A 72089-nucleotide genomic window follows, 5' to 3' on the forward strand; every position below is an offset into this window, starting at 1 on the left:
AATAGGAGTAGATTAAAGTTCCATATAGTTTAGCCTTGTATGTTTGATTTAGATTTAGATTTAGGATTCAAAAACTATTTGATTTAGATATTTGATAATACATTTCTTTTGCAGATTTTTATGTGCATGTTTCAATTTAGTTTTACATTTCCATGTTTTACATTAGTTTTAGATTTGCATATTTCAAAATACTTTTGGTTTCCATGTTTTAGATTTGTATGTTTCATAAAATTTTAATATTTGCATGTTTTAAAAATTTGTATTTTTAATGTTTCATAATTAAATTTAATCGTTGATGTGGACAAGAAGGTCACCTTATCAATAAAATTTAGATTTTATTAAAGTTAGTGATTAATTTAAAATAAAAGAATCATATATTTATTTTATATTTTGTCAATATTTAATTAGATTATATATGTGTTTTATTTAAATATTTTTCATACTATATATAGATTTTTATAAATAATTATGTTTGTAATGTTTGAAAAGTGGAAGACAATGCCACCATATTTCAAACATTACAATCTAACTATTTCATTTGAAATAGTTTTGATTTTTATTTATGTTATTTTGAACATTATTCATTTGAATGAATTTATGTTAACTATTAATACTTTTTCATTATGATTATTTCCATATGTTGATTTTTGTTTATAAGTTTGCAAGTTACTATTTGAGTTATGGATACCTCGAATAGAAAATCAAACATTATTGGATACTAGAGCCTAACTACTTCAATGATCTCAAATAATTTCTTCGAGATTGATTTTGAAAAATGCATACAAATAATTAAAGAGGTGCACACAACTATAATTAAAGTTGTAGAGAAGCAATATTTCCAATTGACTATGTTGAGGAAATGGAAGAAATGCATAAATTTTTTTATGTGACACATCTACAAAAGTGGATGGGTTTCCCTCAATAATGAAAGAAGTATTTCACAATCATTGCTCAAATAAAGGTCACAAAAGAATCCTAATCATTGAAGAATGTGACATATATTTACAACATCATATATATATTTTTTGTATATAGTTTATTCTTGTCTTCAGTTTCAAATTTTTACTTCTAATTAGTTGTATTGGCAATTTTATTTCCCTATTGTTCAATGTAACTTTAATGGAGAAGAGAACAAGAAAAAATAAATTTATTGTTGTAGGAAAAATTTCTTCAATGGATGTGGCTATTAAATATATTAATTAAGAAAGAAAATCATAAGTCTAAATAGATTCCTTAATGATAGGGAGATTTATTGATTACAATTCTTAATCATTGTAATAAAAATTACATTAGCATTATTAAAAATTCAATAATATATAATGTTCTCACATCATCATGGAGAAATAATTTTCATAAAATTGATTCTTATATATTCTTTCACACTTTTTACATCATCTGAATTGTTGTGTTGGGACTTATAACTTCCCTTTCATGAATTAATTTTTCCACTATTCGAGTCATTTGTATAACATATATCCCAAATTGGACCATAGTTTATCTCCGAATACTCCAACACTACACCTAAATCTCATACTTTCCTTAACCCTATCCCTTATTTTAGTGTAACATTTAACCACTTATTAACCCTAACCATAACACCAAGTGTCATATAAATGAAATTGTAAACCTTGGATCCTAACTTTAACTCTTACTCTATATATGATTGTACTAATCATTTAGTAAATTATATACCTTTTCCTAAACACACACCTAGAGAGAGAGAGAGAGAGAGAGAGAGAGAGAGAGAGAGAGAGAGAGAGAGAGAGAGAGAGAGAGAGATTAGGGGTGTATCTAGAGAGCATAAAGGGAGAGAGAGATTAGGAGGAGTATCTAGAAAGTAGGGTGGGAGAGATAAGTGGGTGTATCTAGAGATTAGAGAGATAAATTAGGGGGGCATTACTAGAGACTATAGAGAGAGAGGGTATATTTAGATAGTGAAGGGAGATATTAATGGGTGTAGTTAGAGAGAGAGAGGGAGAGAGAGAGAGGAGAGAGAGGGAGAGGGGGGGGGATTACATTATTAAAAAGGTTAATAACTTGTATCACAATAGCACTAATCATGGGCACTATAATAGAACTAACCCACATTAAAATTTAACTTGTCAGTTATCTGAACACCAAGGTAAAGTGTAATAATAGCACTAACATCAGCTATAATATGATTAGTAACCCAAAAATTATCTTAACTGCAATAATAACACAAACCCTAACTCCAACTCTAACTCTAACTAGATAATTCTAATTTTAACCCTAACCCTAACTCTAACTTCAATTCTATCTCTAACTTTAATTCTCCCCCTAACCCTAACTTTACCCCTTTATAATCCTAAATCTAATGCTAATTCTAACCCTAACCCTAATTATAGCCCTAACCCTAAGCCTTACTATAACTCTAATCCTAACTCTAATTCTAACTCTAATGCTAATTCTAACCCTAAATCTAACCCTAATTTTAACCCATATTTTAACTCTAACCCTAACTCTAACTCCAACTCTATCTCTAACCCTACCCCTACCCCTACCCCTAATTCTAACTGTAACTCTAACTGTAACTCTAACCCTAACTATAATTATAACTCTAACTCTAATTGTAACACTAACACTAACCCTAACTCTAACCCTAACACTAACCCTAACTCTAACGCTAATCCTACCCATGATTCTAATCCTAACGCTATATATAATGCTAATCCTAACCCTAACACTATATGTAACTCTAACTCTAATCTTAACCCTAATTCTAATCATAAACCCAATCCTAATTCTAACCCTAACTCTAAACCTAAATCTAACCCTAAATCTAACCCTAATTCCAGCCCTAACCCTAAATCTAACCCTAACCCCAACTCTATCTCCAACTTTAACTCTGACTTGATCCCTAACTCTAACTCTAATTCTAACCCTAACCCTAACCCTAACCCTAGCCTCAATTCTAGCCCCAATTCTAACCCTAACACTAACACTAACACTAACGCTAAAACTAACACTAATTATAACCCTAACCTTGATGCTAACCCTAACTCTAACCATAACCCTTATGCTAACCATAATCCTTGCCTTAATTCTAACCCTACCTCTAACTCCAACTCTTGTTCTAATTCTAATTCTAACTCTAACTCTAGCTCAAACCCTACCTCTAAATCTAACACTAGCCCTAACCCTAATTCTAACCCTAACTTTATTTGTAACCCTAATTCTAGCCCTAACCCTACTTATTACCCTTACCCTAACTCTAGCTCTAACTCAATTTGTAACCCTAATTATATTTGTAACCCTAATTATATTTGTAACCCTAATTCTAACCCGAACTGTAATTCTAACTCTAACTCTAATTGTAACTCTAATTCTACCCCTAATCCTAACCTGAACCTATATAACCCTAACTCTAACCCTAATTCTAACCCTAACCTCAATTCTAGCTCTAACCCTAACCTAATTCTAACCCTAACTATAACTCTATTCCTAACTCTAACCCTAACTATAACTCTAACTCTAATTCTTACCCTAACCCTAACCCTAACCCTAACCCTAACCCTAATTCTAACCCTAACTCTAACTCTAATGCTAATTCTATTCCTAACCCTAATTCTAACTCTAATTCTTACCCTAAATCTAACTCTAACTCTAACTCTAACTCTAACTCTAACCCTAACCCTAACTCCAACTCTAACTTTATCTCTAATTCTAACCCTACCCCTAATTCTAACCCTAACTCTAACTCTGACTCTTTTTGTAACCCTAACCCCAATATTAACACTAACCCTAACTTTGACTATAAACCTACCCTTAATCCTACCCCTAACACTATATATAACTCTAACTCTAACACAAATCCTAATTCTAATCCTAATCCTAACCCTAACTCTTACCCTAACCCTAAATCTAATTAGGTAACTTTAACCCTAATCCTAATCTAACCTCGATCACAACTCTATCTCTAACTTTAACTCTAACTCTAACTTAAACCCTAACTCTAACTCTAATTCTAACTCTAACTCTTATACTAACACTAACACTAACACTACCTCTAATTTTAACTCTAACTCTAATTGTAACCCTAACCCTATTGCTAATCCTAACCATAACCCTAACACTAACCCTAACCCTAACCCTAATACTAACCCTAACCATAACCCTAACACTAACCCTAACCCTAACTCTAACACTAATTCTAATCCTAACCTTAATTCTAACCCTAAATATAACCCTAACTCTAACTCTAACTCTAACTCCAACCCTTATTCTAACTCTAATTCTAACTCTATCTCTAACCCTAACCCTAACTCTTATTCTAACCCTAACACTAACCCTAACTATATTTGTAACCCTAATTCTAACCCTCACCCTAATTCTTACCCTTACCCTAACCCTAACTCTATCTCTAATCCTAACTATATTTCTAACCCTAATTCTAACCCTAACCCTAATCCCAACTCTAACTCTAATTTTAAACCTAACCCTAACCCTAACTCTAACTCTAACCCTAAGTGTAACTCTAACCTTAATGCTAACTCTAGCTCTAATTGTAAACCTAACCCTAACAAGAACCCTAACTCTAATTCAAACCCTATCCCTTACCCTAATTTTCATCCTAATGCTAACGGTAACTCTAACTCTAACCCTAACCCTAACCTTAACACTAGCCCTAGCCTTAGTTCTAAATTTAACCCTAACCTCAACTCTAACTCTAACCCTAGCCCTAACCTTAACATTAACTTTAACCATAAACATTAATTTTTCTCTAACTCTAACCCTAAATCTAACTCTATCAGAATTGGACTCTAACCATAACCCTAACCCTAACTTTAATCTTGGCTCAAAACTTTTCCCTAACCATAACTTTAGAACCTTAACCCTTACTCAAGCCCTAACCCTAACTATAACCATAAGTCTAACCCTAACCTTAACCATGAGCATAACTCTAACCCTAAACTTAACCATAAACATAACTCTATCCCTAACTCTAACCCTAAATCTAACTCTACCATAACTAGACTCTAACCCTAACCCTAACCCTAACTCTAATCCTAACTAAAACCTTAACCCTAATCCTAAATCTAACCTTAACCCTAACTCAAACCCTAACCCTATCACTACAATAACCCTAACTCGAGCCCTATAATAACCCTAACCCTAACCCTAACCTTAACCATGAGCATAACTCTAACCCTAAATCTAACCCTACCATAATTGGACTCTAACCCTAACCCTAACCCTTACTTTAATCCTGACTCAAACCCTAACCTTGACTCTAACCTTAACCCTGACTCAAACTCTAACCCTAGCCTTACTATAACTCTAACACTAACCCTAACCATAACTCTAACCCTAACCTTAACTATGATCATAACTCTAACCCTAACCTTAACCATAAACATAACTCTAATCTGAACCTTAACCATAACCATAACTCTAACCCTAACCTTAACCATAAACATAATTCTAACCCAAACCTTAACCATAACTCTAACAATAACCATAACCGTAACTCTAACCCTAACCTTAACCATAACTCAAACCCTAACCCTAACTCCAGCCCTAACCCTAATGCTAACCTTAACCCTTATTCTATTCCTAAGGTTAACATTAACTGTAATGGTAACTTTGTACCTAACCATATATCTTTGTTTGACTATAACATTTTACATTACAATATGCCAAAAAGAAAATTACTTTCTTAAAACCATAATCCTATCCCTAACTCTAACCCTAAATATAACCCTACCTATAAATCTAACTCTACCATAATTAGACTCTAATCCTAACCCTAATCCTTAGTTTAACCTTCTCTAAAATCCTAACCTAACCCTAACTCTAACCTTAACCTTGACTCAAAACTCTAACTCTAACCTTAACCCTTACTTTAATCTAGACAAAAACCATAGCCCTAACCTTAACCCCAACTCAAACTCTTACCCTAACCTTAACCCTGATGTAACTCTATATACAACCCTAACTCTAAATATAAATCTAACCTTAACCATCACCCTAAAACTAACCCTTTCTCTACCCCTTTCTCTAACTCTAACCATAAATCTAATTTTAACCCTAACCCTAATCCTAATTTTAGCCCTAATTATAACCCTAATTTCAACTCTAACTCTAGCCCTTATTCGAGCTCCAATTCTAACTCTACCTCTAACTCAAACCCTAACTCTAATTCTAATCCTAACCCTAACTATATTTTTAACCTAAACCCTTATTCTTACCCTTGCCCTTACTTTAACCCTAAACCTAACTCTAATTCTAACCCTAACTATAACCCTACCAAGATTTGTAATCCTAAAATTAACCCTAGCCATAACCCTAATGCTAATCCAGACTCTAATTGTAACTATATTCCTGACCGTAACTCTAACCCTATCCATAACTCAAACCTTAACAATAGCTCCATCCCTAACACTAACCCTAACCCTAACTATAACTCTACTCTTCAATATAACATTTTATGTAACAATATGCTTGAAATAAAACTGAATTAAAGTGATCCAAATAAACACCATATATAGAATTAAAAAATAAAATATTCAAGAATAATTTTATAGTAAGTTTACACTATTACATTTTTATAGTAAGTTTATACAATTGTATTTAAAAGGAAATAAATAATTCAGCACTAACCTTAAAAAAAAAGAAAAAATTTAAAAAATACTTTTCCTGTTGCGCCGTGATTGCCACTAGCTTATATATACCTCTATATATATTATGTTGAGAGTAATAATTCTCGAGGCACCTATTTTCATTTTCATAAATCCCAACTGTGATTAAAATAACCTTGGGATTAAATAAAAATAGGTGCCTTGAGAACGATTACTCTCAGCATAATATATATAAAGGTATATATAAGCTAGTAATAGTAATTTTATAATCATTTATTTTGATAGATGATTATTATTATTTTATTTATTGTTACACTACCATAACTATTTTAATATGTTTTGAAATTTTCTTTTTGCAAAACTAAAATTACAAAACTTATTTATTATTAAATAAAAAACTTATGTTTTTTTTCACTTGTAAATTTTGAGGTTAGTTGTAGAATGAAAAAAATTAAATGTCAAAAAAGAATTCTCTCTATTTTACAAATATTTGATAATCTATTTTCCATTTTATTTTCAAATAATGAATCCCCAGTAACACAAGGTAGCGAGTCAAGCTCTTACAAAGCTCTTGTTATTTGTTGATTCAAATATTTTAAACTTTAATATTTATTGTTTAGTGTTCAATGTTTAATCCCAATATGTTTATGATCATTCACTGAATCAATGAATGTGACATTGGATGGAGAAATTTGATTTGGAGTATTGGAGTTGCCAATAGTGTTTTTTGAGAGACTAATGGAAACCTTGAACTTGTTCTATAGATTAGCATTATTAAGAGCTTCTTGTTAGTAAGAGCTTATTAAGTCATGTATCTATGTAGAGATTCTTGTCAACTACTTGCCCAATGCACTGCCCAAACCAACTTATCTAGAAAAAAATTGCTTTCAAGCCATTTGTTATATTTTTGGCTTCTATAGATGTCTAGAATTTGATGGTCCAAATGGCCATTTCAATGATAGACATTAAAATCATTGAATTTGAGAATTGATGTATATCTAGCTTTGATTTTATTATATATTCAAGTCACAAATTCTATAGACATTTTGTTGAATCAAGCACAAAACCTACAACTGAAGAAAAATCCAATCAAACAAATTGAATTTTGTGCAAAGAAAACTAAAACTATAAAATACCAATGAAAATTATTATACTAATTGATTGGTGTTCAAATGGAATGGAAGAAAAGAGAAATCATTTGAATAAGCACCGGATGAATAAATCAATGAATGAAGAATTTTAATAATGTTAATGAGATTAAACAGTCTTAGGGCTCAGAATAATAGTCTTTTATTAATTTCAATTTTGTTACTCTGCTTATAGGTGGCAAGTTAAGTTAACAAATTGAAAAAATTAAATCATATAAATTTATATATATGAAAGACAACAATTTTTCAATAGTTTGAATGGTGGGTAGGCCCTAGTTGATGTAATAGAATGATATATAATTAATTGTTAAATATTTTTTAATAAATAGTAATTTTGTAGCATTGCAAAATAATGGAATGGAAGCGAAGGGATAAGTATGAGTATGACAAATGAAAAAATTGGGGAAGTGAAGGGATAAGTGTTAGTATGACAAAGGGAACATTAAGGGAGAGTAGAGAAATGAATCGACATAAAATATCAAAGTTTAAAATAGTAATTAAGTCGTTTGATAATGAAGGGACCAAACAATAAATAATAAAAAAATATAACTTGATAAGCGACATATGTTTGCCTATTGACTATACACTTACACTGGCTCGGTGCAAGGTTAATATTTTTTTATAATATGAACATTCAACCATTTCATAAAAATCCGCCATGGGCCCTACATTATGAGACATTACCAATGCGCATGAAATAGATTCTGTTCTAGTGTCAAATTATACTCACGGCACTCATCTCCCGTGAATACTTCTCGGCATGAAACGCACACTCTTCAACATTTTTCCAAACTCTTGTTTTATTCAATTAATATTGTAACGAGATGATAACGTCTTCCTTATTGATCTGTTTAATTAGGTCTTCCGCTCTAAGTTGGAATGAGTTTGATTGACGATGATTTTACCTTGGTAGTCATTGTCCCTGTTGAATTATTATAGAAGATGCGGTCTTTAACGTATAGAAATTGTCAGGAAAATATAATATCACATATTGCCCCTCAAAAGAAAGGATGAATACCATACGATCACAAATATACTGCTGGTTGAAGAATTGTCTAATGGCTTCAAGTATCTCAACAGTGATGATTACTATTTATGTAGTATCACACTGTCGTACGCTACAAATCTCAATTACAAAAGCAGAAAATGTGTCATCTCTAATTAGCTTCGAACTAGATGGCGAAAACCATGGTCTTTTGGACGGTGATGCCTTTGTTACTGATCAAAATGTAATCCAACTTACAGATGACACAGACGGTCTAAACGGTGGGAGCACAGGCAGAGTTGTCTATGAGAATACAATTCCCCTCGGCAATTCCAACTTCACCACTCAGTTTCAATTCCAAATAATCTGGAGTCGCAAGGATGAGAATGATAATGGTGGCGATGGACTTGCTTTCTTTATCGCGTCTCTGGATTACAGGTTTCATGTCTCCTACAAAGGAGATTACGGATGGCTCGGCCTTTACAGCCCCAAGAACAATGGTAATTCATCAAACTACCTTGTAGCTGTTGAACTTGAAGAGTCTATGCCTCGCCGATGAAGGATATGGTACCTAATGCTCCTTCCGCTTAGAGGTTTACCGATATTTTCATATAGCAAGGAGTACCGATATTTCAGGTTTTAGTGTCAAAAATAAAACAAAATAATTGTTCCGACCGTATGTTTGACTGCTTATGATTTGGTTGTTGGGAAATTTTGGCAAACATACATAAGAAATTGTGTATTATATAAATCAAGAATTCTTCACTGTTGTTTTCCTTAAAGCTCGGAACTTCTACTTCACAATATTTCTGTGTTCATAGGTTTCTAATAGTCGCAGTCAGTTAGGCGTGTTTTCCAGTTCTTAATTTCAAGTTTTCTTGCCTTTATAGTCCTCCTATCTTATCCTTCTATCTTATCCTTCATGATTTGATGCTTATAAGCATGCCTATGCTCTACGGCTTTTACTATGCTGCTTGTCTCTCTTACCGGAAAACTCCATCTAAGAAATGTGTCGAAGTCAATATTTACTGGCAATTGCATCTGAATAAGGTACAATGGTTATGGTGATAGGAAAATATGTTTGGGTATTATATTAAAGGAAGGAAGAAATTTGGATCATAGAGTGTGATCTGAAAGGTTGATAAAAAAAATCATACAATCGAATCCAGAAACATAAATTTTGATAGTTTCATATGGATTGTGGAAGTCTTATGATTCATAAGTATGTATATTTCAATGCAATGTGTACATTTTTTTTTGATGAATAGTCATTTTCTATTAATAAATAATATACTTAGTTACAATTCACAAAAAAGGGGCCGGGGGATACAAGATCACCCCATGAAAGTTCACACGGCCACAACCAGAATCAACAACTATTCATAAAAAAAAAACTGTAAGAAACAACCCTTAGGCTACCAAAGCAGTGCAAGCGGAGGGTGGTGGTTCATCCCGATCATGAAATCCCCACTCATCCCTAGGATTGGCAGGTGGGCTGGGAACAATCTAGCCATTAGCAACATCATCAAGGGCATGCGCTTAATCTTTGTTATCACTTTGTAGAGGTGAGATAACCAACTCCAAGTGAATGAGCCATTTACTAGGAACAACACGCTGAGCACTAGGAGGGGGAGCCACTGAACCTGGGGACCATCCTGTGCCACCACGAGGCAGAGAAGCAGAGTGGCAACACCAACCACCACCACTGGGAGAGTGGTGGCAGGAAGCCTATGAGCATGGCATGTGCAAGTGTTAGCTAGAAGAGCTACACCCTTGTTGGCGGCCCCTAGATGGAGTAGTGTGTCATGTCCCCTTTTCAAATAATTAAAAAATAATAATCTTTGCTAAGGCAGGCAGGCCCAAGAAAGTGAAGTTTCAGAAAAAGGGGGTTAATCTTTGGAAACCGTTGGACTAATAAATGAAAATTATTATTAAAATATGTTTCATTAACCTCTCTTGGACGTGAGTCATAGTTATGCCCTCTTTTAAGAGGTTTGGAGGCATTTTGGGGGGATTCCAGAACTTGATTTTGCTCATTCTTTGTTATTCTTCAGAGGCTGCCAAACCTGTGGAGAAGGAGACCCAAGAACGAGAGTTTGCAGGTTTCTAGGGAGACCCAAGAATGGGAGTTTGCAGGTTTTCAGGAAGGCTAAGGACGAGAGTTTGAAGCCATTCCATGTGCATGCTCATACAGAGTTTGCCTTTGTGCTGAACAGTGCAGATTTGTGGATTTTCGGGTGTGTTTTTTGTATGAGTTTGGTGTTTTCAGTTGAGTATTTCATATCAGTTTGGGTTGCTACTGTATTTCAGACTTTAAGGTGTTAAAATAGAGCTGAATATATGTATTGGGATGTGATTAAACTTTTGAGATATATTATTAGTGTTTTTGTGGTATTTTCAGGCATCTTTGTGTTAATTTCAGGAGCCCAATGAGCATAGTTTTTGTCCTACATTTGAGAACTATTGTGTAAAGGCTATATGGATCTGGAAATGTCATTTTGTAGGCTGTTATGCTGCTGAAATTTCTGTAAAAATGTCCACTTTCAGATTTATTAATAATAGGTGAAGCTGTGAAGCTTTTGGCACAATTTCTGGCATACCCGATTTGGGGTTTCTTGAAAAATTTGGTGGATCTTTGTGATATTAGCTATTTGATTTTGAAAATCTAATTAGAGGTTGAGAATTTCATACAAAATAAGAAAAGGGACATTTCAGTGGTATCAGAGCCATGATCTTGCCAGCCAGAGGGTTTGTAGAAGCTTGCATGTCAGTTTTGACAACTACCCAGATCTTGCATGTCAGTTTTGACAACTACCCAGATCTTGCATGTCATAATTTATGATTGCATGTTGCTTCTAATCAGCTGCATGTCAAAATTTATGGTTTCATGCTACTTTTAATCATTTTCATGTTAGTTCTTGGTGAATTTGGTGGTTGTAGAAGCTTGCATGTCAGTTTTGACAACTACCCAGATCTTGCATGTCAGTTTTGACAACTACCCAGATCTTGCATGTCATAATTTATGATTGCATGTTGCTTCTAATCAGTTGCATGTCAAAATTTATGGTTGCATGCTACTTCTAATCATTTGCATGTTAGTTCTTGGTGAATCTGGTGGTTGCATGTTGCTTCTAATCAGTTGCATGTCAAAATCTATGGTTGCATGATGCTTCTAATCATTTGCATGTTAGTTATTGGTGTTTGAAGAAGTTATATCCTATTGGGGTTACACTCTACTTTATCTAGAATGGACAGGTATAGTACAGAGTCTCAGAGGAAACGATCTTGGACAATTGATATCCAAAGTTAAAACAGTAGAAAGGATGGTTATTTAGAAATTCGAGATAAACTTATAAAAATAAGCCATGACATGTCTGAACAGTTGGTTGAGCACCACCGTATAATGAATGACATGTTGTCCGACCCAGCTAAGGTGGATAAGTTGACTGGATTTCTATTTGGCAGATTTTCTCACAGGGCAGATGAAAAATTACTAAGAACTTGCATGAGGAGAGTGAGAAACTAGCTGATAGCCAGGTAGAGGTCTCAGATTCTACTCTACCACAGGAGGTGGTGGGAAAGGATATTACACAGATTGATAGTAACAGTCAACTTGATACTCAAATTGAGACAATTTTTTACCGGTCGTCAAAGGATGATGCCACAAGTATTCAGGATGGCATACTTACAACAGGCAGTGACTACAGTGTAGTGGGTTCAGATGATGATTATGAGGATGTTGTTGTGCAGGATGGTGAGATACCTGGTAGAGATGAGCAGACATTGAGCATTCATGACTTTGCAAAGAAAGAGTACCAGGAACAGTTAGATGCTTCATCACATGAGGTTGAGGCTAGTAGTACTTCACATGATTTGTCCAGCCAGCTGAAGGTGAACAAAGATAGTATTGTGACTTCATTATCTCATCATGACAGGTATGTGGAGTTAGTTGGTATTGATCATATTACTCAGGTGAGTAGTTTGCTTGAGTTACTAGCTGATTCTAGTTTACAGATATGGACTCAAGATTGTTATATTGGCATTTGGGATTTAGTTGACTGGAGATCTTTAACACTTTTTGGTAGCAGTGTTTGTTTGGGTGCTATCATGGATTTGATTAGCAGATTACATGGTGTTGTCTTTTCTTGTGCCAGTATCTTGTCTAATGTTGGTATTAGTTTTTATACACCGGTGTTGGGCTTTGTTCATATATCCAGTCAACCATACTTTCTGGAATGTGTTGATGATCTTTCATATTTGGCAGTGTGTACAGATGAGTCCCAGGATCATATTGGCATTGATGACATCCAGGAGGATGCAGTGGGCAGTTTTGAAGACTTAGTTTCTTTGGGTACAGAGGAGTTGGACGGCAGTGCTACAGTTTTTGATACTCTATATGTTGATATGAGCTTTAGAGTTGATTCATAGGACATGGATGGTAATACTCTAGAGACTAGTAACTTTGAGGATACTCCTTTAGACAGTGCATCCGAGGAGGTTTGTAGGAGACAGTCAAGCCAGTGCCATCATGTGTCTAATCAGTTGAGAGTTAGAGACCAAGACATTGCTATCACTTGCCAGCATTTCGATGCTGCTCGTCAGTTGTTAGTAGTTTATGGATGGGGTTCTCCTACTAGTGATGAGTAGGAAGGCAGTTATCTTTCCTTGATAGAGATCCACTCTTTATGGGAGGCTATTTGGATTTTGAGACAGAATTATATGCAGTTGCTAGCCGACAGAGATTATCTTATGGAGTGGGGCAGTACAACATATGATGCATTGTTGGCCAAGGAAGATGAGGTGAGTGAGCTTATTGAGCAGCTTGAGGTGACTTCTAAGATTCTTGAGAGTACACAGTTGGCTTTCAAGGAGTCACAGTTTCATTTGGCTAAGGTGACCATGGAGTTAGAGCAGCTACAGTCTTTACTTGATTTGATACAGTCACAAGCTGTGATGTTTGGTGATCCGAGGATGTCCATGGCCGAGATTGTCAGAGACAGTGGAGATGGGGATGCATCCATCGTTGATACTAACATTGGCATATCAGGTTCATTCCCACTAGAGTCAGGTTCAGTTGAGTTGGGTGTTGTAGTAGATTGTTGTATGCCTGACATGGTGGTGGCCTCTAGTACTAATGGCACAGAGACTAGAGATGTATCAAAGATCGTGTGTGATGTTGGTGAGTCGACAGTTGGCATGGTTCCTGCTAGTAATACTACTCCCTTGGTGATATCTTTGGAGGTAGTAGTCAGTTCCAACATGGTTAATGATCAATTGTAGTTAGTTTCATCTGGATTATAGTCTGAGCCACTGACTAAGATTGGCGCATTCTATCAGCATTACACTGTGAGGTACGCTCATCAATTTACCTTTGATGACCATGTTGATGAGATTATGATACAGAGATGTACTTTGGTTCCTAGTGCTTATCATCAGTTATGGAATAGTTTGATGCCTCGGGATGAGAGTTGTGATGGGCATGACATGGCAATAGGTCCTGCAGTTGATAGCTTGATAATACATGACTTAGAGCAGGAGTTTTGGAGTGATGCTTCAGCAGGTGTTGTTATTGATTCTACTCCTTTGCTTATGACATCTCCTGACTTAGCTAGTGATCAGTCACAGTGGGTTATATCACTTGTTCATGGTGAGCTGTTGACTGAGGTTGGTTTTTTTAATCAACATTATATTGCAGGGTATGTACATCAGTTAACATTTGATCCTTGTTTTGAGGAGTTGATGGCAGGCAAATTTGGTTTGGATTCCATTTCTTACTCTTTATCTTGTAATGTCTTTTCACCATCAGTAGTGCATGGGAGTTATGGTTATGAGATAGTGACCGATGATTTGCAGAGTTGTGTTGACTGTAGGAGTTGTACAGTGTGTGGATTGTCCATACTTGGTACAGTTTCATTCGAGAGCGTTCACCATTGTTGTAGAGTTGGATTGTACATTTCGTATAGGCCAATGGGATGCGTTGATGGTATTTACTATGTTGGTAGTTTGATTTGTCCACTTTACTTGGGTTCTGATGTTCTAAGAGTTTGTGTCTCATGGGTTTTTGACTATGGTAGTGGTGATTTTGGAGTTTGGTTGAGCTATAATTGCCAGTTTGATTATGGATTCCTCTTGGTCATATTGCAGAGGATATTGCAGGAGTCTGTGCTAGTTGGTAGTAGTATAGTTCATGACTAGATTTGGGATCCAGGTGGATTGATTGGTTTATTGTTCAGCCATTTCTTGAGGACAAGCAATGTTTGGGAGGGGAGGACTTTTCATGTCCCCTTTTCAAATAATTAAAAAATAATAATCTTTGCTAAGGCAGGCAGGCCCAAGAAAGTGAAGTTTCGGAAAAAGGGGGTTAATCTTTGGAAACCGTTGGACTAATAAATGAAAATTATTATTAAAATATGTTTCATTAACCTCTCTTGGACGTGAGTTACAGTTATGCCCTCTTTTAAGAGGTTTGGAGGCATTTTGGGGGGATTCCAGAACTTGATTTTGCTCATTCTTTGTTATTCTTCCGAGGCTACCAAACCTGTGGAGAAGGAGACCCAAGAACGGGAGTTTGCAGGTTTCCAGGGAGACCCAAGAATGGGAGTTTGTAGGTTTCCAGGAAGGCTAAGGATGGGAGTTTGAAGCCATTCCATGTGCATGCTCATACAGTGTTTGCCTTTGTGCTGAACAGTGCAGATTTGTGAATTTTCGGGTGTGTTTTTTGTATGAGTTTGGTGTTTTTAGTTGAGTATTTCATATCAGTTTGGGTTGCTGCTGTATTTTAGACTTTAAGGTGTTAAAATAGAGCTGAATATATGTATTGGGATGTGATTAAACTTTTGAGATATATTATTAGTGTTTTTGTGGTGTTTCCGGGCATTTTTGTGTTAATTTCGGGAGCCCGATGAGCATAGTTTTTGTCCTACATTTGAGAACTATTGTGTAAAGGCTATACAGATCTAGAAATGTCATTTTGTAGGCTTTTATGCTGCTGAAATTTCTGTACAAATGTCCACTTTCAAATTTATTAATAATAGGTGAAGCTGTGAAGCTTTTGGCACAATTTCTGGCATACTCGATTTGGGGTTTCTTGAGAAATTTGGTGGATCTTTGTGATATTAGCTATTTGATCTTGAAAATTTGATTAGAGTTTGGGAATATCATACAAAATCAGAAAAGGGAAATTTCATAGTGTCAGCCGAAACATCAGGTGGCACTCTAGCAACCATATATGGAGCATTGCCCCAATGATTGAGTAGCTCCTAGAGGTGGGCCACCTCGAGAGCCACCTTGTTGGCTTGTAATTGAACCTGCATCATTACATTATTACAAATGCATGCTTTAGTGTACATAGCAACATTTATGTCAAGAAAATTGTGTGTGAAAATAACAACATTCCTATCTTTCCATAAAGTAAACAAAATCTCCATCCTCAAGGTATGCTAGATTTGGGTAAACTTAGGAAAATTGGGAGAGTCACCCAAAATAATCATATGCCAAGGAAAGGGTTCTAGCCGAAAGGGCTTAAAAAAATCATGAATCCAGTGCCAATACTATTGAGCACATTTACAGAACTAAAAAATATGCAAGAAAGTCTCTGGCTGCTCGCATAAAGGACACTAGGGATACATATCCCCAATATGCTTGAGCTGAGGCCTAAGGGGAAGATATTGAAAAATTAGGCACCAAGAAAAGTGAGAAATCTTGGGCTCCATAATGGCATTCCAAATAGTGTCAAAATGCTTTCTCCATTGAGAAAGAGAAGACTGCAAATGCCAGTTCTGGTTGAGGGCATCCACCATTGGCAGATGGGGAGAAAGCCATCAATACCCCAATCTTGGCTTATAGCTGGTGAAGGGAGTGGTAGGATACCACTTCCACTTACTCCACCAAGGAAAAACAGACTCAATACCCACCTTATGAATTAAATGATCTGGATATGCATAAAATAATAGATCAAAAGTTTGTTGATCTGAATGGGCAAGACGAAACTAGACTTGCATGTCTTCCCAAGATCTGAGACTCATAGAGACCTTGGAAAAGAGGCCCTTAGGGTCTTGATACCATGTTTAAAAAAATGTAAAGCACAAGGACCTTGAGTCTTGGCAAGAGGGACACCCTGAATGGAAAATAGAGGAGACCATCAAATGTTCTGTTGATTTAAAGAGAGTCCATCCAGGAACCCATCACCAAACCAGCAAAGCCAAGGCTTGACAATTTCCCAATTTTTCTAGATGCTCTTGATAACAAAAGAGCCTTTATGTGCATAGGTTCTCGCATGATAAGAATAGTTTGAAAGCCAATACCCTTCCATGTAGGCCTATTAATAGGAAACCTAGAAGAAATGCAATGCCGAACCAAAAATTTCCAAGCTTCATCTCTAGTAATAGCATGAATTATCCATTTGGCACAAAGAGCAAGCCCTTGCTTCTATGTGGAAAGAAAGCCAAGGCCTCTAGACTCTTTGGGGAGACAACAAAAATTCCAAGCCACTATGTGAAAACCATGATGGTCAGAATCAGAAGCCCAAAGAAAGTCAAGTAGCAATCACTCTAATTTCATATAAGAGGATTTTTTCATGTCCCCTATTCAAATAATTAAAAAAAAAATAAACTTTGTTAAGGCAGGCAGGCTCCAAAAAGGTGAAATTTTGGAAAAAGAGGCTAATCTTTGGAAACCAATGGACTAATAAATAAAAATTATTATTAAATTATATTTTATTAACCCCTCTTGGACGTGAGTTAGGGTTATGCCCTCTTTAAAAGGGGTTTGGAGGCATTTTGGGCTCATTCTACATCTTGATTCTTGCTAATTTTCTTGTTGTTCTTCAGAGGCTGCCAAACCTATGGAGAAGGAGACCCAAGAATGGGAGTTTGCAGGTTTCTAGGAAGGCTAAGGATGGGAGTTTGAAGCCATTCCATGTGCATGCTCATACAGAGTTTGCCTTTGTGCTGAATAGTGCCGATTTGGGTGTTTTCGGGGTTGTTTTTGGTTTGAGTTTGGGTTTTCAGTTGAGTGTTTCATATCAGTTTGGTTTGCTGCTGTATTTCAAACTTTATGATGTTAAAATAGAGTTGAATATATGTATTGGGTCGTGATTAAACTTCTGAGATAATTTATGAGTGTTTTGTGGTGTTTCCGGGCATTTTTGTGTTAATTTTGGGAGCCCGATTGAGCATAGTTTGCCCTACATTTGTGAGCTGTTGTGTAAAGGCTATACAAGTTTGGAAATATCATTTTGTAGGCTGTTATGCTGCTGAAATTTCTGTAAAAATGTCCATTTTCAGATTTATTAATAATTTGTGAAGTTGTGAAGTTTTTGGCACTAATTTGGACATACCCGATTTGGGTTTTATTGGAAAATTGGCATATCTTTGTAATATTGGTTGTTTGATTTTAAAGTTCTGATTTGAGGCTGGAAATATCATAAAAAATCAGTAAAGGGACATTACAGTGGTATCAGAGCCGTGATCTTGCCAGCCTGAGGGTTTGTAGAAGTTGCATGTCAGTTTTAACAACTACCCAGATCTTGCATGTCAAGTTTTGATAACTACCCAGATCTTGCATGTCATATTTTATGATTGCATGCAACTAAGTGAAAGAGAAAAAATATATTTGCAGCGAGAAAAGAATAAAAAAATTTTGATCAAACCCCCAGTTGAAAGCAAAAGTACAAAATCCAAGGAAGAAAAAAGTATGGCTGATCCAGATGAGATGGCAAAGAAATTCTTCCAAGACATCCAAAATACTCAGAAGCAAACAGTGGATGGGTTGGCGGAAACTAGAGAGGCTTTGCGAATATTGACAGAAAAATTACAAGGAATTGCATCTATTAATGAGAAAGGGAGCACTTCAGAGGAGCCAAGAAATGAGAGATCCACACCATCTAAATCAACCAAATCTATTTTATTGCCTGCAGATGAGCCACCAGTACCAAATCCAGCCATTAATCTAGTGGAAGAGGTTACAGGTAATTTGATTACATTAAGAGCTACTTACAATGGCTTAGATGATGACTTTCGTAGTTCAGTTCCTTTTAGAGAATATGTGGATATGATGAACGCTTTGATGCCCAAGAAAGAGAACAGGAGGGAGCGTGACACAAGTGGAAGAGAGCTCAAAAATAAAATAAGCAAGTTTACAGCACCTACTTTTGATGGAACAAATAAAATTTCAGCTAGAGCATGGCTACAAAAATTACAAACTTTCTTCACACTTAACCCCATGAAAGAGAGTGATGCTATTCAATTTGCAAGTCTACACTTGGAAGATGCAGCCTATGATTGGTGGTATCATGGAATGACTACTCAAGGTCACGATCAGGTAACTACATTTGAACATTTCAGTCAAAGGGTGATAGATAGATTTGACCTCAAGGATGATGAAGAGTACTTTAAAGAATTGTTAAAGTTGAAGCAAACCAAATCAGTTAATGAGTATATAGAAAAATTTCAAAAAGTGGCTGTTATGGTACCTAATATGAGTGAAAAGAGGATCATTTATCTTTTTCTTGATGGTTTAGAAGATTCTGTTAAGGGTTTGGTTAAGGCTTTCTCACCCTCAACCTTACAGGAAGCTATCAAAATAAGCTTGCAACTTGAAACTTGCGTGCCTATGAAATCAATCACTAATCAAAAACCCCCAAATCTTTGGCAACATAAGGGAAATTTTTAGAAAAAGACTTTCCCAACACTACCACCAAAAGATGTGACAAATGTGGCAAAAAAGAAGGTAGATGAAGAGACTAGGAGTGAATTACGAAGGAAAAAGCTTTGTTTTACTTGTAGAGAACCATGGGTTCCAGGACACAGATGTTTGGGGAAAGGTCAAGTGCAGTATATTGAAGTTGCTTCAGAATCTGATTCAGATGAGCATGAGGAATTTTATGATACTAGGGAGGAGGTAGAAGAAGAGAAAGTAAAATAAATCAGCAAGGATGGCACTTTAGCAGCATTATTAGGAGTCCCAAGATACCATCCCTTCCGAATTCGAGGGGTACTAGCAGGGAAAAGGTTGACTGTTCTTCTTGATAGTGGGGAAACTCACAATTTCATTGATGAGGGATTTGTCATGAAAAGAGGGCTTAAAGTAGAAGATTTTGAGGGATTCGATGTTACTGTAGCTGATGGATTCACTATGCCTTGCACACGAGTGGTGAAACAACTCAAGATGACCTTAGGAGATTATGAGTTATGTGATGACTTCTATGTGGTTGGTATTGGGGAGACAGATCTTGTATTGGGTGTTCAATGGTTGCACTCTATCGGAGGCTATTACATGAACCATCAAACTATGGAGTTTAAATTTCATTCCAATGGGAAAGAAGTCATATTGAGAGGGTTATCGAATGGAGCACCTAAGGCGGTCTCTGTAAAGAGGATGGAGAGGACTTTTCAAAGAGGACAAGTAACATGGGCAGCAGGAGTCATAATCCAACCAACAAGCTCTCCAAAGAATCAAGGTAATTTCCATTTTGAAATTCAAAATATTCTTGATAAGCATAGTATAGTTTTCAATGATTTGCCTCCAGGATTACCACCAAATAGAGGTTTTGAGCATGTTATAGAGTTAGAACAGGGTGCCAAACCAGTTATAACAACCCCATACCACCATCCAAGAGGTTATAAGGAAGAAATTGAAAAAACTATTAAAGAACTCCTGGACATGGGATTCATAAGGCCTAGCTCTAGTCCATTTGCATCATCTGTGGTACTTGTCAAGAAAAAGGATGGTACAATGAGAATGTGTATAGACTACAGGGCTCTAAACAAGAAGACCATAAAAAATAGGTATCCCATACCATGCATAGATGAACTCATTGATGAGTTACATGGTGCTGTATACTTCTCAAAAATTGACTTAAGATTAGGCTACCATCAAATCCGAATGAGGAGTGAAGATGTGGAAAAGATTGCTTTCAGATGTCACTATGGGCACTTTGAATTTCTTGTTATGCCATTTGGACTCACTAATGCACCTGCAACATTCCAATCTTGTATGAATAAGGTATTCAGTCAGCATCTTCGAAAATTTGTTTTGGTATTTTTTGATGATATCTTGATATACAGTAAAACATGGGAAGAGCATCTAAAGCACATAGACACTGTTTTGGGAATCTTGGAGCAGCAATCTTTCTATGCTAAGCTATCTAAATGTGAGTTTGGTTTGACAAAGATCCTATAATTGGGACATATTATAAGCTCTAAAGGAGTACAGGTTGATCAACAAAAAATCTAGGCAATTTTGGATTGGCCTCCACCCACTAATCTTACACAGTTGAGAGGTTTCTTCGGGTTGTGTAGCTACTATAGGAGATTTTCCAAGGGATTTTCTCAGCTTGCTGTCCCCTTGACTGATTTGACAAAGAAAGGAGCTTTTGTTTGGACAGAAGAGGCACAAAAAATATTTGATAAGCTTAAGGAGGTAATGAGTTCATGCCCTGTGCTTGCAATTCCAGATTTCTCTTTACCTTTTGTTGTTGAATGTGATGCTTCTGGAGAAGGTATAGGGGCTGTCCTAACTCAAAGGGGACATCCAATAGAATTTGAGAGTCAAAAATTAAATCAATCAGAGAAAGGGTACTCCATCTATGATAAGGAAATGTTGGCAATCATGCATGCACTTCATAAGTTTAGACAATATTTGGTATGTGGGAGATTCATTGTAAAGATAGACCATAATAGCCTCAGGTTCTTCTTGAACCAAAGGGATTTGAATGATCGTCAACAAAAATGGATAAGAAAATTGCAAGCTTATGATTTTGATATTGAATACATGAAAGGAAAGAATAATGTGGTTGCTGATGCTCTCTCAAGAAAGCCCACTTTGTGTTCCTTATCATCTATCTCTGCTGATTGGAAAGTCTCCATAATTTTAGAGTATGCTAAAGATTCATTTGCCACCATGATTTTGGATAAGTTAGTGGATGATAACAGGTACAAGGTTGTTGATGAATTGATTTATTACAAGAATAGGATCTTCTTAGTGCCAGGGTCAAAAACTAAGGAGAGGATATTGAGGGCCTTTCATGACACACCTTTGGCTGGTCACCAGGGATACTTCAAGACATACAGGCAAATTCGAGAGCGGTTTTCATGGAAGGGTATGAAGGAGGATGTCCTTAAACACATTAAGGAATGTATGGTATGCCAACAAAGCAAGAGTGAGAAAAATTTTCCTGCAGGGTTGTTGCAGCCACTTCCTATTCCCGAACAAAAATGGGAAAGTATTTCCATGGATTTCATCACTGGGTTGCCCAAGGTTCAAGGTAAGGATTGCATATATGTGGTGGTAGATAGACTAACTAAGTATGCACATTTCTTTCCTATCACATCTGATTTCAAGGCATCACAAGTGGCCGAATTGTTCTTCAAGGAAATTTTTAGATTACATGGTTTGCCTAGAAACATTGTTAGTGACCGGGACAGTAGATTCCTCAGCTCTTTTTGGAAGGAGCTCTTTCATTTGGAAGGAACTAAACTCACTCCCAGTACTAGCTATCACCCTAAAACAGATGGACAAACAGAGATAGTTAATAAATGGATAGAAGGATATTTGAGGAACTATGTTTCAAATCAACAACATGCTTGGGTGAAATGGTTACACCTAGGGGAGTATTGTTACAATACATCTCATCACATGTCTATTGGTATGCCTCCTTTTCGTGCTCTTTATGGTTATGATGCCCTTTCCTTTGTTGATCTAATACTTTTCGATAGCAGAGTACCCGCAGCAAGTGATTTCATCAAGCAAAGCCAAGACATAATAAGGTCCCTCAAGGATAATCTACAACATGCACAAAACCAACAAAAGATATATGCTGACAGGAAAAGGATTGAAAGATCTTTTGAGGTGGGAGATTTGGTATTTGTTAGGTTGCAGCCATATAAGAAAAGCACCTTGAAGAGAAGTGGAGCAGAGAAACTCAAGCCAAGGTTCTATGGGCCTTATAAAATCATCAAGAAGGTAGGAGAGGTAGCTTATGAATTGGAGCTCCCACCAAACAGAAAAATACATAATATTTTTCATGTATCTTGCTTAAAGAAGGTTCTAGGCTAGCAAACCATAGTATCTACAGAATTACCACCTCTTGATGATGAAGGGAAATTAGTTTTGATACCAGAAGAGATTTTGGATACAAGAGAGAAAAGGTTGAGAAATAGGAGCATCATAGAGCATTTGGTCAAATGGAAAGGATTACCACTAGAGGATGCAACTTGGGAAGGAGCACATATTCTTGAGAATTCCAACCTTCATTTCTTGAGGAAAAGCAATATTTGGGAGGGGAGGACTTGTCATGTCCCCTATTCAAATAATTAAAAAAAAAAAAAACTTTGTTAAGGCAGGCAGGCTCAAAAAAGGTGAAATTTTGGAAAAAGAGGCTAATCTTTGGAAACCAATGGACTAATAAATAAAAATTATTATTAAATTATATTTTATTAACCTCTTTTGGACGTGAGTTAGGGTTATGCCCTCTTTAAAAGGGGTTTGGAGGCATTTTGGGCTCATTCTACATCTTGATTCTTGCTAATTTTCTTGTTGTTCTTCAGAGGCTGCCAAACCTGTGGAGAAGGAGACCCAAGAATAGGAGTTTGTAGGTTTCCAAGAAGGCTAAGGATGGGATTTTGAAGCCATTCCATGTGCATGCTCATACAGAGTTTGCCTTTGTGTTGAATAGTGCCGATTTGGGTGTTTTCGGGGTTGTTTTTGGTTTGAGTTTGGGTTTTCAGTTGAGTGTTTCATATCAGTTTTGTTTGCTGCTGTATTTCAGACTTTATGATGTTAAAATAGATTTGAATATATGTATTGGGTTGTGATTAAACTTTTGAGATAGTTTATGAGTGTTTTGTGGTGTTTCCAAGCATTTTTGTGTTAATTTCGGGAGCCCGATTGAGCATAGTTTGCCCTACATTTGTGAGCTGTTGTGTAAAGGCTATACAAATTTGGAAATGTCATTTTGTAGGCTGTTATGCTGCTGAAATTTCTGTAAAAATGTCCATTTTCAGATTTATTAATAATTTGTGAAGTTGTGAAGTTTTTGGCACTAATTTGGACATACCCGATTTGGGTTTTATTGGGAAATTGGCAGATCTTTGTAATATTGGTTGTTTGATTTTAAAGTTTTGATTTGAGGCTGAAAATATCATAAAAAATCAGTAAATGGACATTACAGATTTGGAAGGAGTTCAATAGGAAAAATAATACACATGCATTGTCGCTAGGACCTTTGAGAAAATCTAGAATTTTCCCGCAAGAGAAAAGGGGTTTAGTAAGCCAATAATCAAGCTTCTTTTCAATCTTGATAAGCACATCATTCCACAAATCAACTGGTGCAGCTTGAAAGGCAAAAGGGATGCTCAGAAAGTGAAAGATCTCCCCATGAGTGACCCATTTCAATTGGAACTCGTCAAGCCATGGTGGAGCTGGAAGAAAAGATTGTTGAAAACAGAGCATTTTGTGCCATTGAATAGCAGAGCCAAAGGCTTGACAAAAGGTATCCAGACATTGCAAAGCATTAGTGATGTTTTCCTCATCTTCCAAAAGAGTGAGAAAGGACTCATCAGAAAAGTGTCCATTGACCAACTTGGAGGAGGAATCTAGCAAGGAAATGCCACAAACCAAACCAGGAGAGACGGAGTGGGCTAACAAGTATCCAAAACCTTCAGCAGTGAGAACATATAAATTCAGAGCCATAGGGAAACCTTGCCGAAAGGAATGAAAGAGCCCAAAGGGCTCAAATTAAGAGCTATTAATAGTAATACAAGCATTAGCATCTCTAAAAAGCATTTCCACAGACTGAAGAAAATTGGGCCAAAACCAAGAGCTTGAAGCGTAGGCAACATGAAAGACCATTCAATTTAGTCATAAGCTTTAGCAAAGTGAATTTTCAAAAACATAGACGACTGATTGGATTTGTGAGCCCACTCCATGCCTTCCTAGATAACAATGATGTTGTCAAGAATATACCTGGACTTAATAAAGCTAGTTTTCTCTAGCACCATAATAAAAGGTTCATGGTGGATTTTGAGAGAAATTCCCTTGGCAATAATCTTATAGGATACATTAAGCAAGGTAATGAGTTTCCAATTATAGATATCTTCAAGATCTCTAGCTTTAGGTATGAATTGGATGTTTTCTTTGTTAATAATAGCTCCTAGAATCTTAGAATTTTAGGCTTCAAGATAGACTTTGTGCAGGTTTGGACCAATAGACTCCCAAAGGTGTTTGTAAAATTCAAAGGGGAACCCATCACACCCAGGGGATTTTTCATCAACCATGGAAAAAATCACCTCCTTGAGGTCTTGGATGGTGAGAAGCTCCTCACAGAAAGCTTGTTGCTCAATGGCTAGGCAGTTTGGAGTAACAATAATACACTTTCTGAGGGTTTCCTCCTAAGCAACCGAGTTTCCTTGCAAAGAAAACACATTTTCATAGTGCTGAACAAAAGCTTGCAAGATGTCAAGGAGACTAGAGAGAACATAATTGCCTTGTCTTATTGATCTCAGATTGGTTTTGACAATTGAGTGTCAACACACTTAAGACATTTACTAAGTTCTTGCCGAGTTAGTAATACATGCCAAGTATAATATGTATAGATGTTGAGTTGCAATGAGTGTTGAGTCACTCATGTGCCAAGTCACTCAAGTGCCGAGTGAATAGTTGATGCCAATCAAGTTTAGGTGGCGAGCCAGATATAGTCACAATAAGTGTCGAGCATTAGTATTATCAAGTGCCGAGTAACACAGAATGGACCTAGTTGTTTGTGATGGGGCAAACAACTATGTAAGCCATTTTTATGTTGACTTTTGGATAGATCTTGAAGCTTTGAAGATAAGATTGAATCTATTTGTGGAATTCCTATGTATTTGCATGCAACCAATTAGGAAAAGGGAAGGTCTAAAGAGGCAATATGGATGAATCTCAACCATAGATTCATACCTAACCCTAAGTCTCCTAATCTTCTTATGGATGAATGAGTGCACAAGGATTGAAGGATAAATGTAAGAGAAGTTTGCATGTACAGACAGAGCATTCATGGAGATTTTGAAGTGATTAAGAAGAGTTGAATTGCATAATTAGTTAGAGAAGAATAGAGGATAGAGAGAAGGATACAACAATGAGACATCTGATCATGAAGGATCAAAGAGACATTGTTTAAAGGTGATCTATTACCAGGCAAGCAAGTGCTAACCACAGGATCTATGCTAAAACATTCTAACAGGTGATTTTGGTAAAATCTCTTAACAGAGTAGTCCTAACAGGTTGTAGTAAATCTTTTAACAGGGTGACATTCCAAGTGGATGATTAGAAGTCCTTTAACTAGGTACACTTCTAACAGGGTGTTCAAATACTCTAGCAAGGTGGGACTTAATAGCCCTTTTAAGCCTTTAACATGGCAGGCCTTTCATAGTGCAGATCATAGTTTATGATCAAACCATTTAAACCTTAATTTTTTGATTCACCCAACCCCCCCCCCCCCCTTAGAAGTTTACTTTCCTAATTGTAATTCCAACAATTGGTATCAGAGCCGAGTCCTCTGAAAGAGAAGCTTTGCAAGTTTGAGGAAATATCTTGAAATGGAAGTCTACAAGTTAGGAAAAACTATTGAGAACCAAGAGATTGAAATACATCTCATTCTTCAGCAGTTGAATGATACAAGAGGAGCTTTAAAGAGTTCCTTGAAGAGAAGGAAGGAAATTGCTAGTGCTGAGAATGGCACACAATACAAAGAGATTAACACTACTATACTATTTGTAGATGGAAACTCAAGTGAATATGGAGTAGTAGTTGTAGATCTAATAGCAAAGAATAAGATCCAAGTTGAGGAGATCATAAATCTCAAGTTAGAACAAGAATCACATGCCATAATGATATGTGAGGTAACTAAACAAAAGAAGAAAGTCATGGAAGATAAAGCCATGATTGAAGAAGACAAAAGAGTTTTTTCTCATAGATTAGAAGAGACATCATCATAATTAACCAATATTTCCAACATGCAATTGGATACTTTAAGTCAAATGATGAATGCCAACTATGAACTGAATGTCAAGGACATTGAGATTACTACATTGAAGTTGTAGAATGAACAACTATAGAATGACCTAAAAAGAGAGAAGGAGTTTGCTGAAAGTTCCAACAAGCCAAATGAAGCTGTCAAATACTTTGAGCAATTATTGAAATCCCCTAGATTTAACAATGATACATTTGGACTAGGATATACAAGCGCTAAAGAAGGAGAGTCATCTACAAGTGCTAAGGAAAGGAACAACAAAGGTAAGAACTCCAAACTCACTTGTCATAATTGTGGTAAGAAAGGAAATCTACTAATGTGTGCAAGAGCAAGACTACAAATAGAAATGCTATACCTAAGAGCATGATTCATTGTCACAAGTGCAACAAGCAAGGTCATTAGGAACATGAATGTAGAACAAGAACCATGCATGCACCAAGATTTGAAGTATATTTCTATAACTGTCAGAAGTATGGACATAGAGCTTTTGAATGTAGATCCAAGTCAACATGGTCATCAAACAAGCAAGCAAAGGTAAGGAACAATGACAACTCTTATTATAGGGATTATAATACAAGATATAGCTATCATTATTATGAAGAATATGGACATGTTCTAGAGAACTGTATTAGAAGACACTTTAGTGGTAACTACAAAAGGTGGTTAAGTCAAACCACATGTTTTAGTTGTTTGAAGACTGATCATATCAGCAAGTATTGTCCAGCTAGGTCAAAGGCACCAAGTTATGAATTTGATAAAGGAAAAGGAAAGGTAGATGTTGAACACATCAGAGATGAGATGAACAAGACATGGAAGAAGAAAGATGTTTGCAGTACATCAAACGAAGAAGTGATCACTTCACCCAATGGGTTCAGTGATCAGACCTTATCAAATTAAGCAAAAAGGAGGTATGTGGGACGTACTGATATTTAAAATATTTTGTCATACATTAGTTCCAAAAGAAGTTAGTACTAAAAGATATATATTAGCACGAAGAAAGATGTAAGATAATAAGGATAATCCAAGGTCAAATCTTCAAGTTTTCACATTACTGCCAAGTGTGAAAAGTCCTCTTCAGATGCCGAGTAAAATTCTAGTTAGTGCTGAGCTATTAGCCAAAGCCAGTTGAAGCCGAGTTAGTAGTAGATGTTGAGTGAGGGAAGATTTCTATAGGAGTTGAGTAAAGGTAATTCTAATAGATGTCAAGTGTTGGTAAAATTAGTAGATGCCGAGTGAAGTAGAAATTATATTGAAGCTCAGTTTATAGCTATACATGCACCATGCAATAAATGCTATATTTTGAAAGGGTATAAGGTCAAATTTCACATATTTTTAATCATTACAAATTTAGAGAAAGAGTGAGCCAAGTGAAGAAGCAATTTACAAGTGAGATCAAAGAATTTGCACGGATCATAGTGAAGATTAAGCATTAGGTCATCAATTTTAAAGGTATTCTTCATCTGTCGAACTATGCAGTTTCGTATTTGTTAAACCCCTAGTTTATCAAAAATGGTGTCTAGTTCAAGAATTGTGAAAGAAAAAGAGGCATTCAAAATTCAATTAGTAAGTAATGAGGTTAAACAACCAAATTTCAAGGCTATACTAGAAGTTTCTTATAAAAATGACCCAGCAGGAGCATTATCTATGATTTTGCCTAAGGTTGTAATGGTTCAAGATGTGAAGAAGTGCTATAATTGCAAGGTAGGAGGCATTGGAGACATGGAAATCAGTCAAGCATATGACAAATTATGTGAAAATGAGGTGTTGAAGGAGAAATTCAACATTGTAGAGAGGAAGGGCTTAACCCATGCCCTAGATTTCTCAATTGTTTTCAAAATAGAGTGGATCAAAATAGTTCTTAGTAGAATACATGATGGTTCTCTATGGTTAGAGGGTGCACCTATTAAATTTTTGAAGAGAATTATACATAGGGTTGCTAGATACCCAACCCTAGAATGGCCCAAGACATTAAGGAGCGATTCTAAAGAGGTAATTGAGAAAAATATAGGAGCTAAGTGGAACAAGCGTGGAATGACCATTAAAACTATCACAAATCCACTTCTTGACTTTTCAATTAGGTTCATTTCATGTAAATTCTATCAGTCAAGCAAATTAAATAGGTTTCCCTACATAGCAGTTGATTTAGGCTATAAGATTGTCAAGAAAGATAATACCTATGATCTTATACAACTCCAAATGCAGTAGATAATGGAGAATCTAGGAGCAATAAGAAAGTCAAAGAGTTCTCAATGTAAGTTTGGTTGAATACTAGTATGTATATTTTTATATGTGCAAAATGAGTTCCCATCTTTTGGCAAAGTAGGATGGAAGAACAATAGGTTAGTTGAAACTCAAGTTAATGAATATATTGAACAAATGGGAGAAGATTTTGAATAAGTAATGAAAAGTTATTTTAAAGACTTTAAGAAGTCTATGAAATAGTGGTTGAGGATTCCTCTTTCCCTAGTTGAGCAACACTACAATGATATATGTTTCCTTGTAGACATTGACTACACTAACATCCAGTCTACAGTACCTAGAGTTAGATGGTTAAGGCCTCTAAGTTATGAAATTAACATTGATGAAGCCTCAACTACTATCATTTCACTCCTTGTAGAAGAAATTGACAAAAGTGCCAAATTTTTTGGTAATTATGATGTTGTAAAGTAAATGGTTGAGATGGAATTGAAGACAACCTCAACTTTGAAGAAGAAAGATAAAATGGTGAGGAAACTAAAAGCTAAGTTTGGGGAAGATGCATGAGATAATGATGAAGATGATGATGAAGATGAAGAAGAAGAGGAGGTGCAAGGTTAAAGACCTTTAGCTTTAACCCAAGGCATGGGTGAAGATCAAGGATTAGAAGGTGCCAAAGGAGAAGAAGTCAAGGAAGCACCAACAAAGCCTAAACCAAAGAAGAGGAAGGCTAAGGCATAGCTAGAAGCCAAACCAAAAGCAAAAAGGGCTACCAAACCAAGTGTAACAAAGCCTATAACTCCAGCAACAAGAGCTAGTACAAGGGCCACTACACAAAAGGCCAAAGGAAAGGAAAAGAAGAAAACAAAAGCTATTGAACAGAAGGGTCTAGTGGAGAAAAAACCAAGTAAAAAATACATAGCACAAGCAGAGATAGATGATTAGAAGACAGAGTTCAAGGACACAAGTAAATTTAGAGTAGTAAGTCATGCTCTAAATCTGATCTTGAAAATATTTGTGATAATGTTAAGGATAATGCAGATTTGACAGGATTGAAAAACATTGAATTTGGAAAACTTGGTAAAGAAGACCAAAAAAAATAGAAGAACAAGTGTATGCCATGATGGAAAAATTCAAGAACACTCCTCTTGAATTGGATAATACAATGCCAAGAATTGTATACAATTGTTGAGAATAAGTGGCATTATTGCCTGAACATGAAAAAAGAAATAAGGGAATCAACATTAGCACAAGTAATACCAAAGTTGATAGGGGGAAAAATTACCAAGGAAAATAAGAAATATGGTAGCAGATTTGCACCAAAATATAAGGTGTTCAACATTCTGCAGAATGAAATTGAGGATGTTGTCAAGAAATTCACACAAATGTGGAAATTGATATATAGCTTGACTATAGTCAAAGAAGGAGAAGAAGATCCCTTTGAGGGAACAAATAATGAGAAAGAGGATGCGGACAAGGAAGAAGAAAAAGAAAAAGAAAAAGAAAACACCACTGTGGAGGAGACACCAAAGAAGTTAGATGAAATGGCAACAGCTTAAGAGCAACAAACAAAACAGAGTGTGCAAGACACACAAATGGCAGTTATGAGCCCTCCACCTGACACAAACACACTTGCAAAAACTATAAAAGTGAAGGATGTTCTCGATAGATCTCCTTAGAACATCAATCCATTAACTATAGAGGATTTGAAAAAGATACTTGACCAATCCACATTACAAGCAAGATTGTGTGAAAGTCCTATATTGGTCTGTATTGAAGAGCTTCAAAAAGAAGTATCTGATATAACAAGGGACAAGGTGAATACACGAGAACCACCTTCTACCATCCCTTCAACTACTAGTGGTCAACCTCTAGTGAAAACATTAGATGATACAAAAGTTTTCCACTTTGAACAAAAAGCACAGACTACTCAAGAGGAGAAAACTTTAGAAGCACAAATGAGGTAGATAGAGGTATTTGTACTTGATACAAAAATGTAAGGAGCAGGTCAAATAATTATAATTGATCAAGGCCAAACTAACGAAAAAGACACCCTAAAGGAGGAGCAAGAAGCCATTCAAACACTAGTAAATCTACCAACATCTAGCTCTCCAACAAAAGTCTTTCAAAGGCTGAGCACTAATGCAATAGCACTACAAATTTCAGCACCAAGCTCCAGTTCATCCAAGGTTGCAAAGGTATTTCACTATGGTGATGCAATTTTAGATGAAGAATAGTGATACCTAAATATAACTATGCAACCATGACATTAGAACATATAAGTATAATGCAAGAAGCCTTAGAGAGAAAGAAAACTCAAGAAATACTTACAAAGGAGGATAAACAAAGGCAAGCATTACAAGAGATTAAGGACATCTTTTGGATGCCTTTAGCTTGAAAACACTTGAAGAATCCAAGCCCATATTAGAACAACTATCAGAAATTGTGGAACAAGTGATTAAGGAAGACCAGGATACAAATATCAAACTGATGGAATGGTCTGAAAGAAAATTTCAATGGAAAGTTAATGAGAAAATATTTGGTGAAATAGCACCATCACAATTTGAATTGGTTACTAAAATCGAGAAAGTGAAGAAGGTACTTGAGAACATATTCTCATTGTACACTAAATTGTGTGATCCCACACTCCTCAAAACAAAAACAAGCCATAGGATTCTAAGCATGGAGAGAAACCTAAAGATATCAGGTATGCAATCACCCCAAAACCCAGCTCAAAGTGAGAAGCATTTCCATTCATTGCTTCAGACACAAAATTAACTAGGTGTGTTAGTAGTAGAAGAGGCTACCATAGGAGCCAAGTTGATTAATATAAAAGCCTCCCTTACCCCTCACATGGGAATACTCCACAAGGAACTAGCACATGCAAAAATAGTATTGAAGAAATATCCCAATGTTTCAACATTAGAGGGCCTAGTCCACCTTGTAGTAGAGACAACCATCCAAATGAAGTCCTTAGATGTTGCATTAGACAACTGGGATGCTGCTCTAAAGATGATAATGGATGTCCACAAGAAATTTTTGGACAAATACACAATTAGTGTATAAACCCTTTGACATTAATGTCAAAAGGGGGAGATAAACATAAAAGAGGGAGATACTAAAGAATAGATAGAGTAAGGGGGAGAACAAACAAAGGGGGAGCAAAATAGAAAAAGAGCAGACATAGAGTATATCAGATAAAGAGCATCAATATTTTTTTAAAGACAGAGAGTATTAGTAAGAAGCAAATCTACTCAGAGAAGAGAAGAGAATTTGGTTACAAAATAGGCACATTAACTCAAGGGGAGTTACAATTTTTTTGAGGTATATAATCTATTATAGAATTTTGAAAATTTTAAAGTTTTGTATATATGCCAAACTATACATATATAATACTCGAGAAGATTAGATTTTTTATATACAGACAAGTGTTTTTGACACTCATGTCAAAGGGGGAGATTGTTGATCTCAGATTGGTTTTGACAGTTGAGTGTCAACACACTTAAGACATTTACTAAGTTCATGTTGAGTTAGTAACACATGCTGAGTATAATATGTGTAGATGTCAAGTTGCAATGAGTGTTGAGTCACTCATGTGCCAAGTCACTCAAGTGCCAAGAGAAAAATTAATGCCAAGTAAGTTTAGGTGCCAAGCCAGATAAAATCACAGTAAGTGCTGAGCATCAGTATTATCAAGTGTCGAGTAACACAGAATGGACCTAGTTATTTGTGATGGAACAAACAACTATGTAAGCCATTTTTAGGTCGACTTTTGGATAGATCTTGAAGCTTTAAAGATAAGATCGAATCTATTTGTGGAATTCCTATGTATTTGTATGCAACCAATTAGGAAAAGGGAAGGTCTAAAGAGGCAATATGAATGAATCTCAGCCATAGATTCATACCTAACCCTAAGTCTCCTAATATTCTTAAGGAAGACAAAAACCCTAAACTTCTTATGGATGAATGAGTGTGCAAGGATTGAAGGAGAAGTGTAAGAGAAGTTTGCATGCGTAGATAGAGCATTCATGGAGATTTAGAAGTGATTGAGAACAATTGAATTGCATAATCAGTTAGAGAAGAACAGGGGATAGAGAGAAGGATACAGTAGTAAGACATTTGATAATGAAGGATCAAAGAGACATTGTTTAGAGGTGATCTATTATTAGGCAAGCAAGTGCTAATTTTAGGATCTATGTAGAAACATTCTAACAAGTGATTTTGTTAAAATCTCTTAATAGAGTAGTCCTAACAGGCTGTAGTAAATCCTTTAATAGGGTGACATTCCAAGTGGATGATTAGAAGTCCTTTAACTAGGCACACTTCTAATAGGGTCTAAAAATCCTCTAACAAGGTGTGACTTAATAGTCTTTGTAAGCCTTTAATAGGGTAGGCCTTTCATAGGGTAGATCATAGTTTATGATCAAACCATTGTAACCTTAATTGGATACACTTTACAATTGCAGTAGTGAAGATTTGTGGGTGTCATCCCCACCCCAGTTTTACCTTCTCATTTGGAGGGTTTCTGAGTAATCATATCTGGTGTCAAATGTGTGATTGCTAATTTGATTTACATGCTTTAGATGTATATGCTTTACATATTATTTTGATTTCTCAATTGAATGTATGAGATGGACGTGTGGTGAAAATTTTATGGGCTCATGTTTTAAATGTTGATTCACCCTCGCCCCACCTCTCAGTAATTCCAACATATTTAGTCTTTTTAATACCAAAATATGTATGATGGGCTCTAAGAGCCCGAAATAATTCTTTAGAATCCTTATCACTAACCTCCAACCAACAGAGGCAAGCTTTTTATTTGGGCCCCTCGAGCAACATAGTTATCAACAACCTACTTGTCATGATGAAGCTTGCCAAGTTGAATTTACAAATCAACATCAAAAGGGTTAAAGGTGAGAGCTTCAAAAGCAATTTATAGAGCCATGGTAGTGGATTCATAAGACTGTCATTTGAAAAATGCAAACTGTCACCCATAGATGCACAAAATTCTAGTTTTTCTAGTAACAACATCATTCCACCACTAAATCCAACCTGTCTGAGAATGTAGATGTGGCTTTAAATTCTAGACATGTAGGATATGAAAAATAGTGGAAGCATGCATTAGCGCTAACATATTGAGGAAAAACTGAGTCCTAACAACATGGTGGATAGTTGTATGCAAAGAGATGGAAAAATAAATGGGATAGTGGTCTCATAATGTCACATCTAGCAAAGGAATGACTAGTAGATCTCGATCCTCAAAAAAGGAGAAAAAAGATTGTGCAGTAATCATAGCATGATTGAGACATTTTAAAATGCAGTCAAAGCTAGCTCAAAAGTTGGACCAAGTATGCCAGACCCCACTATGCTGGTGACGGTTAGTATTGGTATCATAAAGGCCCAATTTATTATGCATGTAGTACTAAGCTTCCCTTTCCCCAGTTGTCCAGTGAAAAGGAAAATTTTCATCTTTGTTAGAGGCCAACTCAGCCATATTGAAATTACCACACATACCCCAAGTAGTTGGAGGCAAGTTTTCAGCCATCTAGCCCCACAATCAAGATCTTTCCACAAAATCATTGGAAGCATAAACATAAACTAATCCAAAGGAATGATTGTTGATAGAAAGCACAAGAAAAATTATTTTGTGCATGGGGTTAGAACCATGTGAAATAATAGTAGAATGGAGATGAGGCAATAGAAGAGTAACTACACAACCTCTTCCAGTTTCATGTTGAGAAGAAAACATAATGCCATCTGGCCAAATGATGTGACATGTAGAAGAAAGCATGAAACTAGAAATTTTAACCTCTTATAAATTACCAAGTCTGTGATGGGTATCCCTAACATAGTACTTTCTGAAGAGGTTTGTAAGACCTTGCATGTTCCATGATAAAAAGAATTCATGAAAACTCTTCCATATCTTCCTCGTCCTTGAGAGAGGAGCAACTATTTTGAAGGAAAGTGGAAGCTTGGTTGAATCCAATAGGAAAATCCTCTGGATTGATAGCCTATCTTTTTTCTAGTGTCTTAGCATGTCTAGGAGGATTGTGAGAACGTTGCACATTCTGGGTCACACTGGAAGAGGTCGCAAGAGGAGTGTGAATCACAATAGATTTGTTAGCCTCTGTGACCACCTTTATCCCCTGTGAACTTCCAGGGTTTGAAACCTAAGAAACACCAGGGTTTGATTCTAGAAAAACTAGCTTCAGCCCTATAATGGTTGGGGTTTGTACTCCTATTGAAATAGGAGGAACCTAAATGATAGCCGCATATGACTACTTCAGAGCTGACAAAGTTTTTCCCTTGCACCCAACTATAGTCCATTCATCTTTTTGTTTCACTTCTACATCTTTAACAGGGGCCTCCTTAGGTGGGGGTTTAACCTTGGGCATATCCAAAAGGCAATACTTAATCTTATGTTCCACTGACTGGCACCTATAATAGGTGTTGGGCAAGTTCAAATAGAGCACCTTCTAGGAGAAGGCTTGAGAACCAATCTATATTTGCATAGAATCTTTGAGATCCTTGGAGAAATCAACCTCAACACACACACACGTTTTTGAGGATGAGCATTGAAAAACTTTTCATGTTTCTTAGTAACAAATTCCCAAGAGTATTGGCAATAGATTCGATAAAAGGCCAACAAGACAAGGGTAAACCTGGGAACTCAACCCACATAGGAACCCTAAGCTTGTTATCATCAAAGACGGTGAAGTCTCTCAACCATCTTTGAAAAATAAGAAGGGATGAATGCACAGACCAAGGGTCATTGTTAAACACAATGTCTACCTGAGAAAGGTTGGAAAAATGAAATTAAAAAACCTTTGGTAAGGTTTTTCATAGCATCAATGTGGACTCCAGGAGGAGTCCAACTCTTATTAATCCATTCTCGAAGCATAGATTCAGGAGGAGTCCTACCCACAAAATACCCTATCAAGGTATGTTGTTCTAACCAATCACAAGCAAAATCAAATTCTTGCAAAGGAAGGATAATATCAGGATTACCTATTGAAAAACCTTTAGGAAAAATTTGTGAGGACATTTGTTCAATGGACACGCCATGGCTTTCCAAAGAAAAAATGTGTTTGACATGTGGAAAACACAGAAGGAAAGCTCAGATAGAGTGTTGTATGGAAGGAAACTCAAAGAGTGCATGAAACCCTAGCAGAGCGATTTCTCTCCCACTTGATGCCCCGTGCATACTTTTATTATTGTGGCATGGTTATCATGTGTACATTTTGATTCCATCCACAAGAGATGATTAAGAAATTTGCAATGACGTCTTTGTTTTCAAAAATAGTACTTGCTCTTAATTGAGCATTTTACATAAGTGATTTTTTTCCTTCAAAATAACCTCCAACTTTTTGATAATGAAAGAGTAGTCACGTTCTCTAACTCTTTAAAATGCTTAAAGCTAGATTAATATTACAATTTTGAGCATGCTTGATTTTCAATAAAAAAAATCAAGTCGAAGGTTTGTCTTTTCAAAATTTCAATTATCTTGAATAATTGTTTAAATTTATTTAAAAAATCTAATACTTACACGTTATACTTTTTAGCATATTACTTAAATAATTGATTATAACCATAATGTTGTAAACATATATTTACATGTGTTCTCCACCTTATCCTATTTATGTACTACAATTAAAGTAGTAATAAAAAACCTAGTCCTAAGTCAAAATTCAAAAAGGTGCATAGCCTCAATTTTATGTAAGCAAACATATAAATTTGTAGATATCTCATTATATCCAATAACATAATATTTAAAGAAAATGCCTACAAGGTAATGATAATTTGTGAACCTTTCACGTGGGAGGTCTTGGGTTCGAGTCTACTTGAGATTAATACAAAATAATAAAATTAATAATAAATTTCAATAAATAATTAAAAATAATAATATAAGAAGTGTGATGAATAGAGACAAGAAGTAGCTTTGTGTATAATTTAACAAAGAGTAGAGATTGTATGAACACTTGGAATGTTATTGTGTATTTATTTGTTGACAAATGACACACATGATCTACTTAGCCCTTGGTTATGGGTTTATTTTTTCAAATATACTATATAAACATAAACATATGATTTTTTTAAATATAAATTAGAATAAAAAAGATTATAGCATAAAATAATTGCAACCATTGTGAAAATTATAAAAAAATGTAAAACAAGAATAGACATTAAAAATTCAATTAGAAAAGTTAAATATTATTTAGACCATACAAGCCATGATTTAACAACCCCACAAAAATCTTATAGGCATTGTAAAAATAATTAAAAAAATGTGAAACACAAACCATATAAAAATGATAAGATAACAACTAGAAAAGTTAATATAGATTCTTCACATTTAAATTTAGTAGTAATTAAATCTTAAGAGACTTCAAAATCATTGCAGATGCATAATTAAAAATTATGAATTAAAATGGAAAACATCTAATTCAACATCAATGACAATTCTATTGGTGTAGAAGATTTAAGCATCTTCCTATAAAATAGGAAATATACTTATAAATATCTAAAATGATTGACAACACTAAAGAAAATCTCTTCAAACATGTTTATTGTTGAAATGTATATATTCCTTTAAAATAATGGCTACAATGAATTTCAATACTAAAGACAAACCATAAATAGATTTTAACACTATTCTCAAAATAACTCCTTCAAATGTCAATTTCTCAAGGAAGGTGTTGATAAACTAAATCAATAAGACAAAACTCATTTCAAAAATTGTACGAGTACAAATTTACAATAGCTATCTTGTATTGCATGAAGAATTCAATAACCAAGATGACAAAATATGTACACACTTTTAAGATAAATTACAAACTAAAGAAAAATAGGCCAATCTTCTTTAAAACGTTCTACTAATATTTTTCAAAATTTAAGTCATCTATTATGGAAATAGTTGGGTAGGCCAACTACTCTTTAGATGGGAGATTAGCCTAAAATATGTGAGAAAATTGTCTATATAAGGTAAAACTAGAAATTGGCCACAACAAATAATCTTATCTCCCATAGATATATTGACATATACAAAGGAGATCCACTTACACATGCAAAGGAGATCCACCATAGTAAAATGGAAATTCATAAACAAATCAAATGTTATGATTCCAATAAGAGATATAGAATATGCAAAACTCCCATTGTTTTCCTAGTCTCTTACATGGGAGATCTCAATGCTTGTTATCTTTGTAGAAGTGAGGGGCATAAGATGAAAGAATGTCCATTGTTAACCAAAAAGAATTACCAACAAGTTTTGATTAAAATTTTTAGGAAGATTGTCTAGAACCCAGAAAACAACAAAAATAAAAGTCCATCTCTGTCCCGGGCCATTATAGCTAAGCAATAGAGAAACAAACTCTAACCCTAGTGGTTAGAGTACCACCCAGAACTTACATAACAACAAAATAATCAAAACACATCATGTTCTTCAAAACAATTTAAACCATCCATACCTAAAACTAACATAATTCTAAACTTTAAACCATTAGATTTACTAACCATAACAAAGGTCTTACTACACTACCAACAGTAAGGTTTAACATAGTTATGAGTGTTAGAGTAATAAAGTGTTTTATTATTAATTAAATAATATTGATTTAATTATTAAGTCACTTATTATCTCTAGTTTACTTAAGCTAAACTTTGGGCATATAATAATTAGTTCTTTTATTAATTATTATCATGTAACCTAGATTTTACCTATTAGGGTTTTGATATCCTTTTATAAGGATTGATCTCTATGTAATTTATTCATTCACTTTTGATTATAGAAATATCTCTTTTTTCTCATCAAGAATATCTCATCTATGGATCTGGGAATTCTAGCCTCCATAGCTTTTGCTTCTCTCGGTGTGTAATAGGTGTTAGCATGTAGGTGATTCTTAGGAGCTATGAGGTTGATCTATCATCAACTTCAGCATGGTATTAGAGCTCCATATCTTCATGTCCCTATTCTATTTATGAGAGGTTCAGCTTGGCTTTCAGACCTGTGTTTCTTCTTTCAGAGGGTTTCATTTTTTGGAGTCTTTTTGTATTGGATCTAGGGGGTTACCTTTTTTATGCTACACTTTGAGGCCAAATGGACCTCACCATTGAGCTTAGAGTGCCCAAAAAACCCTATTTTCATATAAAAAATTTGGACATACTCAGAATTTGAGACAAATATATTGCTCCTAGATTAGGTGCATTTCTCGAGGTGACGATTTTGTGTTATTTGTTGAAAAAATCAAGACATGTGGTATAGAAATTTAGTTTTTTCAATGCGAAAATCAAGATTTTTTTTGTAGGAAAAGTGAGATTTTTGAAAACGCAAATTGATTTTTTTGGCACAGAAATTGAGACAAGTTTGTACAAAATTGGCCGCGGGTAAAAGTAAAAAGTTGTGTCAAATTTTAGGCTAACTTATCAGAATGACTAAATTTGAGTATTTCTATCTCATTTTTTTTTTTTTTAGAAATATGATCTAGATAAATTCATTCTAGCTAAGTTATATATGGTGTCACACTTTTCCAACAGGAAATGTTTATTAAATGCATATTTTATAGTAGTTTATACCCAATTACTAAAGAAATAAAATTATTTTAGAAAATTGACGTTTCCATAACTCTTACTATTTTTTTAATAACAAATAAACACCATTTTATAGATCTCAACGTCAACAATATTATCATATATAGTTTATAGTATTTTAATTAGATATAGTGTATTATAATTAAAAAAATTCTACAAGCACATATTTTAACACTCGAAAACATGTCAATTTTAAGAAAGAAACAAATCTTAAATGATATTAAAAAAAATTAAAAATTATATGAAATTCTAGAGGAGAGAGTCCTCTTCTAGAATGTATAATTTTTCTTCTGGTTAGAATAGATTTATTTTTTAAAATGTGGTAGGAGATGAAAACTATTGATTTCAGTTGACTTGAAATTTGAATCATTATAAAAGAGAAAATATAGAACTAAAGCCAATTTTTATTTTTGGTTGTTCTAGCTATATATGTTATATATAACATAGTCTGAGATCAAAGGGAAATTAATCAATTTCCATATAGTTTTGTGGTGGGAACCAAACCCCTAATTTTCAACATTTTCTAGTAACTAAAAAATTATCTATAAAAATTAAGATAATATATTGAAATTATGTTTCCAAATAATTATTAAAAATTAAAATCCTAAACTTCATCCATTTCTACACGTTTCATTAGTTTACTTTATTCTCAAATTCTAAATAATAATACCAGTTTTATGTCATTGAAGGAGAACAATTATACTTTTGTTAGCCTTTTCCTTTACAAAAGAGTGACACAGGTTTGTGCTTTTACCCTGGAACACTTCCTGATGTAATTTTTATATTGGTGGACATGTTTTTCGAGAAATTTGGCATCGATCCCAAGGAAATAAATGTTTTTAGTTTGCCCTTCTATCTGTGTTTTGACCTATATGAGATTTTTTTGTTGTAATTTTCTCATGTAAACTCAATTTTTTTGCAAACAAGATATCCTCGAAAAGTTGGTTCTGAGCCCATCATGATGGTGCACTTTATTTGGACTTTGGATGTTGTTTTGTTTCTAGTTTATGCAATCAAATTCAAAGGTTCTATTTTACACTCTGGGAGACATATTTTGAGACATTTTATTTTCTAGATTTAGCTCCAGGCACATCCCATTCATTTTTTTCCTTTTTACATTCTAGTGGATATCTTGTTTGTTTCAAGTTTGGGGGTTGATTATGTTTCTTTAGATGATTCTTCATGGGTTGTATTATCTCTTGTATCATCCTTATGTCTATTTTGATCTTTGTTGACATCCTTTTGTAGTATTTTTGCAAACACATTGAGATAAAGTGCCACTCTATTGCATTTCGGGATCTTACACATCTTTTGGTTTTGTTTTACTCAAACTACATTATAAAGTGCCTTGGGGGGTTCCATGTTGGCTATATTCACCATCTTACTTTATCAAGTGAGTATTCCTTCTATGACATTAGCCTCATGATGTGTCGATGACATGTACCATTTTAGGTGTTTGTACTTCTTTTTCACTCTTGATGTTCCTTGTTATTCTTTCTACATGAGATATTGCATTCAGTTTTAGTGTTCATGTCTTACCTCTCAGCATTATAGTCTGATTATGTTGGCTCTATTACTTTCTTGGTTCGTTAAAGTGAGCTATATATTTAGTATTTGATCCTATGTACTAGGTGATTGCAATGGCTAGATACCTATGCATTTCGGTGAGATGGAATAGAATATTTCATGCCAACCCCCTTGGGTGGCCAAGAGGGCAGCCAAGGGGCACCCCAGGGGGCTTTGCACGAAGCCCCCATCAAAAGGTGGTAAACCACCTTAATGGTTTTGTGTGAAGTCTCTTTAGTTCAAGAAAAAAAAAAGGGCTTCTCCTAAAGAGGACTTCCCTCAAAGCCTCTAAAAATGGAAATTTCCAAATTTGTTCATAATTTCTTTCAATTTTTTCCCTTTGGAGGGCTCAAACAAGCGATAAATAAGTTTAAATTCTGAAAATAAATTTGGAAAAGTGTTTTCCTATCAATATGATTTCCAATGAATACATTTTTAGCATATATTGTGTTTATTGTGATGTTTTATTTTTAGTTTTATATCTAGGTATTTTTTCTCATTTTAGAAATCTTTCTTTGAAGCTTCGGGAAAATTATAAAAGTAAAGAATATTTCAAAAAAAAATTATGATCATCAAAGCTATATGTGTTATCTTTCTAGCAAGTCAAGAAAAAAATCATTTTGATAAATACAAATCAGGGTATATTGATAAAAAACATCCTACATCTAAATTATCGTTAGTGTCACTTTTTCACTAAATAAAACCTATAATTTTTGAGAAAATTGAACAAAACCAACAAAACTTGCTAGATATCAATATTAATAATCTATCCTTGAAATAAATTTGTAATTATCATATTAAAAAAAAAAAGTTATGTTGATCAAAACACCCACCACTATTTGAAAATATCAATTTACATATAAACCACTTCTCAAAGGAGATGGAAAAATGGACTTTACATGAAATTATTAAAACAATTAAAAATATAATTAGAAGCTAGATAGAAAATTCTAAAAATCACTAATTTACATCATCATAAAATTCTTTAATTTTTTTAGTAATATGCATTCGAAAATGGAGTTTTTGTAAAAAAATATCTATTTGTGTCAAACTTGGCCAAAAAAATGGGAACCAAATTACCATGGTCCGACCCTTGAATCTAAGTAAATGTGTGTGTTACTCATGTATGATATTTTTTGTCTTTCCTTTCCTCCTTGTCATCTTTGTCAAGACATATTACTAAAATATGATAAATTTTTTTACATACAAAATAGATTATAGGAATTATATCTTTGTATTTGTCTTTTTTCTCTTATCATCCTTCTTGCCATTAATGCTTCAAGATCATCATCAGATTCACCGTCACTATTTACAAGCTTTCTCTTTGAACTTTTTCTTCCTTTAGATCCATCAAGGGTTAGTTGATACTTGAAAGCATATTTAAGAGTAGTAGGTGTATAATTATCAAAATTTGATAGTTCAAATGTAGTGAGTCTACCAACTAGACTATCTAAGGTCACATCATTACCAGGTGTACATCTCAATTCTTATATTGTAGATACTCTAATGGCATAAATAGGAAGTAATGTTCTCAATACCTTTCTGATCACAATCTTGTCATATATGTCACCTCCAACACTTATAATTCGGTAAAAGTACAAAGTTGTGTCACCTTTTAGGCTAATTTATTAGAATGATGCAATTTGAGTATTTATATCTGAAAATCAATTTTATTCAAACATATGATCTAGATAAATTCATTCTAGCTAAGTTATACATGGTCTCACACATTTCCAATTGGAAATATCTATTAAATGCATGTTTTATACTAGTTTGTATCTAATTAGTAAAAAAAAAAATTATTTTAGAAAAGTGGCATTTCAATAACTCTTACTATTTCTTATGATACTTTTTAAATAACATATAAACACCATATTATAGAGCTTTTATTCAATAACATTCTCATATAAATTTTATAGTGCTTTAATTAGATATAGTATATTGTAATTAAAAAACTCTACAAGCACGTATTTTAACACACAAAAAGATGTCAATTTTGACAAAGAAAAAAATATTAAATCATATCAAAAAAATTTAAAAATTATATGATCTAGAGGAGAGAGTCCTCTTCTAGAATATATAATTTTTGTCTTAGTTAGAATAGATTTGTTTTGAAAAATGTGGTGGGAGATGAAAACTATCGATTTTAGGTGAGGTTAAATTTGAATCATTATAAAAGAGAAATTATAGGTCTAAATACAATTTTTATTCTTGAATGTTCTACCTATCTATGCTATCTATAACATAGTTTGAGATCAAAGTTAAATAAGTTGATTTTCATATAATTTCGAGGTGGGAACTAGACCCCTAATTTTTAGCATTTTTTAGTAGCTAAAAAATCATGTATAAAAATTAGGAAAATGTATCAATTCTTATTCCAAATAATTATTAAAAATTATAATCCTCAACTTCATCCATTTCTACACATTTCATTAGTTTACTTCATTTTCAAATTAAAAATAATAATACCAATTTTATGTCATTGAAGGTGAACTGTTATATTTTTGTTAGCCTTTTCCTTTACAAAAGGGTGACACAAGTTTGTGCTTTTACCCAATTACACTAACCACTTCTTTTATTTGAGCACAATACTCAAAAATATTTTCTCCTTCCTTCATTTTTATGTCGTTAAACTTTCCTCTCAGACTTTCCCTTTAGGCATTAACACATTCTTGTCTTTTCCATGGATTTGTGCCAACTTGTCCCACAATTTCTTTGTATTAGTGCAATCCTTGACATCATCAAACTCATCATAACTTTGGGAAAATTCTAGATCCATCATCATTTGATTATGCTCCTCCTCTTTCATTTGCTCAAATGTTATGGGTCTAGGTACTTAAATATGTTTATTGTTGAAGTAGTATTATGTAGAATCTCCAACTCTAGATAGATGCAATCTTATCACTCATTTTCATGCTAGGAAGTTCTCTTTTTTCATCTTGGTTACTTCTCTTTTATACATCTTGATCTTTAGATTAAGTCCCTTCAAACATTCCTTACAAGCACTAATACATCAATACCAATTGTTAGAATGATTAGAATAACTGAGGGGGGGTGAATTAGTTATCCTCGAGTACATATGTATCAATTTAACCTTCAACAACTTCAAACAACTTAATCAAACTCTTAAATCCAATCAACCAATATAATGATTCATGAGTAATCCAATTATTCATATCAACACTTAGCTCTCTATTTTAGTGTATGCCAAATTGCATAAACATATAACAATAAATAACATGACACATAAAAAACTCATTGACACAAGCATGATGCTAGGATTTAACATGGAAACCCAATTTGGGAAAAACCACCAAGTAACATGCTACCATTTTTTCACTCTTCTACAGCGAGCTCAGTTAAGAGCCAATCATGTTAAAGGTTACAAAAAAAAAAATAGTTGTGACCATATTAAAGGATTTAATCACTTTATTAGGAGTGGCCTTATTAGAGGTTTTCAAAAAATTCCATTAGAATGTAACATTGATTAAAGGATTTTACAAAATGATTGTTTGGTCAACCTTGACTAAAGGATACTACATCCACAATGGTTAGAAAGTAACAACTAAGTTGGTATGATAAAATACAACTCACTTTGTGAATTTAGATCTCCATTTGGCTCATTCCTGATTCATTGACTAGACTTCATCACATTCTCCATCTTTGATCTTCTTGGAAATACTTCAAGCAATCTCTCTATCACCAAATTTTTGCTTCTCCTTTGCTTCTCCTTTGCAACTCTATTCTTCACTTATTCTTCTCAAATTTTTGAGTCCAACATTCACTAATCTTAAGAAACCTTATAAATCTCTCCTATGCCTCCTTAAATAGGTATATTTGATATTTTCCACTTCAATATAACCATAGATCTTAGGGTTTTATCAGATTCATTGAATCTGTCATCATTTCTTCCTTCTTCTACTTCTCTTGAAACTTTTGGAAACTTCTCATTAAATCTTAGCCTTAGATCACTTAACAAACTCAATTAATGTATTAAATATACTAGCTCACCAATCCTTATCTTTAGCATATTTTGACAAATCCATAAATTCAATTGTGTCAACTTTGATTCTTAATTCTTTTTAAAAACTATTATTTTGTTGACACTTAATCATCACTATGTTCTTCATCTCAATCATCACTGAGTAACTCAGTCATCATTGATCTTTTCTCACTCAACTTATACTAGCTTACTTGACTTGTACTAACTTTCTCAACCTTTACTACACTCGATCACTACTATCACTTGGCTAATACTATTTTTCTCGACAATGCTTAAGTTCCTTAATATTTTTCTTGAAATATTCCTTAACTCTTCCATTTGCATTAATCATCTCTTTTGCACTTCAAATCAGCTTCCTTCTTCACTTAATACAATGATAAAATTACACATTATCTTGACAAATACTAACTGATCAAGTTCCCTTTGCAGTTCCATCATGCTTACTCTTCTTTACTCAACCACTTCACTAGTTCATATAATTATATTCTCTTTTCAAATCCTCTTCATCAATCAAATGATATGGAAGTCTATAGTGTTTTCAAATGTCTTACCAATATGGTGGGGGTAACATTCTAAAGGAGGATAGTACTATGAGGCAAGCTACTATTGTCAAACAATCTCTAGGTAATCCAAATTTTGCGAAGTTGGAGGAATCCATCACTAGCCTAGTCAAGAAAAATGAGAACCTAGATAAGATAAGATAAGATAAATTTATTAATGTCCAACAAGAGACCGATGAGGATCTAAGGACTTGAAACAATACAAAGGGCAAAAAACTAGCAGAGGAAGCATCAAATGACATCTGTAGAAAGAATGTGAAAGTAAAATAACAAAAGAACCAAGAAAAAGGAATAACAATAGCTAAGAACTCCTCACAGGCAAGAATTAGTCCAAAATGGAAAGGTGGGCATTAGGGCAATCAAGTACTCTGGAAGGTCACCTTTGAGGTCTATTAGAGGGACATGGCCAAGTATAATCTCTGCGGAGTCTCACAGATATGATGTGAACTGAGATAGTGTAGAGAGGTCACTTCAATCCTCAAGAAAGAATTGTAGGACTGAAAAAAGAGGTGATGAGTTGCGTAGGGGTTGATGTTGAGCAAAGCTAAAGCTGTATAGTGTGCTCGTGAAGCTCCATGGTCTCCTAAAGGTAGAGTTCAAGATAGTGCTGGTCAATATTCTAAAAAATGAGGGAAGAGACTAACACTCTCTAAATAAACACTAGAATCTCCCTCAGATCTCATAGTAAATAGGACAAAAAAAAAAAAAAGTGAGACTTGGTCTCGACCTCCCTGAGGTAACAAAGCTGACAGATCCTATCCTCCTTACTAATTTGGTGATCAGTCTGAATACTTAGCTAGTGAGAACCTACCCTAAAAGATCCCAAGGAGATGCAGGGAGTGCGAGTCCAATGATGAGTGAGGTACTATGGATATAAGATGATCCTATCCTGGATATCAAGAAAGTACTCAACATAGAAGGCCATGTGCAGAAAAATCCCACCTAGGGGATTTCTCCAAGTTGTGATAACATACTATCTATAGATGTCAAGTCTAACATGCTCATTCAACTCCCGTTGAGGTGGAAGAAGATGGGCTAGAGTGTCTAGAGAAAATTGGAAGGGGTGAAGACAATCCAAACTAATACCAATTGAGCCCAAGAGAGCAGAGACCTGGGTGTACCAACAATGAGACTTGTGAACAGAATCTGAACCTGCAACCTCCATAGAGGAATAATAAGATAAGTAGGAATATCTATGAAAATTGTCAGAGGAATCAACAAAGCTTTGAAGCCAGTTAAGAAGCCAAATGAAATCAAAGATACTCCCCAAATTAATAGGGTGAGCACCAAACTTAGCCAAAATGATGTAGTGTGGTGTGAATAGGGTTTCCAAATTTTCTATGCACAAGATGCATTCCATTGATACTATCCTTCACCTTCTACATGGTTGAGAAGGAGGAAAGTGTAGATTCCAAAGACATGGAGAGACAACCTGTTTGTTGTATAGCTTTTTGATGGATGATTGGCTATGACTGTTATTGGAGAACTTGAACAACTAGAAAAACAAGAGTTATCTCCTAGTCTCTCTTTTCCTTTTTTTAATGGTTATTGGTTACTACTTGGCCCATTAGGATTATTTTTTTATTAAACATTGGACTTGTTTTATGTATAATTTAGATAAGTTTTTTTATTGATTATCTATAGTAAGTTTAAGTATAGATACATGTTAGTTTTGAGGTTTTCGATATTGAGGAAGGAGGTTGGTTAATCATATGGTAATGACTTTTGACTAATTTTCTCTCTCTCTCTCTCTCTCTCTCTCTCTCTCTCTCTTTTTGGATCAGCCCCCATTTTGGCTACTTTTAAATATAAAGAATGACACATCTTATATAAAGAAGTTCTTTGAGAAGTGTTAAAATACATTAGTCAAACAAGATGGGTTGGGTCAGTCTCTTCTTTCTCTCACTCCTTATATAATAGTTAGTTACCATGTAATGAAATACTTTACTTTAGAAGGCTAGTATACTACTATCCATGGCTATATTATTCTCATATTCAATCACATTAGATATGGAAAATAAAATTTATATGTCAAAGTTTTCGTTTACCTGCCTTTGCATAGTATTTATAAAGGGTTTGTTTTCCTTTATACACCAAGTTTTAATTATTTTTATATTAGTTTAAGTTTGACAGGTCTCCCTTCAAAAGTGATTTTATCTCTTTCTCTCACTCTAATCCCAACACATAATAGGATGAACCATGTAACTCAATCAAAATAGAGTAATCAATAATAACCTCATCCCTAAGAAATCTAATGATAGTTAAAATAAAAAGGTCAAATTGACAAAGAGTAGCTCTACTAAAAGGACTTAGGAGATTGAGCTTTTGGAATCTACTCCTAAAAATCCAAAATACATTAGTTACAAGTCAATCTCTACTAAACCTAGGAAGGTTGGGAAGGGGTCAAAATGAAAAAGCTAAATGGTGGAAACGAAAGAGCTAGAGGAGAATATGGAGGAGATGCATGACCTGCATCCTCAAAAAAGAAATGAAAGAAAAAAAAAATCTAAAATAGATTGTCTTTGAACATGATTTTGAGGATGAACTAGAACGAGATGGATAAATATATAACTTTGAGGATGATAATTATATAGTTAATGGAGAATATTTTGGTGTCAAGGGTAAAGGGGAACCCCTTGATCATACTATTAATTTGGATTAAAATGAATACCTTATGGAGCTTGAATATTATCCCCTTTTTGGTATCACTAAAGATACTTAAGATGTGAAATATTCCCAACAAGCCCTAATTTAAGTGATGACATGTATTTAATTAGCTTTGACCCCAAATTTAAAAATTACAAAATAAAGTCATAGAGCTTGATGGAAATGTTGCATCCTTTCCTAATTCTAAAAATAAATTTAAAAATATGATTAACTCTCATTTCTTGTCCACTGATAGTATAATACGAAGGCTATAATGAGCCTTGAGTATAGAAGAGTTCTAAAAAAGGATAGGGTAATCATTAGCACAAAGGTACAAATGAGAAGGACCAAAATGTTGAGATAAAGGAGTAGACTAATAATCTCCAGTATTTCTAAACAATTTGGGAGATATCACTAATGAATAATATTATCAATGATGTTTCTCTCTATGGTTATACACCTATTATTTTCCATGATTATTCTCTTTTAGGGGTTATAATACTATTTGTGCTCTAGATTTAATTTTTTAAAGTTAGGTTTTAGGTTCATTTTAATGCTTAAGGAAAAATGATAGTCTATAACATTAGTATGATTAATAAGGACATTCTGTCAAAAGATTGTACTAGTAGGATTGTGGTTTTATTTATTTTCTACTATGTTAATAGTTGGAAAAATGGTAGTCATAGTAGTGATTATGTGGTAAATAGTCTTTTTAACTAAAATTAAAATTAAAATTTTGAAGTTGAAGTGGAGGGATTTCATTATTCAATTTAGATTGTAATAGTCTAATTTTTGGGTACAAGTGGTGTCCTCTTAATGTATAGGATTAGGGCCCCATCCTTGAAGTAATTAAAAATATAAAATTAAAGTATAAGTCACAAAAAGTAACTTTATGACTATTTTCATTTCTATTTCCAAAAATAACTTTTATGCTACTCCCTATTTTTCCTAAATCTTGTACATTTTTTCGAATAATTTTTTAAAATTTTTCTCTCTATTGATGTAAGAATTTTCCTACACCTTAAATGCTCCTACATCACCTTTTCTGTCTTTCCTTTTTATTTTTTATTTGTTGGATTACAATGTTACAAACTCCCTTTCATATACAATCCAAACTCAAAAATACTTTGGTAATGCTTTATATATGCAATACCTAGAGTTTTCATTTGGTACATTTTTATTTGACCACTATATGCTACAATGAGAATTTTATTTCAAATAAGGGGTTTAAAAGATCTACACTATTAGCCTTCCAAAAAACAATAATCTATTTCTCTTTTGTTATCTCCTACGATCTAACAATTACTATTTTTCTCTATTACAATGTTTCTAATGCACAAATTTCTTTATTAAAATTTTAGCATAGATTAGTGTTTCCCAACTATGTCAAACATTACAATTACATAACATTTTTAGAGGTTGCAACCTCAATTTGTAGCTCCCAAAAACAAGCAATGTAGCACCCAAAATAGAGGATGTATTATTCATATAGCTTAATTTACTAGTAGTTCTAACAATATGCTACAGAATTAATCTCAATTGATTGTTAAAATATGCATGTGGAAGCACACACAGAAGGACACAAATTATTAGATACATGACAATAAAATGGGAGACGAACTATTGGAAGATTGAGCACTACCTACTAACATTTGAGAGCATGAGCCAAGGACTTTGGGTTATCCATTTTGTCAAATTTAAGGCACAATCACAGCCTCATCACTTATAATGTTAGCATCTTGCACATAGGAAGACTTGGTCTTAGACTTATGTGAGATCATTTGGAGCCATTTTAGATCACTAATATACCAGGGTCCAATTGAAAAAGACAATATCTTTAAAATAGAAATATAGATTAAAAAGTTTTTGATAATCATATAAATAATAAACTCTATAGCTATATCATTTAACACACTTCACACAGATATAAGATTGTAGTGTTAATAAGTCTATACACCTCTAAACCTAATTTCATATAATTGGAGTGCACTCCTACCAAAAACTTATTTCAGTTAGGTATCCAAAACCAAGAGTACGAGGCCCAATGACATTTCCTCAGTGGCTTGTACATGAACGAGCATCAATACTATTCAAATATAGCAAATGACTTCGTCTCTAATTGCTCTATTTAGAGAAAAGCAATGTGGATTTAGTTTTTTCTATGCAACCATTTCACATGCCATTTTTATTAGAGTAAGCTGAGCCCAAATTCATAGGTGTCATAGGTATTTTTCGTGCCATGCGTGCTCTTTTTCATTGGATAAAAGCAACATACAGTAAAGAGATACTTCCCACAAATAAAACAAGGAGAGAATAGGTCATAGAAGTGGACTGTAAAGCATCTCTTGCAGCAGTGGACCACGTTCTTATGCTGAAATAACTCCACAAGTTCGTTTAATACATCCTCAAAATAATTTACTTACTAGAAATAGAATGATGGAAGAGATGGGTGACGCAAAGTAGATGATTCTACTCAATGATTGGAATATTTTCTGTTTTGCATAGCAGTACCATGCGCGTGAAATATTTCTATTTTGATTACAATCATAGTAAACTTCTTCGTCTATTACTTCAAATCCTTTTGTAATCTCTTTAATTTTCCTGCGTCTATGTGGGGGCTTTGCTAATTGGTAATTCAGGTGCCTTGTCTCACATATCTTCATAAAAAATAATTATATTAAAAAAAAACAATTCAACACCATTTTACATTTTTATAGAATCTATTTTATTATTCTAGAGCCACTTTTGTGATTAGATGTACAATTTTGATAAACAATTCACCCTCCAATTCCTTAGGCATTGAAATTGTTTGGATCAAGTTTTCTCCTTGGTAGTCATGGTTGGAAAAGTGACGGTGTTTCTATTTGAATTAACTTATAGTGTTTGCCAGGAACATATACTATCAGTTGCCATAAAAAAAATTAAGGCATTCCTTCATAAATCTACTACCAGGTGAAGAATTCTTTGAGGATTACAGTGGGCTCCAGAGTAATGTTTAACGGCTTCAAGAATCTCAACAGTACTACTTTCTATTGGTATAGTATCACAGTTTCTTGTGTTACAATTCGTAATTGCAGAAGCAGATAATGTACCGTCCTTAAGCTTCAAACTATATGGCAAAAACCATGTTCGGCTAGATGGTGATGCTTTTCTTATAGATGAAAATGTAATCCAAGTGACAAACATGACAAAGGGTCAATATGGCGGAAGTGAAGGTAGAGAAGTTTACAATACTACAATTCTGCTTAGCAATTCTGATTTCGTTACTCATTTTCAATTTGAAATAACTGACAATGGACTTGCTAGCGATGGAATTGTTTTCTTCATGTAGTCTCCAGAATATGGTAATCACCTCTGCTACGGCACTGAGCCCGAATAGTTTTTCCTTTCTTATAAATCTAGCAATGGTAATTCTTGTTAGAAGAAATAATGTTTATTTATTTCTTATGGTAGTTGAGTATTTAATGTACAATCAAAAATATCTTGAATTGCCCTGATTTCTCCTTTCTCTCCATGTAGCCTACAAGAACTTTCCAGAGGTCTACAATATGCTTATAAATACCCAGCCTCTTGTCTTATGTATGCAAAAAAATCAGTAGTGATTAATAATACTATGGTTTTACTATTTCTTTTGTCTCTCTGTTCAGCTGTTCCTCTGTTCTGTTGTTCTGCTGTTACTCTGTTGTGCCCTATTTTTCTATTGTTATATGTGCTTTGTTTCTATTCAGTAGTTTATCATGGTATTAGAGCAATCTTTGTTCTTTGGGCTGTAAATGTTTTTTTGGCTGAATCTTTTACTTGCAGGCTGTAGTCTGAGAGTGAGCAGCATCAACAATTTATGTGGCAAAAAGATCAATACAGCAGCAAAAGAAAGAGACATTGTTCAACAAATTGGTGAGAGGTTTTCAATATTCAATTTGAGTATTAAAGTTTTTTTTTGAAATCTTTTTCATTTTCATTCAAAAGGGAGAGAATTTGATAATGAAATTACTTAGTGTTACTTTGCTGGAAAAAATTATTATGATTGGGTATCTCATGTTGAAATCACTCTAACTTTTCAAAATTGTTATGATATTGTGATTGGTAATGAACAGAGGCCTACAAATCTAGGAAAGGATCAAGATAATTGGAATAAAAGGGACAAGACGATAGTGTCACTAATCAAGCTTACACTTTCAGAAGAGATTTTTTCGAAAGTGCGTAATGAGAGAAGTGGAGTCAAAGTATGAGAGATTTTGAAGGATCTATATCAGAATTCAGGTGATGTATGGATCCTATCTCTCACTACTGAGTTATACAATATGAAATTATCAAGCTCACAAGAGATAGTCCTACATTTAAATAAGTTAAAGGAAAAGAAGAATGAGCTTGCTTCTCTTGGAAAAGATATAAGTGATAGAGATTTTGTGCAAATTATATTACAAAGTCTTCCAGGATCTTATCAATCATTTATAAGGGATTTAAATACTGCGGATAAACTAAAAAATATTAAATCTGAAGAATTGTGTGCTAAGTTAGTTCAAGAAGAGAAAAGACAAGTTAAAAAAAAAGAATCATTTGATGGTGAATCTCAAGCATTTGTAATGAAAGGAAAACAATATTATAAGAAGTCACAAGATAATCAATTTAAAGAAAGAAATTTGAAGTATGAAAATAAGAGTGTTTCATCTATAGATCATAACAGAAGTAAATGGAAATGTCATTATTGTGATAAAATGGTCATAAGGAAAATGAATGTTTCAAAAAGAAGAGAGATATAGAAAAAATGATAAATAATTCTCCCAAATTTGATGACTCTAAAGAAATGCATTTTGTGTTACACTTAAAGAAAATAATACTTTCAAAGATGATTGGGTTATTGATTTTGGTGCTACACAACACATGTCTCATAATGAGAATCAATTTGAATCAATAAGTAAAAATAATATAGAGAAAATATATTTGGGGGATAATAGTGCTTTAGAAGTTAAAGGGACTAGTGATGTCAAAGTTGATAATGGTTTGTTCAAAAATGTGAAGTTAGTCCCTAAATTGAAAACAAATTTACTTTCAGTATCTCAAATTGCAAGTCAAAGACATAAAATAGAATTCTACAATGATAAGTGTTTAATCAAGGATGTCAATGATAATTATAGAGTTATTGCAATTGGAAAAATGAAGAATGGATTATATATGTTTCAATAATTTACTTCTAAATATGGAAATAAACATATGTGTGCTATTACCCAATATGATGATATGAGTAGGTTATGGCATGAGCATTTGGGGCATGTCAATTTTCAAAGTCTCAAGCTTATGGAGAGATTACAAATGGTGCATGGGCTTCCAAAGATATCATTAACTCCCAAGGAATTTGAAGGATGTGCAATGGGAAAACAACATGTGGAAAGTTTCCCTCAAGGTAAATCACGGAGATCAAAAACTCCTCTACATCTAGTTCATAGTGATGTAATGGGTCCTTTTAAAACACCATCGATTGGATGATCAAGGTATGCCCTCACCTTTATAGATGATTATAGTAGAAGAATTTGGGTGTATTTTCTACGAAAGAAAGATGAAGTGTTTCAAGAGTTTAAGGAGTTAAAAGCTTTGACTGAAAAAAAAAGTGGAAAGTGCTTAAAGATAATAAGAACTAACAGAGGGACTGAATACATGAATAAGATTTTTTTAGATTTTTGTAAAGAACATGGCATAAAAAAGGAATCAATTGTATCTTATTCACCCCAACAAAATGGGATTGCTGAAAAGAAAAACAGAACTATAATAGAAATGGCTAGGTGTATGCTTCATTCTAGAAATCTAGAAACTAAATTTTGGGCTGAAGTAGTTCATACTGCCGTATATATCTTGAATAGAACACCTATTAAGGCAATTTTGAACATAACACTAGAAGAGGCCTGGAGTGGAAGAAAGCCTACAGTATCTCATTTTAGAATTTTTCGTTGCAATGCATATGCTCACATTCCTAATGAAAGAAGGAGCAAACTTAAAAGAAAGAGTGAGAAGTCCATAATGGTTGGATATAGTGAGGAATCAAAAGGATATAGATTATATAATCCTAAAACTAATGAAATCTATATTAAAATAAATGTATGGTTTGATGAAGATATTAAGAATGATAACTCTCCAACATTATCTTTCTTTCCAATTTTGATTGATGAAGAAAATTCTACTTCTACCAATGGTCAAAGTCAAGGTGTGCAAACTACTACATGGGAAGAGACTCAAGTTGAAGAATCAAGTGAAAGTGATAATGAAAATTCAAGAAAAGTTAGAAGCATCCAAGAAATTTATCAAGAAGGTCCTAGAAATATATTTGTTAACTATGCTCTCATGACCAAGGTGATGCAGGTTGACACTCCAAGCACGTACAATAAGCAAAATGAAAAGATGAATGGGAAGCGACCATGCAAGAAGAAAACAACTCTTTGATAAAGAATGGAACATGGGAACTAACAACACTTCCAGAAGGCAAAAATGTGGTTGGTTGCAAGTTGGCCTATAGAACCAAGTTCACATCAAACGAAGCTATTGAAAAATACAAAGCAAGGTTAGTGGCTAAGGGCTTCTCACAAGAAGGAGGTATAGACTATACTGAAACCTTTGCTCCAGTAGCTAAGATGACTTTCATTCATACAATAGTTGCTTTAGCTGCAAAGTTTGGTTGGAAAATTTTTCAAATGGATGTAAAAAGTGCATTTTTGCATGGTGATTTAGAAGAAAAAATTTACATGCAATAGCCACCAAGATTTATTAAATATGGTGAAGAAAATTTGGTGTGTAGATTAAGAAAATCACTCTATGGTTTTAAGCAACCACCAAGGACATGTTACTCAAAAATAAATAAGTACTTTCTAGATGTTGGATTTAAAAGAAGTAAAGTTGATCCAGATGTGTATATAAAATATAGTGATGATAAAGTTGTTATCATTGTATTGTATGTGGATGACTTGATTATTATAGGAGATCACACACATGATATTGAGATAACTAAAGATCAACTCAAACAAGTTTTTGAAATAACTGATTTAGGGCTAATGCACTACTTTTTGGGCATACAAGTATGGCAAGAAGAAGGAAGAATCATGCTTTCTCAAACTAAATATGCTCTTGATGTACTAAAGAAATTTAATATGAATGATTTTAAACCATAGAATACACCTTGTGAAGTAGGATTGAAGTTGAGTACTAACTCTACTCAAAAAAAGGTGGATGGAAAATTGTATAGGAAACTTGTTGGAAATCTTTTGTATCTTACTATAACTAGACTAGATATTGCATATGCAGTTGGTATTATATCCAAGTACATGACACATCCACACATTGAACATTGGAAAGTAGCCAAAATAATATTAAGATACATTAAGGGTACTTACCATTTTGGCATCGAATATAAATATGGAGGAGAGCCTACCTTAGGTGGATATACAGATTCTGATTATGTAGGTGACATTGATGATAGAAAGTCAACTTCAGGATATATCTTCCATCTTGGATTGGGATCAATCTCATGGAGCAGGAAAAAGAAATCAATAGTGCCACTATCATCTACTGAAGCCGAATATATTGGTTCATCAAAGGCATCTCAAGAGGCAATATGGCTTAGACGATTACTTGAAGAATTGAACAATCCACAAGGCTCACCAACTACAATATTTTGTGACAACTAAAGTACTATCAAGTTGGCAAAAATCAAGTATATCATGCAAGGTCCAAGCATATAGAAGTGCATCATCATTTTGTTCGAGATCTAATTGAAAGTCAAGAGGTGGAGCTTCAATTTTGTGGAATAGAAGATCAAGTTGCAGATATATTTACAAAAGCATTGTTTATTATAAAATTTACTAAATTTAGAGATCTATTACAACTCAAGGATGTTCCAATCCCCTCAAAATAAACATTATGGGGGGGTGTTATAACAAATGCTGTTTATTTATTTCTTATGGTAGTCGAGTATTTAATTTACAACCAAAAACATCTTGAATTGTCTTGATTTCTCCTTTCTCTCCATCATAGCCTACACGAATTTTCCAGAGGTCTGCAGTATGCTCATAAATACCCAGCTTCTTGTCTTATGTATGCAACAAAATCAGTAGTAATTAATAATACTATGGTTTTACTATTTCCTTTGTCTCTCTATTCAGCTGTTCCTCTGTTCTGTTGTTCTATTGTTACTCTGTTATGCCCTATTTTTCTGTTGTTATCTGTGCTCTATTTCTATTCAGTAGTTTATCAATTCTATTATCCATATTGTAGATGTTCAATTCAACACATTTAAAACTCAAAGTCCCTCACTTTCAAATGTTAATCACATTGCAATTGATCTGGATACAGCTCAAGCTTTTCATTGTCTTTCTCAAAGATTAAATAACAATGAGCTTTGGGATGTTAGGATAGAATACCTTAACCAAGATAATATATTGACTATGTCTACAAAATCAGAGGGCAGAATACAAGGCATCTTCTTGCATAACATAAATTTAAGAAGATATCTTGCTCCAGATGTTATCGTGGGGTTTTCAGCTGCAACCGATGCTTCAAACAATATGCATCGAATAATTTCTTGGAACTTTACAGTCCACTTCCCTAATGTTCTTCCTGTCTCTTTTGAGAAGAAGAAAATATGGTGGAAAGTAGGTTTAATAGTTGGCTTTGCCATTTTGGTTTCAGCACTTTTCCTTTCCATTTCCATTTATTATTACACTAGAGGAAGCAAAGAGAAAGCAGAAGAAGTAGAGCAGTCCGATATGGATATCGCACTGGAAAATGTTCTGAGGAAATTCACATACTCTGAGCTCAGTGCGGGCACAAGTAGTTTCAGCGAGGGAAAAAGGCTTGGCCGAGGAGGATTCGGCGATGTGTACAGAGCCACTTTGGTGAAATCAGGCGAAATAGTTGCAGGGAAGCGCATATCTGCAGGATCAAAGCAAGGGAAAAGGGAGTATCTTCCTAAAATAAGCACAATCAACCATCTGAGACATCGAAATTTGGTTCAGCTATTGGGGTGGTGCCATGAGAAGAGCCAACTGCTGTTGGTGTTTGAATACATGCCAAATGGGAGTCTTGACCGTTTCCTCTTTGGCAAAAGGAGAGAACTACAGTGAAATAGCAGATACGGAGTCGCCATTGACATAGCCAATACGCTACTCTATCTGCACGAGTCCTGGGATGAATGTGTAGTCCACAAAGACATCAAATCTAGCAATGTTTTGCTTGATTCTGAATTCAATGTGAAGGTGGGGGAATTCGGATTGGCACGACTAGTAAAACATGATGAATGGTTTCAGACCACCAAGATAGTAGGGACACTAGGGTACCTAGCACTTGAATGTGCAGTCACAGGAATAAGTAGCACAGAGTCAAATGTGTTCAGCTTTGGTGCAGTTGCCTTGGAAATAGCCTATGGAAGACCGGTCTTAGATCATAGACTCGAAAGCTCAAAAGTAAGGCTTGTGGAATGGGTCTGGGGTTTGTATGGTGAAGACAGTTTGTTTGATGCAGCGGACAAAGATTTACTGGGAGTATTTGATAGGGCATAGATAGAACAACTGATGATGATAGGACTATGGTGCTCCCATCCAGATCCTTTTACGAGACCTAATATGAGGCAAGTGCTATAGATCTTGAACTTTGAAGTGCCGATGCCACGTCTACCCAACACACTGCCTAAAGCTACATATTCTTCTGTGGAACAGGGCTCCTTTTCTCAGTCTTCAGATTTTGATCCTCCTTCAGATTCAGGTTCCATCGATATACCAAGATAAGGAAATCTATACTGGGTTGTTTTTAGAGAATGGCATAAGAACTTGAATATCATCTACGTTAAGCATTGCTAGTTGTAGAGTACATAAATATCATAACTCCTCCGTCATTTATTTCTCTCTAAATACGGGTCTGCTATTCACAGTAAATTGATCCTTCAGTTCAGTTGTTAGTTTATAGTCTTTCTTGCATCTTCACCTGCTGTAAATTCATCCTAAATGCATGGAATATATCGTTTTAAGCATGTTCTAATGTCTCATGGGTTTGGGTGCCGATCTCCTTATATTCTTAGTAGGCATGTTCTAATGTCTTATGGTGCAAGAGTTGTAAGAATTTGTTTTCTAAGGGCTCATTTTAAGCTTTGATATGGATTATGGTTTAAAGGAAACTGTTAATGATCGAATTAGTTTTGTTGGTCTTGATTGCCGGTATTGGTCCAATTTTTCTTAAAAGAATTCAACATGAGCAGAGAAAGAGTTTAAAGAATTGGTAATTTGTAACAATAACATATACTAAGCCAATGAAAAAACCTGTTAAGGATTTGAATTTTGAAACTGTGTCTTCCTTTGACTGTAATTTTCAGATCTCTGGAGAGTGGCTGTTTACACAAATTTGAGCTTCCCTTTTTCCTTTTCTAAATGTGTGGTTTGCCGTAATTGTTAGGTATGTCTCATTTTTTTGAGGTGGATTGCTCCTACTTTCGGCTGAGCATTAGTTTTACAAATTATAGAGAATTTCCTATGCCAATCCAACAACTACAGTCTCCTGATCCAATTTCAATACACAAATTAATGAGGAATTAGATTCATGTTGATGTTTAAAGAACACATATGAATGATTTAATTTCTCACAGCAGAGTTCCATGATGCCTTGATAACTACAAGCACATGCTCTTTAAAGAAATAACTAAACAATTAGGATCTTAAAAGTGTGGATTATTCAATGGTTTAATCCTTTGATCATGTTGTTCATCTGCCATTGGAGTAAGCTGCTAGAGGAGCTCCCATGTGGATAGCGAGTGAATAAGAGAAAGCAAGATTACCATAAAAATCTGTTTTGGCCTTATAATTAAATTACTAATAACAAAATAACCGGGGAGATTATATGTTTTATGTTTTTTCAAACGCTTTTATGAGTTTCAACTATGCTTTGCATATGGAGAGTTTGGTGAATCTATTTTTCTGATTGAATGGCCCGTTCAAACTTTTTCAACTGCTTAGTATGCTGAGATAATTTATAAGAAAAATTCAGCTGCTTAGGGTACTGAGATAATGTATAAAAATAGGTGCCTCTAAAAGAAATTGCTAGATGTATATATATAAAAGTTAGTTTTACTATCTTGTATTCTATTTCTTTATTGTTAATGTTAGAACCTAATCTGTGTGACTTCTATTTTGTAGGAAGTTGTAGGCACACTTTGACTTAGTCGATTTGGTTAGTGGATGTCAAATGGCAATTAAGGGCATCAGTTGTGTTGACTTTCTTATTTTAAACTTTTGGTTAATATTTTTTTCGACCTAGACTCTATTCAAAGAGTAATTTGACTATATGATTATGTGATTTGGTCCTTATGAGTTTTCTTTTGATTTAGACCTTGCCCGATCGATGTGGTGATCTACTATATAACTATGTTGCTCTTCAAGATATGCTTGATTTGATTTATAATGATATTTTGTTATGATATAGTACATGATGTTGATAATATACTTTGATGCATAGCAATGCTATATGTGATGATGATTTGATATGAAATGATGTTATAATTGATGACGAAATAAAAATGAATGTGATTGCATTGAAGATTACATGATATGATGTTGTAATTGGAAATTTAATGCATGAGTTATGATTTCATTGCTTATGATAGTTGGGTACTAACTACTTTATGTTGTTTTGTGAGTGTCTAAGTGGATGTGAGTTGAAAGAAAAAGTGTGGTTGTGGTAGAAGAGGTTAGCTCCTTGATAGTGGTGGGTATGGATGACCTGGATGCACATACCATATAGACTCCATTGTAGACTATTATATGTTTTGTTTCTACTTTAATCCATTATATCTCTTCTTTAACCCTCATGTGAATAAAATTGAAAGTTAAAGAATAATAACTAAATATGTTCTCAACAAAATTCTTTAGTATAACTATAAATAATATATGTCAAAATCTATGTTACGAGAAACATGACGGGAGAAGGATATTTAATGTTTCAATGTCCAAAATGCATTTCTCCGTTGGAATGAACATTTCTCAACTTTCTTATTATTTCCAATGCCACACATAGCCTTCATCATATGTATATTTTCATGTCATCTTTCCAACACAATCCAGTTTGAGAGCTAAAATTTTCAATTTCATTTATGGCAAATGCAATTTTGTGATAACACATAGATTTCTGGCAAATAAAGAAGACAACTCTAGTTTTTTCATAGTCAATGGCTACATTAATAAATTTGATAATAAAGAAAACTCTAGTTTTCAACTATATTAATTAATTTGCTGATAATTGTAATGATTATGTTGTAGATCAATGGATTTTTCAATGGCTACATACAACTAACTATTTGTTATCTTATTTCCTTTTATTTGTTTTATAATTTAATTTAATTTACAAATTTTAATATTTAAGAATATTAAATTCTTTTAAATATATTTTTAAAATCAGTAAAATTGATAAAATTATTTAATGATAAAATTATTTTTTTGACATATATTTTTTTGTTGAAAAAAACAAACAACCTTTTAATATATCATTTCTTGTTACATTGCAATTGGGTTGTTTCAAGTAACATAGGTCCTAATGAATATGACTAAGTACTTAATTTGAATTAAATTAGATTAATGAAGTTATTTGAACTTTATTTAATGAGAGAACAAGGAAAGTATTGATGAAAGGTTTCACTTTTTAAAATCAAAATGTAAATAAGTAAATATATTTTCATATCTAAATTTTTAAAATTAAAGGGAGAGAAGAATAAAAATTGCTTCCCGATAAGTTTTAAGAAATGGTTAAAAGAGAGTGGTCTTTCAATTAGGAAACATACTCCAAATATATGGCATGGATAACCATTTGGGGTAACAAAAATTGGAGAGGAGTTCCTTTAATTGAGACATGTAGAGGAATGAATGGACATTCTCAACATTAGCTTCCATTATCTTGTTGTGTCAATCATAACTAGTTGGTCTCATTCTTGGAAATATAAGGTAGACTAGGTTATTGAGAAGAGAGGGGTGAATCAAGAACTGGTGAAACTATAACTCACTTCACCGATTAATCCTTCATACATTATTCTGATCTAATTACATACTTGAAAGAATGAAAGCAATAAAATATTCATAACACTTTGACATAAGATATGGTGCACCCATAAATCTTCCAATTAGAAAGTAAAACTAGAGATAATACCCATAAGCTTTAGTACTACAGTATAAAGTTGGTCTGTTACACTTACAATTGACCACTTTTGGTGATCTACTCTATTAGGAGCAATAAGCACTATGAGGTCCACCTTGCTAAAGGATTTACAAACAAACAATGAAGTATGCACTATAGTAGGAGATTTAGCAAAAGACTATTAAGTCCATCCAGTTAAAGGATTTGATTGATGCACCTATTAGAATGAATTAGTGGTTGATCTCTGATCTACAACTATGGTTTGCTGAATGTGATTCCTTGAATTGCAATGATCACCTAACTATGATAAATAAGTCTCTATTGTACCATATATTGTTTGTAGCCTTTAATTTGTACTCTTCTGCTTATACTTCTTTACATACTCAATGAATTACTTACTTGAATTAACTACGTACTAGAGTTGGCTACAATACCAAATTTATAATAATTCACAAAGTTGGCCCATTGTTGTAACTCAGGTTCATAAGATAAACTTAGTGATTTTCTAACACTCAGAAAATACTACCAATGCTCGCCATCCTTTGGTACTCGGTTAAAGTTGAACCTCATTCCATTCTGATCACTTTGAATTGCACAAACATGATCAACTCTATATGACTTGGTGCACACTAAGAAACTTGGTTGATGTTGAATCACTTGGTAGACACTTCTTGACTTGGTCAACACTAGATTCACTTTGTTAACATTGTGAGCTTAGTAGATGCTTTAAAATTTAGATAACACTACAGATCTTGGTTAACACTAAGATCTTGATCACTCCTTCTAGATAGCTAGGTAGACACTGCTATGCTCATGCTATACTGTAAACTGTATCAAATGCTCGGTAGACACTATGAAGCTGGACATGAATTGTATTTTGTCTACTTAGCTTGGTAGCAACTAAAACATGTGATTAACACTACTAGATGAATTCAATAAGCTTGGTAGCAACTTGTGGAGCTTGGCAAAAATGTAACCAACTAACTAAGTGTTAAGTCAATAATAGACAAATTGATCTTAATGTCAACAATCTCCCCCTATGGCATTAGTGAAAACACTTATCACACCACAATCTAAATTCTCAAAATTACAAGTCAAAAACTTCCTTTATCAACATTTTGTGTCTTGAACTCAATTTTGACTTACTATTATTGGAGCTTAGTAAATTACTCTATTTTTCTAAATTTTCAAATTTGCTTTTGTAAGCATTTTGTTGCTTAGTCGTATATTACTACTCCCCCATACATATATCTCTCTATACAAATAACTGGAGTATGATAATCTTTTTCTCCCCTTTATCAATAATATTCTCCTTATTATTAATAAACATATCTTCTCCCATATTATATATAGATAATCTTTTTCATTTCTTCTCTAAGCTTCTTTTTCTTATCCCTTTGCTTCCAAAGTTGACCAATGCTATCCATCTCTTTTGAAGTGAGGTTACACATACCCCAATTTGGAATAACAATGTCCTCATCTAGATCAATTTCTTCATTTTCAATACCCTTAATCTTTGGAATGGCAGAATGAACAATTTATTTTCCCTTATTTAGAACTTCAATGCTTGGTTGAGACTAATTCTCAACTATCATTGCACAAGCCATGGTATAGTTGAAAAAGTAGGAATATCACCAAAAATAGAAACAACATTAATAATAGGAATACCTTATTGTTTCTCGGTCAAGCCTGATGCTGGAAAGACTTGTTGCTTGATAGAAGAAGTGATAGGCACTTTAGTCATTGAAATACTCAGTAGAGAAATTTTAGAGATTTATTGTGTGCTTATTGTAGAAAATTGACCTCAACCAACTCGATAGAATCCTTCTCTGAGCTTGATTTCACTAAGGCTTTTCTCAGAGAGTGAGGAAAGGAAGTCATAACTAATACTGCAATATTTTCTACACCAGATTCTTTAGTACTCTATATTTCTAGAAGACTTCCTCTAGTGGCTCCCTTTTCTTCTTCCTCATCATCAAGATTGAGATCATCTATCTCATAATCTTTCCATTTCTTCTTTAGCATCATCTTCACCATCGTTGTCATCAACATGCAGAATAAAGTCACTAGGCTTGTGCATCACTAGGCTTAGTACTAGACTTCACCATAAATTCAATGTCCTTTAGTTGTATTAGACATATATTGAATTTGGGTGTGAGCTTCTTCTCATTTTCTTTCAATGATTCCTTCACCTCTTTCTCACTAAGACTTGACATAAATTGTCTCAAAGTATGTTCATTGATGTCTTTGTTGACTTTCATTGCACTATCCCATTGAGGTTTGATTACTTTTAGAAGCATATCAGGAACTTTTTGTGCAACCTTGTCAGGTGAATATTCCACTTACCTAATTTTGTTAGAAGGGTATCCTCAATTTTATTTTTCTCCTCTTCATTCCTAGTCTCATACTTAAGAGACTTAAAACATGCCATACATGTTCCTTGTTCCATCTTGTTCAATCTTTCTTGAAGGGTAGGGGAAGATCTCAGAAAGATAGTCTATTTAGTTTCATCCTCTCCACCCAAGTTCAATTTTCTCTTTGATTTGGCATATCTCCTTGTGAACATAGCAGGGGAAGACTTGGTAGGTTTGGTTATAATAACATTTCCATTCTTCTTTAGAGGCTCCTCTTCTTGAGGTTCCACTTCCTATACTTTGTCTTCATCTTCATCTTCAATATCATCTCTTTTTCCCTCGGTAAGCATGAGAGAAGATCCTAATTTCTTAGTATTCTTCATTATTTTCTCAATCCTTTTCCTTCCTCTACTTACTACTTGGGGTAATTTGATCTCAATCTCAATTCTAGCCTTATCCTCTTCATAAGTACCAAAATATGCTACTTTAGGATCCACAGGCCCATTCAGTAGAGCTTTAATAATATCTTTACTGTCATCAAAGTTAACCTCATATTCTGGAGGCTTAACCCATAACACTCGAGGTCTGACTGCCTGAATGTAAACCTTGTCACAGTCAAACATGAAAGATATGTCCCACTCATAATCTTCTACAAGTTTCCTGGGTATCCTAAATTTGCTCTACATTTTCTCCTTAAATGTCTCAAAAATAGTTGTCCATAATGCTATCAATTTTTTCTCCCATCTTTGCTATGAGTTCATTGATTTGATACAACATTGGAGTATCTTTATTCCATACTATACTACCTTTAGAAGGGAAAAACTTCTAAACATAGAGAAATAAATATGTCAAGAGAGAACCAAACTTACATAGATTTTTCTTGGAGACTTAGATAGTCTCCATATTCTTGCTTAATTGATTCAACAGTAGCTTGGCAAGGTCAAACAACAAATTATTTTTTACCACCTTGTACAATAGGTCAACCACTTCACATGACACATTGTTCAACCGACTTGAGCTATAGATTTTGTGAGCTACACATGAATGCCAAATTTCAATTCCATGTCTATTACACCACTAAGCTTCATGCCTCTTTTGTCACATTCAACAAGAGTTCAATTTGTTACTTCAACCTGACCTAGGGTTTTAGTGGTCTTCACTTTGTTCAACATAGAAAATTCAATAATCTTGTGTATCATCTTCTTGGTTATCAAAAAAGGATGATCTAACCATAACTATATGTTATGAATGCAACTCAAGATGAGTCTATTTCACTTCACTTGAAAATACCTTGGCATATATAAAACATGCATCAAACTCATTGTCTCCAAATATTTGTGCTTAGGTTTTAGACTACCATCCACATAGTTCATTGTATGCCTCATTCATTTCTAGAGTTCCAAGCTCTTAAATAGAAAAGTGATCAAATGAATGGATGTCATGGATAAGAAATACCTTAGGTTAAATTTGAGATTATGCTCTAGCAGGATCAAGTGCCTCTGCAATTGCCGAACTCAATTTAAATTTGGGAGCTTTGTAATCAACTCCATGAACCATCATTTTAGAACCTTTTTCTAACTTTTCTTCTTGAAGATGTCATTGCTTAGTAGGGTTTTGGACATGGGAGTAATATTCAATAGCAACTACTTGAATCACTTGGAGGCTCTAAATTCTCTCTTTTCTCTGTGCTCTAAAAATTCATGGTGAAACAATGTATTTGATTTCCTCCTTTTAACAAATTTTAGTCTTTATTATTTCCATTAATGCTCTATACACATATCCGCTTAGTAATAGGATGTCCTCTACTCGGTTTGGTCTTTAATGCTTAGAAGACCACTTTAACTCGGTAAGGTCTTCTTTCTTAGTAGGAACTACCAACTTGACATCTACATCTTGAAAAAGATATACAACCCAACCTTGATTGGAAAGGTCTTGCAACCTGACCTTTCTCGGTAAGGTCTTGAAATTCCATCATCACTCGATGGTCCTTGTGCATCTTAGATGTTGATATGGGTCTTTCTTCTTGCGATTTGGAACTGATGTTTGATGAGATCTTCTGAATCACAATTCTAGTGGTCTCTATAGGGAACTAAGTTGAGGTGATTGTGCTACCCAACTCATTAACTTGGATGTCAACAATTATAGGAATTTTTCTTGAATTATCTAGAGATTTTTGCATCCATTGTTGCCTCATTTGTTTTCTGATATTGTCTTCTTCTTTTTTTCTCTTCATCTTTAATTCTACCTATTTTCATATAGTTCTTGTAAAGATGTCCAAGTTCTATACAAAAAAAACATCTATTTGTAGTGTCTCCTTTCCTCATGTGATGTTTCACACAATTTTCTCCAATGTGCCCAAACTCACCAAATATTTATTTTATAATTTGTTCTGTTGGGTTCTACTTCTTAGTCTTACACTTTGAAGATTTATGTTCTTGTTTGTTGAAATTCTAACAATTTCCTTAAAACTTAGGTTTCTCTATGCATTCATTTGCTCTATTACCATGCTTATTACAATTGTAACACTTTCCATTAAATTCTACTTTAGCATTGCTCCAACACTTATTTGATGTATGACCTATCTTACTACAATGATTTCAAGAAGGTCTTTTATTCTTTTGAGCTCCTTACTGAGATGATTCACATTATTTTGTATCCTAATTCAACTTTTCCTTTATTTCTATATTGAGTTTCTCATTGAACTGATTAATGGTTTCTTGAGATTTCATCATTCTCTCATTAGTTTTCTTTTCAATACTAAGATCATTCTGCAATCTTTCATTCTTTGTCCTTAGATTGATAAGCTATTGATTTACATCATTGAGTTGATTAATAAAGTTTTCTTGTTGAAGGGATAGTTGTTGAATTTCATTGTCCTTTACTTATATCTCTTCTTTGGCTTTGTCTTTTTCTTCCATGGCTTCACATAATATGACTGATTGGAGTTCTTCCTCTCTTTTTAGATTTCTAACTTATTCTTGAAGATTGAAATTCTTCTCAAGTAGGTCTTTAATTGCTACATTAGCTTCATCTAAATTCCTTTCTAGATATAAGTCTTTAATTCTTTCATCAATGTAGAGATTGTCATCCATTTGTGTTGCAAGATCTTTCCTTCTTTGCAATGATTGAGAAAGTTTCTCCTTTGTTGTCTTGAGTTGTTCAATAGCTAATTCAAGATCCATATTTTCATTCTCAATAGACTTATCTAGCCTGTATACCTCCATTGCCTCTAATCTTTTCTCATGCTATTAAATTTCTAATGTGAGAACTAGTTGCTCTGATACAAATTATTGGAAATATAAGGTAGTCTAAGTTACTAAGAGGAGAGGGGTGAATTAGGAACCAACAAAAATTTAACTCACTTCACCAATTAATCCTTCATATATTATTTTTATTTAATTGCATGCATGAAATAATGAATTCAATAAAATACTCATAACACTTTGACATAAGATATAGTGCCCCAGAAACCTTCCAATTAAAAAGTAAAATTGGGTTGGGGATGATACCCACAAGTTTTAGTACTATAGTATAAAGGTGGCTTGTTAAGGCTTACAATTGACCACTTCTGGCGATCTTCCCTATTAGGAGCAATAAGAATTATGAGGTCCACCTTGTTAAAGGATTTACAAACATACAATAAAGTATGCACTCTCTTAAGAGATTTAGCAAAAGATTGCTAAGTCCACCCAATTAAAGGATTTGACTGATGCACCTGTTAGAGTGAATAAGTGGCTCCTGTCTGATCTATAACTATGATTTTATGAATGAGATTCCTTGAATTAAAATGATCACCTGACTATGATAGATAAGTCTCTAATGTACCATATACTTCTTGTAGCCTTTAATTCACACTCCTTTGTTTATACTTCTTCACATACTTAATGAATTGCATACTTTGATATGATACAATACAATACATATTTATCAATCTAATTAGCTACTTACTAGAGCCGACTAGAATACCAAATTCATCATAATTCAAAAACTTAGCTCATTACTATAAGTCAAGTTTAGAAGATAAACTTGGTCATGTTCTAACACTCTATAAACATTGTCAATGCTTGGCATCCTCTAGCACTCGGTTGAAGTTGAAGCTCGGTCCATATTGATCACTTCAAGTAGTACAAACTTGGTCAGCTCTATATGGCTTAGTGAACACTAAGAAATTTGATGGATGTTTAATCACTTGGTTGACACTACATGACTTAGTCAACACTAGATTCACTTTGTTAACATTGTCAGCTTGGTAGACACTATAGGACATGGACAAGACTACAAGCTCAGTTAACACTAAGATCTCTATCACTCCTATTGGATAACTTAGTAGACATGCTACACTCAGACTATATTGTAAATTTTCTTAGATTCTCGGTAGACACTATGAAGCTCAACATAAACTACATTCTACTATTTAGCTCGGTAGCAACTAAAACACTTGGTTAACACTACTAGATGAATGATAAGCTCGATAGCAACTTGTAGAGCTCAGTAGCAATGTAACCAATTGACTAAGTCTTAAGTGACTAATAGATAAATTGACCTTCTCAACACTTATTTCTATAATAAACCACTTTTAGAAGCTAGACTAGGAAGTAAGGATAACTCAAAAAATAACATTAGGGAAATTCTCAATAGGACTCTAGCAAGGAAACTTTGATAGCCAGTGTCTCAAAGAAATTGAGATTAAGGAGGATGATGTCAATTCCAGGTTCTCTTTTATTTTTCTTTTTCTTCTTCTACATTTATCTATTTGGATTGTAGTGGGTGAAATATTTTAAATCAATTTTATGGTATAGCAGGAAAATAAGTTACATATATTTTAGTATTGACTTTGTATCTTTTCATTAAATGTATTATTTTGAGAAGTTTCTATTTTAACTAATGCTTGGTGTGATTTTATTGAAGATGCCATTGGGTATTTTAACCTTAGGTATTTAGAGTTATATTGAAAAAGTGCATTTTCTTTCCTCCTAAATATTTGTAGTCAATTGAGTGTTGGGTGCAATTGTTAAGAAGTGTATGAAATGCAAAGTGGGTTTTCAGCATGGGTTTTATTCTCTATTATAAATTTTCAAATACATACTTTTTTATAAAAAAATTCAAAAAATATTAGGAATTATAAAACTTACTATATAGCAATATGTCAAATGTTCTCACTCCCAATTAGAGTACCCCACTTTTGGCTTGATGAAACTTTCCTTTCTTTTCTATTTTTTTTCTATATCAAGGCATTGAATCTAGTGTTGGAGATATTAGTAGTAATAGTTCAAAAGAAAAGCTCATCCTCCTAGCTTAAATCTTATAGTTGGAGGTTTGTATTGTGTTCCTAAACTTCTTATTATTTCATGAAACATAGCTATTCGTAATAGATAGAAATTAATGATATCATCTTCGCATCTTTTTATTTTAATCCATATTCATCCTTTTGGGTTTAGTAAAAATTTAGCTACTAGAAATATTTTCCATGTTAGGCATATTAGAAAATTTAAAATATGAGCTAAAGGGCATCTAAGTTCCTTCCAAAGACAAAAGATGATTCATGCTTGAATGAAAATTTGACAAATCAAAACATGTTTTGTTTTGCATTAGTCAAGTCACCCAAGGAAAATTTATGTTTGAATGCAATTTTTTCAAATAATAATGTACCTTTACTTTACACACTTGATACTATGCACCTTGAAAAAATTCTTGACCAATAGGACTTGTCATTTGTGCAATATGATTTTGTCTAGTTTTTTTATTACCTCATAGTAGTTGTCTATTACATGTATGCTGCCTCACTTATAATATTTATTTTTCTACTGACAATACTGTCTCCTTTATATTTGTCTTAATTCTCCTTTCAATAGTATATTCACACTATAGAATATGAAAAAGAATTGAGCAAATGAAACATAATTTCAAACCCCTAGTAAACATGAGTGCAATTAAAGCTACATCATTTGGATTCATATCTTCAAATTCATACTTTGAAGGAAACAAATAACAATTATCTAGAGCAATCAAAATATTTCTACTAGTACCCAATCTCTAGAAAATTGGTAAGCCATATCAGGATATGTGTAGGATCATGGTGTGCCTAAAAGTGGTGATCTAAAAAATATGTAGTTCTGAAAAGCCTCAAAGCATTTCAAAATCTATTCCAACTTTTTTGCCACCCATCCTAATACTAAACCAAAAAATTAATACCTTTATAAGGTCTAGTATATCTTAGGATACCAACCCTACATGGTCAACTTTAAAAACATCCCCAAAAGATCTTTTTTGCCTATTCTTACATGTTTCATACTTCAAACATGTATCTAACGACTTTTTTTCATCCAAATTTGATGAAACAAAAAGGGTTTCATAAGAATTTTCATATTTTTCCATAAAATTAATGTCTGTTAGCTTACAATTTTAGTGCATAATTATTATTTGTTTTCTAATGAAGTTATGTATAAAGTGTTGATTGACACACTAATTGGAAAATAACTATAACTTTCAAATGGTACAATAGTTTTGAAATCCAAAAGATGCATCACATTCTATGCTTCTTCTACTATAAGGAAATTTTTTTTTTTTTTTTTTTGTAGTGTTTTGAATTAGTTATGGTGGTCAAACATGAGAGTTTTTTATTCCAAAAATACTACAATAGAAAATTCATAATTAATTAGTTATTTAGAATAAAAATACTCAAAAATATGTGTCACATGTAGGCATGAGTCTACTTCTTATATCCATAATCTTATAAAATAATTATTATCATTTGATTTTCATTAAGGTGGTCAAACCTACATATACTTCTTATTTTTGTCTTGAAATTTTTGTACTATTGCATTCAAATACATAGTTTTGACCAATCATTTTCCTTTTTAGTTAAGGCCTAGTAGTTTAGAAACTAAATTCAATTTCATAGAGATTTTTCTCTCTCAACTTTTTGGTATAAAGTTCAGAATAAGTTGAAAATTGCATGTCAAGTTGACATAACCTTGTTTTGCTGACTTTTCATTGCCACTTAAGGGCATAGTTTGGTTGACCATGATCTTGCACATACCCATCAATTAACCTATTATAATAGTATATATAATTATTTCATCTATTCATAGTTAATGACCTCTATGGAAGATAAATAAATGCTAACACTAAATATGGATGATTTGTTTCTATAGGCACCTTGGCAACAACACATAAATTGATCAAGCCACCTCTTCTCATCAACACATAGCTAAATAGTCAATGATAAAACTAAAACCTTGTATTAACATTCATCTAATGTAAAAGTACACTATATAGAATAGTTTGGTTCTTAAAAATCAACACGTCTTTCATCAAGAAAAGAAATAAAAATGAACAATGCTTGCTACATCTATCATTTAAAGAGAAAAAGTGATGCGTAGCACAACAAAACTATGAATCCCAAAATTTTAACTTCTCAATAGAGTATATTGAATGTATAAAATTAATTTAATGGTATTACATAAAGAATCCTTTGGATTCAAGCACATCATATACAATTAGGTATTTAAATGACATCTAGAACATCTAGAATTTAAAAATTGAGTAGATGCATATTTCTTGTCGGAATGAATAATGTCATAGAATTTACTAAAATTGATATCTTCCTAATTCACTTGTCAGTGGATAAGAATAAGTGGGCACACAAAATATTGACAAAAATTTGTCTAGTAGCTACTAGATGAGAATTGCTAAATATAATTATTGTAAGATAATGTGTAGATTGACGATAAAATAATTTACAATTATGAAAGGAGTTCTATTAAACCCTATTCATAATAGATAAAATATCTATTAATACATTAATTTTGGAAACCCATATATAAAAATCCATATCAAAACTAATCACACATGTTAGTCAAACCATTCTTCTAAAGTTAAGATTCATTCGCCCAATCTCATTATATTGTAATATTGTTGAGATAAAAGGATATACTTCAGATATAGATTGAAAAAATGTATCATTGGTTGGAAATCTTATTTGAGAAACTAAGATAATGAGAGGGGGGACTAAATTAGGATTTCTAATACTTAAACCTTTTTCTTCCACTTTAGCTCATTCACCACATTTACCAACTTATACCCAATGCATGCATAACATAACTTGTAAAATCAAACTATAGTAACATGTAGATCTAATATATCAATAAAATGTATGAAATGTAAGAATATAACACAAAGATTTGGTTACCTAGAAACCCTTCAAGGTGAAGATAAAACTGGGGTGGGGATGACACCCACAAATCTTCACTACTACAGTAATAAAGTTAAACTATTAGAGTTACAATGTTA

At 33.8% G+C, this 72089-nt stretch overlaps 1 pseudogene; it reads left to right on the top strand.

Annotated features, from left to right (window-relative positions):
* Positions 1-8805: 8805 nt before the first annotated feature.
* On the top strand, positions 8806-58058 carry LOC149546487 (L-type lectin-domain containing receptor kinase IX.1-like; annotated as a pseudogene).
* The last annotated feature ends 14031 nt before the right edge of the window (positions 58059-72089 follow it).

The sequence above is a fragment of the Cupressus sempervirens genome, chromosome 7 (genome assembly GCF_028749045.1).
Source record: "Cupressus sempervirens isolate cs-2001-9-10 chromosome 7, ASM2874904v1, whole genome shotgun sequence".
Classification (NCBI taxonomy): domain Eukaryota; kingdom Viridiplantae; phylum Streptophyta; class Pinopsida; order Cupressales; family Cupressaceae; genus Cupressus; species Cupressus sempervirens.